The sequence below is a fragment of the Perognathus longimembris genome, chromosome 7, assembly GCF_023159225.1.
Source record: "Perognathus longimembris pacificus isolate PPM17 chromosome 7, ASM2315922v1, whole genome shotgun sequence".
In the NCBI taxonomy this organism is placed as follows: Eukaryota; Metazoa; Chordata; class Mammalia; order Rodentia; family Heteromyidae; genus Perognathus; species Perognathus longimembris.
The window spans coordinates 17,785,883-17,846,008 of NC_063167.1; the positions used below are offsets into that span (position 1 = coordinate 17,785,883).

Here is a 60,126-nt window from a genome sequence, read left to right on the forward strand (position 1 = left end):
GAATCAAACCAGGTCTTCATGTATAAGAGGCAAGCGCTCTTGCCACTAGGCCATATTCCCAGCCCTAGGGCTTTTTCTTCTAAGTCTCGTTCAATATCAGTTCAATGGGGATAATCATAGAATCTACAGTATGAGACTACTGTTAAAGTTATTGAGGTGTATTATTAGCATATATCTTGTATGCCTGGGTTTCTTGGCCACCAGAATGTCCCCGTCATGCTTTAGCTAAAGACATTCCCCAGCAAGCTGCTGTTTCATGACTCATAACCACCTGGTCTGTGCTCCCGGAAGCATTTCCTAAGTCTTCAAGGCCAAGTTAATGCTGGTATTTGTACTGGGACTATCTGTAGCCCATCCGAGTTTTTTTTTTTTTTAATATAATAATGGTAACGATCATTTATTTGCAACTTTATACTAAATGTATTCCTGTGCCATAAGTTTTTGTTTCTTCAGTTTCTTCTGGGATACCTTTTTCTTCTGTGCAACTTCCTCTTCTGGTTTGGGAACAATCTGCTCCTTTTCAGTGAGGATCATCTCAATGTGGCAGGAGGAGCTCATGTATGGGTTAATCCCACCATGGGCTCTGGAAGTTTGGCGGCGCATCTTGGGTGCTTTGTTCACCTGGATGTGTTCAATGACCAGGGAATCTACATCTAAACCCTTCAGTTCAGCATTACTCTCTGCATTCTTAAGCATGTGCAGCAGAAATTCAGCACTCTTTTTGGGCCACCGACCCTGTGTCCAGCCCCACTTTTTGGCCTGGGCACATCCACCAACTCCACCATTGTAATGTCAGAAGGGCACACATTGCTTCTTTAAAGTGACATCTTTCAGGTATTTGGTAGCTTTTCGGATATGCATATCCTTGATGGCTCTGGTGTTCTTAAAGTGAACACGAAGATTCAAACCTCTTGACTTGCATGATTTTGTGGGGTTTTCTGGGTCTAGAGAGTAGTGAACCATTTTCACAGGTCACCTCAGGCTGCTCATCCTTGAGTTGTTTTAGTTATACTCAAATTACTGTATATTAGGATGGAGGCCAGCAACTGTATATATAGAGCTGCCTAGGTTGAGATGTTTAGCTAGAATTTTAAAGAGCTAGGGCACTGGCAGCTCATAAGATTAGGTTATCTGTGGTGATCAGCCAGACCTAGGAGAAGAAATACTAGACACAAGGAAAGTTCACAGAGCCGGATGGATTTTAGAACCTAGAGACCTGTCATGGGAAATGTTGATTCATCATCAGGGAAATGCTGATTTATTATTTACTGATTTATTACTCTGATGGTAGTGAAACATCAGAGCCCAAGGTACACACCTTTTTTTTGCCCATGCTGGCCTTGAACTTCCGCATTTCTACCTTCTCATCTTCCCCTTTTCCCCCTCCAAGTCAGGAGAACTACACTGTGCCTGGCTGATACCTTCTTTAGTGAGTACCCTCCATCAATCATCCAATCAAAAAGCAAGACTCCTTATTTATTTATTTATTTATTTATTTCTCTGTGTGTGTGTGTGTGTGTAGATTCAACATAGGGCCATGAGCTTTCTAGACAACCTTCTACTACTTGAACCATGTGCTAAGTCCTCTTTCTTTTGTCTGTGTTAGTACTTGGGCTTGAACTGAGGGCCGAGGCACTGTCTCTAAGCTTTTTCACTGAAGGCTGGCCATCTACCACATCTCTATTTCCTGCTTTTTGGTGATTAATTGGAGATAAGAATCTTCCCCTACTCAGGGCTGGGGATATGGCCTAGTGGCAAGAGCGCTTGCCTCGTATACTTGAAGCCCTGGGTTCGATTCCCCAGCACCACATATACAGAAAATGGCCAGAAGTGGCGCTGTGACTCAAGTGGCAGAGTGCTAGCCTTGAGCAAAGAGAAGCCAGGCCCTGAGTCCAAGGCCCAGGACTGGCAAAAAAAAAAAAAAAAAAAAAAAAGAATCTTCCCTACTTAGGCTGGCTTTGAACCATGAGCCCCAGATCTCAACTTCCTGAAGAGTTCAGATTACAGGTGCCAGCCACCAGTTCCTGGCTCATTTCCTTTCTTTCTTTCTTTCTTTCTTTCTTTCTTTCTTTCTTTCTTTCTTTTTCTTTCTTTCTATCTTTCTTTCCCAGTCCTGGGGCTTGGACTCAGGGCCTGAGCACTGTCCCTGGCTTCTTTTTGTTCAAGGCTATCACTCTGCCACTTGAGCCACAGTGCCACTTCTGGCTTTTTCTGTATATGTGGTGCTGGGGAATCGAACCCAGGGCTTCATGTATACGAGGCAAGCACTCTTGCCACTAGACCATATTCCCAGCCCCTCATTTTATTTCTAAAACTTCTGTTTTTTCCACATCTCACTGTAGTCACTAGAATTGAATTTGATCCTGCCACTTTTTTTTGCTTGAATTTAGTGGAATAATTTTATTTTTTCCTTTGTCAGTCATAGGGCTTGAACTCTGGACCTGGGCGTTGTGCCTGAGCTTCTTTGCTGAAGGCTAGCACTCTACCATTGTGCCACTTCTGGTTGTCTGGTGGTTAATTGGAGATAAGAAACTCACCGATTTTTCTGCCTGGGCTGGATTTGAACCATGATCGTTAGATCTCAGCCTTCTGAGTAGCCAGGATTACAGGCACCACCAGTGCCCAGCTTAGTGAAACAAATTTTTAACTGAGGGGCTGGGGATATGGCCTAGTGGCAAGAGAGCTTGCCTCGTATACATGAGGCCCTGGGTTCAATTCCCCAGCATCACATATACAGAAAACGCCAGAAGTGGCACTGGGGCTCAAGTAGCAGAGTGCTAGCCTTGAGCAAAGAGAAGCCAGGGACAGTGCTCAGGCCGAGTCCAAGCCCAGGACTGGCCAAAAAAAAATAAAAATAAAATAAAATTTAACTGATAATCTACTCTAAATACATTTTACACAGTGAACTTAAAACTAGAACTTGCAATGTTACTATTAACGCTCTATTAGCTATTTGGAATTAGAGAATAAGTCCATAAATTAATCTTTTTTTTTTTTTTGCCAATTCTGGGCCTTGGACTCAGGGCCTGAGCACTGTCCCTGGCTTCTTCTTGCTCAAGGCTAGCACTCTGCCATTTGAGCCACAGTGCCACTTCTGGCCGTTTTCTGTATATGTGGTGCTGGGGAATTGAACCCAGGGCCTCATGTATATGAGGCAAGCTCTCTTGCCACTAGGCCATATCCCCAGCCCCTGGCCATTTTCTGTATATGTGGTGCTGGGGAATCGAACCCAGGGCCTCATGTATACAAGGCAAGCTCTCTCGCCACTAGGCCATATCCCCAGCCCCTCTTTTTTTTTTTTTTAACCAGTCCTGGGGCTTGAACTTAGGGCCTGGGTGCTGTCCCTGAGCTTCTTTTGCTCAAGGCTAGCACTCTACCACTTGAGCTACAGTGCCACTTCTGGATTTTTCTGTTTATGTGGTGTGGTACCGAGGAATTGAACCCAGGGCTTCATGCATGCTAGGCAAGTGCTCTACCACCAAGTCACATTCCCAGCCCATACATTTTTCTTTTTTCCCAGTTCTCCAGTCTCCTTTGGTCCCATCCTCTTTCATTTTGTGCCAGTCATGCTGGCCTTCATTCAGTTCCTCACCAGTGCCAACTCCTTTCTCATTTAGGGATTTTGCACATACTGTTCTTTTGGTCCCTTTCCTCCCTCCTTGTCTGGTCAATTTGTTGTTGTCTTTCCATCTTAGTGGGAGCTCATATTCTCAGGGAAAACTTCCCTGGTTTCTTTGAGGAGGCTATTTTTACTTCCTTATTGCCCTTTGAACAACTATAATTGGAGAACTATTTGAATAGCTATTTATATAGTTTATTTTCCTTACCTAGTCTATAAGCTTCAGGGGAAAGTGTTCTGTTAAGACTTTCTCCAGGGGCTGGGAATATGACCTAGTGGCAAGAGTGCTTGCCTGGTATACATGAAGCCCTAGGTTCGATTCCCCAGCACCACATATGTAGAAAAGAGCCAGAAGTGGCGCTGTGGCTCAAGTGGTAGAGTGCTAGCCTTGAGCAAAAAGAAGCCAGGGACAGTGCTCAGGACTGGCAAAAAAAAAAAAAAAAAAAAAAAGAAAGGACTTTCTCCCCAGCACATTGCCTGGCCCTAATATATGCTTTAAAAAGAGAGATTGAAGTTGGGCACTGGGTGGCTCACACCTGTAACCCTAGCTACTGAGGAGGTTGAGACCTGAGGATGAAGGTTCAAAGCCAGTCCAGGCATAGGAAGGTCCTTGAAACTCTTCTCTCTAGTTAGCCAGCAAAAAGCTGGAAATGGGGGCTGGGAATATGGCCTAGTGGTAAAGTGCTCACCTAGTATACATGAAGCCCTGGGTTCGATTTTTCAGCACCACATAAACAGAGAAAGCCAGAAATGGCACTGTGGCTCAAGTGGTAGAGTGCTAGCCTTGAGCAAAAAGAAAACAAAACAAACAAAAAGCTGGAAATGGAGTTGTGGTTCAAGTAGTGGAGTACTAGCCTTGAGTGAAAACACTAACAGACAGTGCCCACGCCTTGACTTCAAACTCCAGTACTGGCATTTCCACCCCCCCCCCCCAAAAAAAAAAAAAGGAGAGAGAGAGAGAAAGCAAGAGAATGCTCTATTGCTTTGTGACAGAGCTAAAATAGAACCTAGATCCATTTCCAGTATAGTATTCTTTTCTCAAAGCCATAAAATGACATCATACATTCTAGACTTCCTTTCCTTCTTTTTTTTTTTTTTTGGCCAGTCCTGGGCCTTGGACTCAGGGCCTGAGCACTGTCCCTGGCTTCTTCCCGCTCAAGGCTAGCACTCTGCCACCTGAGCCACAGCGCCCCTTCTGGCCGTTTTCCATATATGTGGTGCTGGGGAATCGAACCCAGGGCTTCATGTATATGAGGCAAGCGCTCTTGCCACTAGACCATTTCCCCAGGCCCCCTTTCCTTCTTCCTAGTGATTAAATATATCACTCTCCTAAGTTTTGTTTCTTTAGGAGTCCCTTAAATTCTATCAGGTAAATGAATTCAGGTTGAGAGGTTGTCCTTTCCCAGAGGGTATTTATATTTTACCTGGGAATTCCCGGAGAAAAGAAGGCAATCTCTAAGGAACGAATCAAAATGTCTTGTACCATAAAGTTATTATTGGAAGGAAATAAGTTTTTACTCACATCCCTTAATGAGATCACAGGAAAGGAACTCCAATGTGCTAGACATTTTCTCATGTCTTTTTTTTTTTAAACTTTATCTTGTGACAAACCTGTTAGGTAGGTATTATTATCCCCATTATTAAATGAGGAAATCTTTTCTAAGATTGCACTTGTGATGGAGAGGTTAGGATTTAGACTCTCCCACTCCCAGGATATAACTCCTGGTCTGGTCTAATCCTCTTTGTACAAGTATAAGGTAACTGCTAACACAGTTTATATATAAATCTGGGCCATGGGGTTAACTGGCTGGTTATTAATAAAAAGTATTGCTCGCTGAGTGCTGGTGGCTCATGCCTATAGTCCTAGCTACTCAGGAGGTAGAGATCTGAGGACTGCAGTTTGAATCTAGCCTGGGCAGAAAAGTCTATGAGACTCTTATCTCCAATAAACTATCTAGAAAAAGCTGGAAGTGGTACTGTGGCTCAAGTGGTAGAGCACCAGCCTTGAGCATAAAGAGGCCCAGGGACAGTGCCCAGGCCCTGAGTTCAAGCCCTAAAATCGGCCAAAAATAAAAAAAAGTATTGCTAGATTTCTTTCATTGCTTTGGTAGGATCTATATTCTGACACTTGACAATATATTCTCTCCACTGAAAGCCCTTCATTTTACTCACTAAAAATAACTGACCTTATTTATCCAAACCATAAATATGATTGTGGGTAGGAAACAAATGCCTTGAACAAATTTATGATATAAAAATCCAAAATGCTGGGGCTGGGAATACAACCTAGTGGTAAAGTGCTCACCTCGCATACATGAAGGTCTGGGTTCGATTCCTCAGCACCACATATATAGAAAAGGCCACAAGTGGCACTGTGGCTCAAGTGTTAGAGTGCTAGCCTTGAGCAAAAAGAAGCCGGGGCAGTGGTCAGGCCCTGAGTTCAAGCCCCAGGATTGGCAAGAAACAAACAAAAATCCAAAATGCCATTTATTTTACTTCTCAGTCCATGAAAACCTCCTCTATGTAATAACTAATGGTATTAGTTGAACAACTAACAACCATTCCTTATCTATTTACTATTATTTGCAACCCAGAAATCTAGGACTTTCCTAGAAGCAAATGTCTTAGCAAAGGGTAGATACTCTTCTGACTGAAAATGTGTTAGGCCATCCTTAGAATTCTGGTTCCTAAATAAAAGTTTTCTCTTCTGTGGCTTGACTGTGATTCTCTTCAGGTCAAGCATGCCTTTTTTTTCCCCCCAGGGTTCTACCATTTTAATCTGGTGGGCTTTGGTCTGGAACAGGTGAGAGAAAGAAGATAGCAAGGCACTAGGAGCCATGATATGTTGCAGATGTGCTGTTAGTGCTAGAGAAGTCTAAGGGGACACAGAGAGGACTTCTGGGATGAGAAGGGGGAGATCCAGGAAGTCCTACTGGAGTAACAGGCTAGCAATATAGTAAGAGCAATTTTTCTGGTGCTGGTGGCTAGCTACTGAGGAGGCTGAGATCTGAGGATTCCACAAGCACACCTATCTGATAGCTTTGTAACCTTGAGCAGTTACTTAATCTCTCAGTATCCAAGTTGGAAAATGGAGAGACTGCTAGGAGAAACTGACAGCTACTTTGAAGTTGCTGAATGCCTTTAATGTATATGAAATCACTTCAGGACAAAGCTTGGCACACAGCAGGTATTGAAATAATGTTAATTTTCTTCCTCAGATCAAGGACATTTTCTCTAAATGTCCTTAGAGCTTTCAGTTCTCTAGACTCCTTGAAAATACATGCAAAGATTTGTGCACATTTGAATGTGGCTTAGTGGTAGCTTGCCTAGCATGCATGAAGCCCTGGGTTTGATTCCTTAATACCACCTAAAGAGAGAAAGTTGGAAGTGGAGCTGTGGTTCAAGTGGTAGAGTGGTAGCTTTGAGCAAAAAGAACCTCAGGCACAGTGCCCTCCAGGTCCTATGTTTAAGCCCTAGGCCAGAGGAAAGAAAAGAAAAAATATTTGTGCACATGTGAGAGAGTTGTAATATTCCCTGAAATAAAGCCCACAATTTAACAGAATACTTTTGGGTCAGTAGCTCCACTAATAAACTACATATTTTCTTCCTTCCAATGTTGTGAATCTCTCCTGCACCCCTCCCTAGGAGACCTGAGTGTGTGTGTGTGTGCGCGCGCGTGTGTTGCTCTCTAGGTACTCTTTGTAATTCCCTAACAGAGGAAGGTAACCACGTTCCTAGAGATGCAGGATGTCCCACAGGAGCAGAGATTCCAAGAAGTTTCCCTAGGCTCTAGGCCTCTCTATGGGTTCCCTCCTAAATGAAGGTGGGGAGAAGGGAGTAGCATTTGCAGCTGGAAAGCACTGTTATTTTAAGATCTGCAGAAGCCAATCCCAAACTGTGAAGCTGCTTTGTGCAGGTTTTCTTAAGCTAAAGGGCTCCTCTCGCCAGGTGTTAGTCAAACCTCGTGGTAAGACCCTCACTCTCTAGGCCCCAATCCCGAGGCGGTGGGAGCGGGGAGGCCGCGAAGGCCGCTTCCGCTCCTCCGGCCCGGCAGAGGGCGCTGCGGCTTCGCTTCTTCCTTCCCGAGGTGCTTCGCGCCATGCCCCTTCCGCGTGGGTGAGTGAATGTGAGAGTCAGCGCTCCAGCCGCGTGCGCGCGCCGCCCGCCTCCGTCGCTCGGCGCCCTTATCCGGCTGTAAGGAGCGGGCACGCGCGCGGGAGCATAGAGACGGGCGTTGAGCTGTGGGGCTAGAGCGCCGCCGAGTCGGAGCCGGAGCCCGAGCCGCGCGCTGTGTCTCTGCTGCGTCCGCCGAGGCTCCCGAGTGTCAGGGACAAAAGCCGCCGCCGCGCCGCCTGCTCCCGCCGCTGGGGCTCATCCGCTGCCGCCGCTGCCCTGAAGAGAGTCCGCCACCGTCACCACCCGTGAGGATCCGAGAGCCATGTCGGCCAGCAGCCTCTTGGAGCAGGTACAGGCCCAGCCCGCATGTCTCGGCCATTGTGTGAGGCGACACGGAGTCGGACTAGGCCCGGGCCCGCCGCCCCCAGTCGGGCCGAGCCGCGGTGGCGCCTCTCGCGGGCCGGGTTTCGGGCCTCTCCCGCCGGCCGCACCCAGCGCCTCGCGCCCGGCCCGCTCTTCCCGCTCCTCCCCGGGGCTTCGCAGCCCACCGGCCGCGCCGCGCTCCCTCCGCTCCGCGGGCCTGGTTTTCCCACTTGGTTTCCTTCCCCTTCCTGGAAGCGCTGCTTCCTTGGCGTTGCCGCTGGCGCGTCCCCCGCTTTTTCTCCCCGGGGCCCCGCCGGCCTTAGCGCCTTTCCCCGCCTCCCGTCTCCAGCCTCCCCCTCACCACCACCTTCACCATTCCTGAACCCTCCCCTCGGGCCCGCTCCTTTATTCGCGTCTCGGGGCCTGCGCTCATTTGTCTTTTCCTTTTCCGTTTCTTCCCGGACAACTTGCTGCTCGGCCCACGTTCCTTTCGCCCCGCAGAGACCAAAAGGTCAAGGAAACAAAGGTAAACCTTACTTGGGCTGGTGGCCCGGGGAAGCGGGGTAGGGGTGGGGGCATCGGGGAGTTGGGTGTCTCCGGGAAGCGCCCCGTGGAGAGGACCTTTTGGAAGCTGCTTAGTTCGCAGGTGCCTCGCGCTGAGTATTTGACCCTATCCTTCTCAGTGTGTTTTCGCCGCTGGCGAAGAGCGTTTTAGTTCACCAGGACCAGTTTCATTAAGGGTGGGGGTGGATTCGGTTTTGAAAAGCCCCAGATCCTTGGTTTCCTGTAGATCTTAGGAGGCCTTTGTTTTTCATCCTCGTGGATCACTTTCTGGAAGTAACTCGCATGGGATGGGGGAGGGGGAGCGGGAGGAATTGAAATCTAGAAGAGCCAGTAAAATGACCTTTTTCGATTAAACTTGTTCCGCGTGGAGGGAGACGTGTTCACTGGCGGAGTTTGCTTCGGCCTTTCCTCTCATCCATGTCCCTTGTAGGTTCACACAGAGTTTGTCTCTGAACTAGGGAGGGTTTTCTCTCGTTAGCATATATTTGCCTGACTTGGGAGGGAGATTGTAGGAATGGTACCTTCTTCATTGGAATTTTTTTCTTTAGTACAAAATGGATCTGTACATCAAAAGGATGGATTGAACGATGACGACTTTGAACCTTACTTGAGTCCACAGGCAAGGCCCGTGAGTAGTTGACCATTTTACCTCTCTGATGACAAAGTGTGTTTGTACTGTTAAGTTTCTCTGACCTATCAATGAATTGGGGGGGAGGGAGGAAGGAATCATTTTTTTCATGATCCTTAACATGTTAAAAGACAATTGTAAACAAATGCTAAGACAGGGTTCTCAGCCCCCTTTAAGTGAATGTAAGTGGTACTGATAGCATTTTACTGTATCTCAACAGCAAATACTTGTTTGTAGTTTCTTTTAAAAGAACATAGCAGTGCAAAAATTTAAGAATATTCCTTTGTTAGTTAATTGGTAACTTTTCTGAATTTTCATCCCAGAAAACTTTTTAGGAAAATTGGGGTAACAATGTGAAAGAAAAAATTCTAGTATAAAATCATCTCAATTTCGTTCATTGCTACAAAACTAGCTGTTTTTCTTCCTCTGGTCACTAGTGTGCACTTAGTTTATCAGAACTATTTTGAAGTTGGATACTTGGTATTTTGAGTTGAGCTGTATACTTAACATACAGATGAACTTTGTGTACCTCTGACTTCCCCCTGAGGTGAGGTACAACATTTTTTAAATGAAGTTAAAGAAGATGAAGTTATTTAGCATAAACTAAAGTCAGAGTTGGAATGTTCAGGGGTATGGGCTTGGCTTGTAGCCCAGTGGTTAGTAGGTAGGGGTATTAGTAGAGTGATGTCTGTTAGTATGGAGATGAGTTGTGTGTAGATTCTGCTAATATGAACTCTTCATGTAGAAACTTGCTTGCTTTGAGCAGTTTCTTTGTATTGTTTCAAGTCCCAAAGACAGTCACAAGGCTTTAGCTAATAGATTCTGCAGATTAATAGATCAGAGAGAATTGGCATTACCTCTTCCAAGATATCCTAAAGGATCATGGGACATTGTATAAATCACAACATACCCAATATGAAATACAGTTGGTAGATTTTTCTTTTCTTTCTTTCTTTTTTTTTTTTTTTTTTACAGTCCTGGGGCTTGAACTCAGGGCCTGAGCCCTGGCTTCTTTTTGCTCAAGGCTAGCACTCTACCACTTGGGCCACAGAGCCATTTCCGGCTTTTTCTGTTTTATGTGGTGCTGAGGAATCAAACCCAGGGCTTCATGTATGCCAGGCAAACACTCTACCACTAAGCCACATTCCCAGCCCCAGTTGGTAGTCTTGAGTAACTTGCTGTATTAGTGAATACCCATATTTGGGCATCTTTAGAGATGATTCTTAAATTTTTGGAGAAATTTTCTGCATTAAAGATGTAGAAACTACCTAAGCCAGTGCTTGGGAGAAAAGAAGAGTTTTCATAGACAACTAGCTGACCAAGAAGAGTAGGGAAGTAGAGAATGAACTACTAATAGGTTCCTGTTATTGAAGTAGTTTGCTTACATAATCATTATAACAGGGAGAGTGGGAACATTAAGAAACATAATTCTAGGTAGTTCTTGTAAAACATTGTGTAATTCAGATTTTCAAGCTCTAAGGCATGTGGGAACCTGCCAGTCCAGGTGTAGACATTCACCTATGCCTTGGCACAGTCTGTAATATTAAGTGTGTTCTATTTTTCTTTGTCAAGTAAGCCAAAGCTTAAATGCCTGTTTGAAAAAGTTGGAGGAAAGTATAAAACTTGGGTAAGTAGATGGAGAAGAATGACCCTAGGGACCTTTTCTTTTGGTAGCGTATTATGTAGAGTAACTAGTGTACTTTTTTGTGGGTGTAGTGCTGGTCGTCCTACCCAGAATCTTACACATGTTAAAACAAGCATTAAAAAAAAAGCACTTCTGGGCATTATAGAAGCCCACTATCATTTGAGCTATGCTATCAGCCTCAATTCTTGTACTGTTGGTTTATTGTTTTTGTTTGCAAGTCCTGGGGCTTAAGCTCAGTGCCTGAGCACTGACTGTCCCTGGCTTCCTTTTGCTCAAGGCTAGCACTCTACCACTTGAGCCACAGCACCACTTCTGGCTTTTTCTGTTTATGTGGTACTGAGGAATCGAACTCAGGGCTTCATGCATGCTAGGCAAGCATTCTACCACTAAGCCGCATTCCCAGCCCCTCATGTACTGTTAAGCCAGTTTATTTTATTTTATTATTTTTTGTTCAGTTGGTACTAGGGCTTGAACTCAGGATCTGGGTGCTGTACCTGGGCTTTTTTTGCTCAAGGCTAGCACTGTACCACTTGAGTTACTGCTTTACTCTGGCTTCTTTTTCTTTTTTTGGGGGGGCGGGGTAGTTAATTGGAGATAAGAGTCTCAAGGACTTTCTTGCCTGTCTTTCAGATGCAATCCTCAGTTCTCAGCCTCTTGTGTAGCTAGGATTACATGTATGAGCCACCAGAATCCAGCTCTTAAACCCATTTTTTATCACCCTATATTAGAGTACTTCAAACCCAATCCATTGGTTACAGACTGAGTTTCTTTTCTTCTTCTTTTTTTTTTTTTTTTTTTTGCCAGTCCTAGGGCTTGAACTCATGTCCTGGACTCTGTCCCTGAGCTTCTTTTGCTAAAGACTAGCACTCTCCCACTTGGGCCACAGCACCACTTCCAGCCTTTTCTGTTTATGTGGTATTGAGATGTTTATGTGGTAATGAGGAATCGAACCCAGGGCTTCATGCATACTAGGCAAGCACTCTACTGCTAAGCTATATTCCCAGCCTAGACTTATCTTTAGGGTTGTATTTTCCTATGGCTATTTTGTAGGTGAAGTAAGTAGGCAACAATACTTTTTTTCCCTTATTTTAGGGCCTCTGGAAAACAATGTCCTTTTCAGATTTATAGTTAAAGAGTGACATCTGTTGATGGTTTTCTAACAGGGTAAACTATATACATAAACAGTGAGCATCACCTTTTTCTTTAGTAGTGAGGAATGGCTATACAGACATTTGGGCTGGATCTTGAAATTATCAGTTCTTTTTGCTTTTGCCTCAGACCTGTTAATGTGGTTTAGGTAGGAAACTCTTGAACATAGATCTTCCATTTCTGAACTCAAAGTCACCTTCCTCAAAACCCCCTCTTCACACTGGAGTTTGATCTTGTACTAGTTGGGCAGGCACTCTATTCCTTGAACCATGCCTCCAGCTGCAAAGATAATTGGCTTTTATGAGTTTATCTGGGCACTGGTGGCAAATGCCTGTAACCCTAGCTACTCAGGAGGAGAATCACAGTTTGAAGTCAACCCAGGCAGGAAAGTCTGTGATACTCATCTCTAGTTGACCACCAAAAAGCCAAAAGTACAACTGTGACTTAAGTGGTTAGAATGCTATCCTTGAGCAAAGGAAGCTCAAGAACAGAGCCCAGGCCCTGAATTTATGCCCTGGCACAGACAAATAGATAAAATACCCAGATTTGTAGAGATCATTTGAGTATGCAACTCTTTTGTAGTAATGGTAGAAATATTTGAATTGTGTGACTTATGGGGAAAAAACTGTCCTGATGTTACTTTCTGTTTTATTTGCCTCATTTTTTTTCTTCCACAGAATAATGCATATACTGCCATGTCAGACTCATACTTACCCAGTTACTACAGTCCCTCTATTGGCTTTTCTTATTCTTTGGGTGAAGCTGCTTGGTCTACTGGGGGTGACACAGCCATGCCATATCTAACTTCTTATGGACAACTGAGCAACGGAGAGCCCCACTTCCTACCAGATGCAATGTTTGGGCAACCAGGAGCCCTAGGTAGCACTCCATTTCTTGGTCAGCATGGTTTTAATTTCTTTCCCAGTGGGATTGACTTCTCAGCATGGGGAAATAACAGTTCTCAGGGACAGTCTACTCAGAGCTCTGGATATAGTAGCAATTATGCTTATGCACCTAGCTCCTTAGGCGGAGCCATGATTGATGGACAGTCAGCTTTTGCCAATGAGACCCTCAATAAGGCTCCTGGAATGAATACTATAGACCAAGGGATGGCAGCACTGAAGCTGGGTAGCACAGAAGTTGCAAGCAGCGTTCCAAAAGTTGTAGGTTCTGCTGTTGGTAGTGGGTCCATTACCAGTAACATCGTGGCTTCCAATAGTTTGCCTCCAGCTACCATTGCTCCTCCAAAACCAGCATCTTGGGCTGATATTGCTAGCAAGCCTGCAAAACAGCAACCTAAGTTGAAGACCAAGAATGGCATTGCAGGATCAAGTCTTCCACCACCCCCAATAAAGCATAACATGGATATTGGAACTTGGGATAATAAGGGTCCTGTGGCAAAAGCCCCTTCGCAGGCTTTGGTTCAGAATATAGGTCAGCCAACCCAGGGTTCTCCTCAGCCTGTAGGTCAACAGGCCAACAACAATAGCCCACCAGTGGCTCAGACATCAGTAGGGCAACAGACACAGCCATTGCCTCCACCTCCACCACAGCCTGCCCAGCTCTCAGTCCAGCAACAAGCAGCTCAGCCAACCCGTTGGGTAGCACCTCGGAACCGTGGCAGTGGGTTCGGTCATAATGGGGTGGATGGTAATGGAGTAGGACAGTCTCAGGCTGGTTCTGGATCTACTCCTTCAGAACCTCATCCAGTGTTGGAGAAGCTGCGGTCCATTAATAACTATAACCCTAAGGATTTTGACTGGAATCTGAAACATGGCCGGGTTTTCATCATTAAGAGCTACTCTGAGGACGATATCCACCGGTCCATTAAATATAACATCTGGTGCAGCACAGAGCATGGTAACAAGAGACTGGATGCTGCTTACCGGTCCATGAACGGGAAAGGCCCCGTTTACCTACTTTTCAGTGTCAACGGCAGTGGACACTTCTGTGGAGTTGCAGAAATGAAATCTGCTGTGGACTACAATACATGTGCAGGTGTGTGGTCCCAGGACAAATGGAAGGGTCGTTTTGACGTCAGATGGATTTTTGTGAAGGACGTTCCCAATAGCCAACTGCGACACATTCGCCTAGAGAACAACGAGAATAAACCAGTGACCAACTCTAGGGACACTCAGGAAGTGCCTCTGGAAAAAGCTAAGCAGGTGTTGAAAATCATAGCCAGCTACAAGCACACCACTTCCATTTTTGATGACTTCTCACACTATGAGAAACGCCAAGAGGAAGAAGAAAGTGTTAAAAAGGTAACCAGCTTACCATTCTTTTTTTTTCCCCCTTTGTCTTTTTTGGTAGTGGGGCTTGAACTCAGAACATTGCACTTGCTAGGCAAACGCTTTGCCATTGAGCTACATCCCAGCCCTAGCTTACCATTCTTAGGATTGTTTAGGGAAGGAGAAGGGATCAGAGAAATGAGAAGTAATATAGTGAATGGTCAATAAAAGCTCTGTAAATAACACAGTATCATTTAGTAGTTCAAGGGTTTATGAAAGTATAATTGGTCTTAATATTTAAATTTTATGGTGAAGGAAATATGAGAACATTAGTAGAGGATAGAAATACAGGCTTAAAAGCAGAAACAGTACAAATTCAAGTTACTTGATACAGAAAGGTGAAGAATGGGTGGAAGAAATTCAAGTAAAAGAACTGAAAGGATAGAATGATGGAGACTTGAGGAAAAAAGATTGAGGCTCTGAGATTACAGAGAAAACAAAGTAGTTTTTGGCCTTGATGGAATTTTGTGATTATTTTCAAGAATTGGTATGTCCCCAATTCCTGAAATATATCTTCCTTACAATAGTTAACAGCATTCAGTGCTTTTCAGAACTTTCTTCTATTCAGCTTATTCTCTTTTTAGAAAAATTTCAGTACCCAGGCCTTGTGAATGTTAGATCAGCACTCTACACTGAGTCATAGAAAAAGTTGAATCTCTTGCTCTTTCTTTGGGGGGATGGGGTGGTAGTCCTATTGGGGGCTTGAACTCCGCCTAGGTGTTATCCCTCAACTCTTTTGCTTAAGGCTAGCACTCTATCACTTAAGCCACAGCTCTTCTTCCAGCTACTTATTTATGGTTAATTGGAGATAAAAGAGTTAAGGGCTGGGGCTGGGGATATAGCCTAGTGGCAAGAGTGCCTGCCTCGATATACCCGAGGCCCTAGGTTCGATTCCCCAGCACCACATATACAGAAAACGGCCAGAAGCGGCGCTGTGGCTCAAGTGGCAGAGTGCTAGCCTTGAGCGGGAAGAAGCCAGGGACAGTGCTCAGGCCCTGAGTCCAAGGCCCAGGACTGGCCAAAAAAAAAAAAAAAAAAAAAAAAAAAAAAAAACCAAACAAAAGAGTTAAGGGCTGGCTTCTAATTGTGATTCTTAGAGCTCAGCCTCCTGAGTAGCTAGTATTACAGTTGTGAGCCACTGGTGCCCAGCTTGCTTTTACATTCCTAAAGAACCATTTTCTTCTGATTCAGCTGTAACAAGAAGGCATTTTGGATAGAGTTATGGGAAAGTGAACCCAAAGTAGAATTGGATATATATCCGTGTAGCCATCCATCCATCCTTCATCTATCCCCAGTCCCGGGGCTTGAACTCAGGACTTAGGGTGCTGTCTCTAAGCTTTTTTGATCAAGGCTGGTACTCTACCACTTGAGCCACACCTCCACTTCAGGCTTTTTTTTTTCCTGGTTAATTAGAGTCTCAAGGAGTTTTGTGCCTGAGCTAGTTTTGAACTACGATCCTCAGATCTCAGCTTCCTGAGTAGCTAGGATTACTAGCTTGAGCCACCAGTATTCAACTCAGCCATTCTGAAATGTAGGAAAGAAATGGAAAGATTATGGACAAGAACATTTTTCTTTGAAGTGGTGTATGCTATTGTTTGAGGGAATTATGCACTGGTTAGACTCAAGTGTAAAATAAAACATGCCAAACATATTTTTCTTATTTTTTTTTTCTTTTTGATTTATAGGGATCTTGTATATGGTGAAGGATCTGGGCACTCAGGTGTTTCTATGAAAACATGATTCTTTTCAGCATTAGAAAAGATTGAGGGGGCTTTCTGGTAGCTTCTACTTGGAGAAGCATAATAAATATTGAAATGAGAAGTAGGGGGCTTGGGAGCAAGGGAGGCAGAGTTCAAACCCCAAAATTGCCAAAAAAGGAAAGAAACAAGTGCTAAAATAGCATTAAAGGCTAAGTGGCAGATTATTGTTATTTAGCAGACAGGAAAAGTTTATTGTCCTTTAAATTCCTTTCTTCCCTCAAAATTTGACATAAAATTTGCCATGATCTTGTTGCCAAAGATAGTTTACTGATTGTTTTTGCAAAGTGTCTGAAGGCTTTGAAGATAACTTTTCAGACTTTCGTTTCTGGAAGAATAGGAAAGGAGATCCTGACCTTTTCCAAATCTTGTATTGACATAACATTGATAACCATGAAAGAGCATGCCATCTAGGTACTTAGTTTAACCATGTGAAAGCTGTATTTTATGAGTCTACTTTTCTTCATCCTGCAAATTTTCTCTTCTTTATCTTGTGATTAAAAACAGGAAGGCAAAGATGAATGTTAAGAAATGCACAACACAGATGTCAAGATAAACTATGTGTTTGGGACTCAATGGGGAAATGTGCATCTAAAATGAAGTAGGAGCTGGGTGTTGGTGGCTCACCCCTGTAATCTTAGCCTACTTCCAAGACTGAGATGTAAGGATGGAGGTTTGAAGCCAGTCCAGGCATGCAAATCTGAGCAACTCTTTTTCTTTTAACCAATGTAATGCTAGAAGTGGAGGAGTTACTCAGATAGTAAGAGTGCCAGCTGTGAGCAAAAAAGCTGGGCTAGCTTTGAGTTCAAGCCCCAGAACTAGCACATTTAAAAAAAGTATGTGTTTGTGTTGTATGCATATGTATGAATAATGTATATTTGATGGTATCAAGGTTTGAATTGACCTTGAGCTTTTTTTGTTGTTCTTTGTGGGGCTTGAACTTGGCCTGGATGCTGTCCTTGAGCTCTTTTGCACTAGCACTTCGAGCCACAGTGCCACTTCTGGTTTTTTGGTGGCTAGTTGGAGTTAAGAGTATCATGGACCTTCCTGGGTGTGCTGACTTTAAACCATGATCCTCAGATTTTAGTCTCCTCTGATCTTGAGCTTTGTTGGTAGGATTTGTACCACTTAAGTCATGACTCCAGCCCTTGTTAATTTATGTTGATTAATTTTGTGTATGTACAACTGGGGATTGAAACCAGGGCTTCACACATGCTTCATTGAACTGTATCTCCAATTCCTCTGTACCCCTAACTCTTGGCTGGGATTACAAACTTGTGTCTGGCTGTGTGTGTGTGTATGGGGGGGTGTCTGTGGTGTGTGTGCGCTCACGTGCACGCGCGCATGCACTGGTCTTAGGGCTTGAATTCAGTGCCTGGGTGCTGTCCCTTAGCTTTATTTTTGCTCAAGGCCAGTAGTGTTCTACCACTTGAGCCAAAGCTGCACTTTGTTTTGATATTGCTTTTCTACTTCTGACTTTTTGGTGGTTAATTAGAGAGAAGAATCTCATGGACTTTTCTGAACAGGCTGGCCTCCTCCAGATCTCACCTCTGAGTAACTAGAATTACAGGTGTGAGCCACCAACTCTGAGCTCTTTAAGGTTTTTTTGATAAGACCCCAGCCCTCCTTTCTTTCTCTCTCTCTCTCTCTCTCTCTCTCTCTCTCTGTATAACTAGGGATTGAACTCAGCCTCCTGCTTAAGCACTCTTCCTACTTTGAGTTGTAATCAAGGATATATTTGTATTAAATTCACTAACATGCTCATGCTTCAGTGAGTGATAATTGAACTTCATATAAGTAGGGTAAGGGTCTTAGTTGGAGTTGACCAGCCTTGTAATTTTTATTAGAATGACTAATAAAAACTTCAGAGCTTTGTTAAGATAACTGTAAGATTCAATCATAGAGTACTTGCCTATTCTGTACCAGGGTCCTGACACTATCCTCCCCTCCCCCACCCCCCCAAAAAAGATAACTAATAGCTCTTTTTCAGAATGATTTCCATGATGATTCCTGGTAATGACTATCCTAATTGTTCCCATGATGGTAAACACACACTAGATTAAAATTAGAAATGAAAGGTTTGATTATTCTTGTGTCAGATTACTTTTAGGCTTACTTTGTGCAAAGAGGAATACAGGGGTTTCAAGAAAGTCCCTATGATTTGTTTTGTAGGTCCCAATATCATTTCAGTCCATATTAGTGTACTCTTTTGGTTACTGTTGTTATCCTTAACATCCTTATATAACTGCTGATGTACTGTTCTTACAGTCTTTATTATGCTTCCAGGAGGAAGCAAATTTTGTTAAGAATGGGTCTTAGCTCATTGAAGTATTAGACTTTGAGTCTGGTGTGTGTTTGTGCCTGCCTTTGTATTATTTACAAGAATAAAAAAAAAACACTAAATGGCAAATAGGGTGGTAACTCAATAAATGACTTCAAGTAAGTAAACATTATCCTGAAGATGATGTCACAACTGTTCTAAAAGTTCCATGGTTGAGAACATATCTTGGCAGAACCAGATGGCCATTTAAAATTTTTTTTTTATTTTTGCCAGTCCTGGGGTTTGAACTTGGGGCCCGGGCACTGTCCCTGAGTTTCTTTTGCTCAAGGCTAGTAGTACTCTACCACTTGAGCCAAAGTGCGACTTCCGGCTTTTCCTGTTTATGTGATACTGAGGAGTTGAACCCAGGGCTTCATGCATGCTTGGCAAGCACTCTACCACTAAGCCACATTGCCAGCCCCTTGAGATGAATATTTTTATCTAGTATTATTCATTTACTCTGTCACATGGTCTCATTCAGCATATTGGATTTTTCTGGTTTGAGTACTTGGTTTAGCAGAAGCTGTTTTTGTAAACTTTTCTGCATTTTAGAACTTTCCCCCTAATTGTTCTAATATTTTTCTGTGATATGTGCCTCCCCTCCAGTACTGGGGTTTATTTAAAACTGGGCTTGCTAGACAGCCACTTTACCACTTGAGTCATGTCTCCAACCCTGTGACATTACTTTTCTGTCATAGACATACAATTTAATTGCAAATCCTAATTGTTGAATGTCAACAACTTCTGTTTGCACTAATACTAAGGCCTTGCTTGAGCTTGCTTTATTTTGCTTTCAGGGCTGGCTACTATTTGAGCTATGCCTCCAGCCCTGCTTTTTACTGTTGGTATTTGGAAGACAAGTCTTACAGACTTCTGGGCTGGCTCTGATGCAAACCTCCCAAGTAGCTAGGAGTAAAAGTTTGAAACTTTTCCTTTAGAGACTATCTGGAATTGAGTATGTGCTTTTTGAAGGACTTGGCATACGGATCTTTTTTTGTTTTGTTAAATTTTTCTTTGTAGCTTCACACTGATGCCCACAAATCTAGAAGATAATAGTTAAGAGCCTTCTGTTTTGACTTTACTTTCGAATAGTCTGGCAGAAAAGGATAATTTGTTGGTGGTGACTTTCTAGAACCCTTATAAAACAGTTGGTTTGGGCTGGGGAAATGGCCTAGTGGCAAGAGTGCTTGCCTTATATACATGAGGCCCTGGGTTCGATTCCCCAGCACCACATATACAGAAAACAGCCAGAAGTGGCGCTGTGGCACAAGTGGCAGAGTGCTACTAGCCTTGAGCAAAAAGAAGCCAGGGACAGTGCTCAGGCCCTGAGTTCAAGGCCCAGGACTGGCCCCCCCCAAAATAAATAAATAAAACAGTTGCTTTAATTTTTGTTGTTGGTCTTTGAACTCATAGCCTGGGTACTTTTTTTTTTTTTTTTTTTTTTTTTCTCAAGGCTGGCACTCTACCACGATCTCAGCCTCCTGAGTAGCTAGGATTATAGGTGATGAGCCACCAGTGTCCAACTAGTTGATTTAATTTTTATTTTATATTTCTAGCCCTTTAAATACAGGTAACAATAAGGGAAGAATTCTAGTAGAAAAGACTAAGGACTGAAATTCTGTTAAAGCCTCTAGTATAATGCTAGTGGCCCTGTGGGTAAATGTTACTTTTTTCTCTCTGAGTAATTGGAAAACTAAAGCGAGGGAAAGATAAGTGAGAAAATGTTATGGTGGTACCATGTTGTTATGGTGGTACCAGCTTATGGTTTGTTGTAGTTTGTTTTTAAAAATCTATCTATCTTATCTATATAATCTATTTATTTATTTGCCAGTCCTGGGGCTTGGACTCAGGTCCTGAGCACTGTCCATGGCTTCTTTTTGCTCCTAGCACTCTGCCACTTGAGCCACAGCACCACTTCTGGCCTTTTCTATACATGTAGTGCTGAGGAATCGAACCTAGCACTCTAGCACTAGGTCATATTCCCAGCCTCAACTCCTAGCTTTTTTTTAGTAGTTTATTGGAGATGAGAGTCTCATGGCTTTTCCTGTCTAGGCTGGCTTTGACCCATGATACTCAGATCTCAGCCTCCTAATAAGCAGCTAGGATTACAGGTGTGAGCCACCAGCACCTGACTCTTTATTATTTTTTTCTTTTTAAATTCTAAAGTATTTTATTTGAGAAATCCTGTAGATGTTTGATTTGATATTTCAACATAAAATCCCCATAACAGATATAACAAAATGGGAATGACTGTAAAATGGTTAAAGTGGCACAAATTCACCAAACAGTAACCAAGCTATAATTTTTGACTTAGAACTTGATATCTTTAAGCCTACTGTGTGGTGAAATTACAAGTATGTGCCCCCACATGTGGCTAAACTACAAATTTTAAGAAGTATATTATAATTAAAAACTAAAACAATATGATGTGGCCATTTTCTTTGTTGTTGTTGTTTTGGACTCAGGGCCTGAGCACTGTCCCTGGCTTCTTTTTGCTCAAGGCTAGCACTCTGCCACTTGAGCCACAGCACCACTTCTGGCCATTTCCTGTATATGTGGTGCTGGGGAATTGAACCCAGGGCCTAATGTATAGGAGGCAAGCACTCTTGCCGCTAGGCCATATCCCCAGCCCCAAAATGTGGCCATTTTCAGCAACTTAGTCATTAATTTGGGAGAGCACATAAAAAAGACTCATGGAAAAATGAGAAATGATCCTTATATACTTATGAAAAGGCTGTTTTTTTTTCCTGTTTTTATTTTTAAGGTCACCCCACCAGTTTGAACCACAACACCCTGGCTTTGGTTTTTCTTTGTCTCAGTCGGTACTGGGGCTTGAACTCAGTGCCTACATGCTATCCCTTAGCTCTTTTTGCCTAAGGCAAGTAATACTCTATCATTTCAAACACAGCAGCTTCTTTTTGGTGGTTAATTGGAGGTAAGTGTCTTCTCATGTACTTTTCTGCCAAGGCTGACTTCAAACTGTGGTCTTCAGATCTCAGCCTACTGAGCATCTAGGATTTCAGGCATGAGCCAGTGGTGTCCAGCTGAGGCTAAGTTCTTTTTAATCTTTTTTTTTTTGCCAGTCCTGGGGCTTGAACTCAGGGCCTGGGCACCGTCCCTGCGTTTCTTTTTGCTCAAGGCTAGTACTCTACCACTTTAACCAACAGCACCACTTCTGGCTTTTTTTGTTTTGTGTGGTATTGAGGAATTGAACCCAGGGCTTCATACATACTAGGCAAGCACTGTCCACTAAGCCACATTCCCAGCCCCTTTTTAATCTTTATTAGAAACTAAAATGTGTGTGAATTCATTTTATACTTCAATTCCAGGTATTAATGTAAGAGGATCATGTCCAGTTGAATGCATATACATGAGACTGGAAGAATTCATATCCAATCTGAATTCCTCTCGTTCTGAAAATCTGCTTATGATGTTAAAAAAAAAAAAAGGCTTGGAGGCTGTAGGTGGCTATACAGAGAGGTCATATAACTGTTTCTGTCTATAATTCATGGAGAAGGAAGGCATCAAAGTAGGGTGGTGTGTGACCAAATATTTGTAAATTAGTGCATCTGATCAGTTACCCCTGAAATCTATAGTAAACTACAGATTAAAAAGATCTTAGCTGAGCTCATTCATGTAATCCTAGCTACTCAGGAGGCTGAGATCTGAGGATCACAGTTTGAAGCCAGCCTATATAGGAAATTCATGAGACTCTTATCTCCAATAAAATATTCAGAAAAGGCTGGAAGTGGCTCTGTGGCTCAAGTTAAGTGGTAGAGCTCTAGTCTTGAGTACAAAAGAGGCTCAAGGACAGCACCCAGCACTGCCCCCTCCAAAAAAAGAGAATTTGGCAAAGTTAAGTTTAACCATTTCCTTTTCTGCTATGTGCCAAAAATAAGGGTCACACACGTCTGAGAAGATGATAGTTGTGGGTTAAAATTTGTTTTTCAAGTGAGTATGTGTTTGTGTATGTATATATGTATGTATGTGTGTATGTGTTACTAGTGATCAAATACTAGACAAATGACCTAAAATTTTTTCGGAAGAGATTTTGTCCTATAACTGCTTTTTGCTCAAGGCTAGTGCTAGCGCTCTACCACTTGAGCTACAGCGTCACTTCTGGCCTTTTCTGTTTATGTGGTACTGAAGAATCAAACCCAAGGCTTCATGCATGCTTGGTAAGCAGTCTACCACTAAGCCACATTCCCAGCCCTGTTTTTGTTTTGGTGGTAGTAGTAGTACTAGGATTGAGTTATGTTATATATTACCTAGAGAGAGAGAGAGAGAGAGAGAGAGAGAGAGAGAGAGAGAGAGAGAGCGAGAGCACGTGTACATATGCTGTCACTGGGACTTGTTCTCACTCAGCCTTTTCTGTTCATGGCTGGTGCTCTACCACTTGAGCAACATCTCCAGCCCAGCATTTTTGCTGGTTAATTGGAGATAGAGTCTTGGACTTTGCTGCCCTGAACTTACAACTGGCCTCAAACTTCTCCTGTTTCAACTTCTTGGGTGCTGGGATTACAAGCATATACCATCACACCTCCATTGGCTACTTTTCTGGTAAGGACTTAGCTGCCAAGATTGGTCTGGATATACAAACTTCCTGATCTCAGCCTCCCAAATAGCTAGGATGACAGGCACCAGAGGCTGAGAAAAGGATTTCCCCAATTTATATGCCCAGAGTAGCTGGTCTGGAACTTCCATTCTCTAGATCTCAGCCTCCCAAATAGGGAGGGGGTTAAAGGTGTAAGCCACTGCTGCTGCATGTCCTTTTTTGTTTGTTGGCTTGTTTTTTTAAGAAGTTTGAAGACAGGCTACTTGTGTAAGCCCCAAGAGTTCAGAGCCTGTGATTTTTTTTTTTTTTTTTTTTTGCCAGTCCTGGGCCTTGGACTCAGGGCCTGAGCACTGTCCCTGGCTTCTTTTTGCTCAAGGCTAGCACTCTGCCACTTGAGCCACAACACCACTTCTGGCCATTTTCTGTATATGTGGTGCTGGGGAATTGAACCCAGGGCTTCATGTATACGAGGCAAGCACTCTTGCCACTAGGCCATATTCCCAGCCCCCAGAGCCTGTGATCTTGCTGTGATCCCTCCATGTTGTAATGTAGGCATGTGCTATCATACTTGTAGCACTGTTATTTTTTTTATTTTTATTTTTTTTTTGTCGGTGGTGGGTCTTGAATTCAGGGCACTGTCCCTGAGCTCTTCAGCTCAAGGCTAGCACTCTATCACTTGAGCCACAGCACTTGAGCCACCACACCACTTCTGGTTTTTTTGTGGTTAATTGGAGATAAGAATCTCATGGAATTTCCTGCCTGGGCTGACTTTGAACCCTGATCCTCAGATCTTAGCCTCCTGGATAGCTAGGATTACAGGTGTGAGCCACCAACACTGGCTGCTGTTACTTAACAAATTTCGTGACCTCAGGATTAATTAGCAATGCTGGAATGATTTAATAGCTACTCTGAAAAACTAAAGCCACTCAGATATGAGCAATTTTGTTTTTCTGCCAAAAGTAAAAGGTTACTTAAAATTTTTTTGCTTTATTATTGTAGAGGTGATAAACAGAGGGGTTACATTTACATTGCATCAGTTACTAAGTACATTTCCTTTCATAGTGTCATCTGTTCCCTCATTCTCTCCTATTCCCTCCCTCCCATCTCCACCCCTGAGTTGTGTAGTTCACTTTGATCAATGTCCAGTGTGCTCCACTACTGCACTTTTGCACCCCTCTTCCTCAGGTTCTGTGCCCTCCCCCCCATAGATATGCACATGACTACACTGTATATGAGTTAAAGAATACAGGATCATCAGCAGAAGAAAAAACAAGAGTCGGGGCTGGGAATATGGCCTAGTGGCAGGAGTGCTTGCCTCATATACATGAAGCCCTGGGTTCGATTCCCCAGCACCACATATATAGAAAACAGCCAGAAGTGGCCCTGTGGCTCAGGTGGTAGAGTGCTAGTCTTGAGCAAAAAGAAGCCAGGGACAGTGCTCAGGCCCTGAGTCCAAGGCCCAGGACTGGCCAACAAAAAAGAGTCTTTTGTTTCCATATCTTTGGAGTTTATTTCAATATGCATATTATTTTATATACATACATGTGAAGAGGCACTTGGATATTACATCTTTGTGATACTCTCCTGTGACTATCCTCCTTGGTCTCACTGTATGTGGGTATCTAGAATCCTGTGTGAGTTGTCATATCCCTGTACGTTTTAGATATAACTTGCACATATCAGAGAATATGCTGTTTGTCTTTCTGATCTTGGCTTAAAAAGATTACTTTTAAGTTTTAAAACTTTAGCAGTAGAATTGCTGTTCTCCTCTCCCCCACCCCAGAACATCATGACTAACTAGGGTGTTTGTGGATATGCGTGCGTGTGTGCGTGCGTGCGTGCAAGGCTCTGAGCTTTGGTGCTCAAGGCAAGTACTGTATCACTTGAGCTGCAGCTCCATTTCCAGCATTTTTGGTGATTCATTGGAGGTAAACATCTCCCAAACTTTCCTGGTTGGCTCTGATCTGTGATCCTGGGATCTCAGCCTCCTGAGTTGCTAGGATTATAGCTGTGAGCTACCAGTTCCTAAATGAGTAGTTTGGGTTTTTTTTGGCCAGTCCTGGGCCTTGGACTCAGGGCCTGAGCACTGTCCCTGGCTTCTTCCCGCTCAAGGCTAGCACTCTGCCACTTGAGCCACAGCGCCTCTTCTGGCCGTTTTCTGTATATGTGGTGCTGGGGAATCGAACTTAGGGCCTCGTGTATCCGAGGCAGGCACTCTTGCCACTAGGCTATATCCCCAGCCCCCCTTAAATGAGTAGTTTTAAATGCTCAACTTCCTTTCCCGCCTGAGAGACGTTGAAACATCTCCCCTAGTTTGAAACCTAGCTGAAACGAATTTTTTTGTAATTTATTTATTAATTAAAGAAAAAAATTTTAATTAATTAATTTATTTATTTTGGCCAGTCCTGGGCCTTGGACTCAGGGCCTGAGCACTGTCCCTGGCTTCTTTTTGCTCAAGGCTAGCACTCTGCCACTTGAGCCACAGTGCCTCTTCTGGCCATTTTCTGTATATGTGGTGCTGGGGAATTGAACCCAGGGCCTCATGTATATGAGGCAGGCACTCTTGCCACTAGGCCATATTCCTAGCCCCTAATTTATTTATTAATTGAACACAAATTTTTTTGATAAGGTGTTGTGCAAAAAGGGTACAGTTACATAGTATGGCAGTGCGTACATTACTTGTGAATATCTTACATCCTGTTTTTCTTTCCCTTCCCTAAGTCAGACATATATACAATATACAATGTACCAAGAACATATACAATAGCCACGTGGCCTACGCTGAAGAAAATTCGCCTAGGGCTTTAAATGTAATGTCGACAATAGACAATATGTCGACAATAGTCTTATAATGAACGTACATACATAGCTTTTGAGCTATTGTGATCCACTGAGAGGTCAATTTTTGACCTTTATATGTTGAGGAGTTGTTTGGTTTTAGTTACATAGTGTAGGGTCGCTGACCCAAACCTGTGGGAAATACCATTTGACAAGAAGTTTTTGGTTTCACAGACCTGGTCTCTACTGTCTTCCCCTCCCCTTAACAGTCATATATCAGGGAGATCATGTCCCTTTGTTTTCTGTGTTCTAGGCTTGTCTCGCTCAACATTATTTGTTCAAGTTCTGACCATTTCCCTGCGAATACCAATATTTCACCATTTCTAATCGCTATGTAGTATTCCATTGTGTATAGGTACCATATTTTTTGGATCCATTCATCTGTGGAGGGGCATCTGGTTGTTTCCATATTTTGGCTATTGTGAATTGTGCAGCGATAAACATGGAAGTGCAGATGTCTTTTTGATATCTTGGGACCTGTTGTTCAGGATAGATCCCTAGGAGTGGTATGGCTGGGTCATAGGGTAGGTCTATGTTGAGCTTTTTGAGAAACCTCCATACTGTTCTCCAAAGTGGTTGTACTAATTTGCTTTTCCCACCAACAATTGGAGGAGGGTTCCTCTTTCCCTGCACCCCCTCCAGCATTTGTTGTTGCCTGAGTTCAGAGTATAGGCCATTCTTACTGGAGTGAGGTGGTATCTCAGGGTTTTTTTTATTTGCATTTCCTTTACTGCCAGGGATGTTGAACATTTCCTCATATGCTTCTTTGCCATTTTTATCTCTTCTCTGAAATGAATTTTTAATATTGGGGCTTGGTGGCTGGAAATGTGGCTTAGTGGTGAGTGCTTGCCTAGCATGCATGAAGCCCTGGGTTCAATTCCTCCATTCCACATAAACAGAAAAGGCTGGAAGTGCTGTGGCTCAAATGGTAGAGTGCCTTGAGTGAAAAGAAGGTCAGGGACAGTGCCCAAGCCCTGATTTCAAGCCCTAGGTCTGGCCAGGGAAAGAAAAGGGGTTGGTGCACGCAAGTTGAGGTAGGTAGAAACTTTGAAATTTGTGAAGTGTAAGGGAACCTTCTACAGATACAGCATCTCTTCAGTGTTTTGGAATACTTAGGAGAGGGTTGCAGACACCTAGGGGTAAGAAGATTACTTCTCAGAGGGAGTCAGGGCTGTATTTACTTTGAATTCCTTAAATGTAAGGAACAGTGTGATAAGGGACTTTGCTGTAGATCTTGAGAAGTTTCATGTGAAAAGGGGAAGGTGAGTCCGGGGCAGGTGGCTTGCTCTTGTAATCCTAGCTACTCAGGAGGCTGAAATTGGAGCAACACAGTTCGAAGCCAGCCAAGGCAAGAAAGTTAGTGAGATTCTTATCTGCAGTTAACCACCAAAAAAGCTGGAAGTGGAGTTGTGGTTCAAATGGTAGAATGCTAGCTTTGAGCAAAAAAGCTGAGGAACAGTGCCTGGGCTCTGAATTTAAGCTCCAGGACTGCACTCCCATCCCCACTCACAAAAACAAAAACAGGGCTATCTTATTAGAGGAAACAAGCCATCTCTTTCTGCTTTTCTTCACTCCAACCTGTAATTCTGCAAATAAGCAAGGAAAAAGACTTCAGTATGAGCAGCTAAGATATCTTGTTTCTCCACAGAAAAGGTTTACCAGTTTAAGTTTGCATACTGCTGCCACCTTCTGGAAAAAAAATTTAGTTCTAACAAAAGTAGCTCAAATATTGTCCTAATGCCTTTTTATCATCTTTACTAAATACATAATTTCTAGTTGAACTGATTTAGTTCAGTTAGCCATGGGGAGACGTTAGCAATGTCACATGAACAATGTAAGCCAGTGTATACTGCTAAAATTACATATGAAACCAAGCGCAGAAGAGAATAATAGCAAGACCTGTTAGGGCAAGCGTCATTGGGAAATTTTTATGCAACACTTAATTAGGTCTGAAAGGAGGGTAGGGAAAGAGTGGAAAGATAAAGTAGCCACAAATTTGAGCTGCTAGATATAGAAGGATAGAGAGAGGGAAAGGGTCCCCCCCCTCCCCAAATGTTGGGGATTGAACTCAGAGCCTCATTTTGTAACACTTGAGCAACTTCTTTTCACCTCATTTGTACTACATTCTCCCCTTTACAACCATATTCATGGATTAAACCAACTGTAGAACAAAATTATGTAAAGGCTGATGATGGTCTAGGTCCACGGTAGAATTGTTGATTAGCATGCTGACAGCACTTTGATTCAGTTGAAAGTCAGATGCCAGAGGCTCACACCTGTGATCTTAGCTACTCAGGAGGCTGAGATCTTTGAAGTTTGAAAGCCAGCTCAGGCAAGAAAATACGTGAAACTCTTATCTCTAACCACAAAAAGCTGGAAGTGGAGTTGTGGCTCAAGTTGTAGAGTGCTTGCCTTGAGCACAAAAACTCAGAGGTAGCACCCAGGGCCCTGAGTTCAAGCCCTAGGACTAACAAAATAAAACAAAACAATAATAATAATCAAACTTAGATTTGTTTTAAAGTGTGAAGATTTAGCTCGGGGAAGAGTTCTTGGCTTATTAGCATGTTGAAGCTCCGGATTCCATCTCTAGCACTAGAGGAAAAAGTGTATATAGACAGATTGTATAGGTTACATGCAAATACTATAGTTTTGTTTTTTGTATTATGGCATGTTTTATACAGGACTTGAAGGTGGGGGTGGTTCTCTGAACTATTTCCTTAAGGACTCTATTTGCATTTCAATTTCTGGTGTGTCTTAGTGAGGCTCTTTTGCTTGGGTAATGCTTGAAAAAGATACTTAGGTATGCTTTTGACTTTATGTGAACTTATTTTTTTTTTTGTATTTTCAATACCACTTAAAATGTTTTTTTAATGGTACTGGAGATTGAACCAGGGCCTTTCACCCGGCTAGGCAAGTGCTCTACATCCTCAGTCCTCTCTCCCCTCAAAACACTTAGGAAGTTTCTGTATGTAAATAAAACAACAAAACTTAGCAGTATGCAAAGTTTGTATTAATTTGAAAAGTTCATGTTTGTCATTGTAAATTATAGCCAATTGTATTAGCTGTAAAAGACTGAAAGAGAAAGTCAGTCATAATCTCAGTTAAGACAAAACTCATCATTTTGGCATTTTCCTTCTGAGTTTTACTACACAATTGGTTTATAAAGTTATATATTGTATTTATACTACTTTTTTCCTCTTACCACTAGTAATGTACCCATGTTTAGACATTTGCTAAAATTACCACTATAATAGGTCATTTTATGTATTTTCAATTTCTGTGAAGTTTAGTGTAAAATTACCTTTTACAGTCAGACAACTTAGATTCAAAAGGAATATTTTTCTTTTTGGCCTGGGCCTTGGACTCAGGGCCTGAGCACTCTCCCTGGCTTCTTTCTTTTTTTTTTTTTGCTCAAGGCTAGCACTCTGCCACTTGAGCCACAGTGCCACTTTTAGCCATTTTCTGTAAATGTGGTGCTGGGGAATTGAACCCAGGGCTTCATGTATACTAGGCAAGCACTCTTGTCACTAGGCCATATCCCCAGCCCCTCAAAAGGAATATTTTTCTCAAGATTCCTAGCTAGCTGGTCATTGGTGGCTCATGCCTGTACCAGGCTTCTCAGGAGGCTAAGAATCCTGATTTGAAGCCATCCCAGACACACAAATTCACAACACTTTGTTAGTTCAAGCTAGAAAATGTAGGGACCATTAGTCACTTGGCTATCTTGAAGTAGCATGCACTGGGCTTACAAAGCTGGGCGCCAATGACTCATACCTGTAATCTTAGCTACTCAGGCGGCTGATCTGAGGATAAAAGTTAGAAAACAGAATGGGCAGACAAATCTTTTGAGATTCTTTTTATCTCCAGTTAATTCGCAAAAGGCTGGAACTGGAGCCATTTTCTATATATGTGGTGCTGGGGAATTGAACCCAGGGCTTCAAGTGTACGAGACGAGCACTCTTGCCACTAGGCCATATTCCCAGCCCCACTTCTGGCTTTTTTCTATATATGTGGTGCTGAGGAATCGAACTCAGAGCTTCATGCATACGAGGCGAACACTTTACCACTAGGCCATATTCCCAGCCCCATGGTAACAGGGTTTTAGCATGTGGCTCAGGCTGATACAGAGCTTGAGATCACCCCCTTGCCTCAGCTTGTCTCTAAAAGGTGGTTTTTAAAGGTAATAAAAGTTTTTTTTTTTTTGCCTATTCTAGGGCTTGAACTCAGGGTAATCAATTTTTTGGAGTGTGGGATTGACCAGGTATTCTCCCCCCCCCCCCCCAACCTGGGGCTTGAACTCAGGGCCCTGGGCACTGTCCGCGAGCTTTCTTTTGCTTAAGGCTAGCACTCTACCACTTGAGCCACAGCGCCACTTCTGTTTTTTTCTGCTTATCTGGAACTGAGGAATCACACCCAAGGCTTTGTACATGCTAGGCAAGCACTCTACCACTAGGCCATATCCGAGCCCTTGACTGAGGATTAGAAAACTTTTGTCAACAGGGCACTGTTGTGTCTTGTGCCTATAATCCTAGTTACTCAGGAGGCTGATAAGAGGATCATAGTTGGAAGCCAGTCTAGGTACAGTAGTCTGAGAGACTCTTATCTCCAATTTACCAGTGAAAAAGCTGGACTGGAAGTATAGCTCAAATGGTAGATTACCAGCTGTGAACTAAGAAGTTGATAGAAGCTGGGCACCGGTGGCTCACACCTGTAATCCCAGCTACTCAGGAGGCTGACATCTGAGGATCACAGTTTGAAGCTAGCCTGGGCAGGAAAGTCTGTGAGACTCTTACCTCCAATAAACTACTCAGAAAAAAAAAGCCACAAGTGGTGCTGTGGCTCAGGTACAACACCCAGGCCCTTATTTCAAGCCCTAGGACCAGTAAACAAAACTAAAGGAAAAAAAAAGTTGATGAAGAACATAAGGTCCTGAGTTCAATCACCAGTGCTGGTATGCGTGTAGGTACACACACATACACATAATAGTCTGTCTAGTATAGTTGTATAAGCTTAAAGTAAGTGTTCTCAGACTTTTTTGATATTGGTTCTCTTGTGAAATTAGTTTCAATTCAAATGTAGTGGAGTCAAGGGATTATTTTGAGAATAATGAAGCATGGCAAACCATTTTATATAGTTGGAAATACTGTTTTCAATTTTTACTTTTAGTTACGGTAAAAAAATTATCTTACCCTTTGTTCTCTATTGAGAAATTACTTGTTGGATTTATTCAGGCACTGAATATTTTCAGGGTTTCAGTTTTTATATTTCTCATTCAATGAAATGTATATATTAAGCTACTAATTACCAGTCTTAGAAAAGAATTAGATGGTAGAAAAGGTTCCTTAAATGAATGCATTTATTTCTTCCCAGTCCTCCTACATTTTTCAGAACTTCAGTGTAACTGAATGTCAGTCTTGGATATAGCAAAACTAAAGGGGATGAAATCCCGAGTAGAACTGAAAAAGGTTTGAAGTCAGGGTCTCACATTCTCATTCAGCTGGTACTCTACTTGAGCCACACTTGGTCCAGCCTTCTTTCTCTCTCCCTTTCCCCTTCCCACCTCCCCTTCCCTTCCTTTCCTCCCTCCCCCCTCTCCTCTCCCCCTCCCTTTTACCCCCTCCCTTCAGGGGCTTGAATTCTGGGCCTGGGTGCTGTCATTGAGCTTCTTTTGCTCAAGGTTAGCTTTCTACTTGAGCCACAGGGTCACTTCCAGCTTTTTCTGAATAGTTGGTTGGAGATAAGGGTCTCTCATGGACTTCTTGCCCTGGCTGGCTTCAAGCTGTGATCCTCAGGTATCAGCCTCCTGAGTAGCTAGCTAGGATTACTGACATGAATCTCTAGTGCCCTGCACACCTCCAACTTTTTTACTGGTTAATTTGGAGATGGTGTCTCCCAGACTTTTATGTCTAGACTGGCTTTGAACCATAGTCTTCAGACCTCTCTCCGTCTCTTGAGTAGCTTGGGATCTCAGCCTTTTGAGCCACTTACACTCAACTTTGAGAAAAATAAATTTTTTTGCCAGTCCTAGGGCTTGAACTCAGGGCCTGGGCACTGTCCCTGAGCTGCTTTTGCTCAAAGCTAGCACTCTTATCACCTGAGCCACAGTGCTACTTCCAGCCTTTTCTGTTTATGTTGATACTGAGGAATCCATCCCAGGGCTTCAATGCATGTTTGGCAAATACTCTTGTCACTAAGCCACTTTCCTAGCCCCTAGAGAAAGTATTTTTAATAGAGTATGACAGTCTTGCTTTAAATTGGAGAACTTATATAACTTTGTTCCTTGGCCTATGGAAAGGAGACTATTAATTATATGCTACAATTAGAAATAATTACAATCATAACAATTCAACTATTATTGCCTGCCTATATTCTGAGGTTTAAACTCAGAGCATCCCACTTGATTAGCTTGAGCAGTCAGTATCCCTGGCTTCTTTTTGTTCAAGGCTAGCACTCTGCCTCTTAAGCCACAGCACCACTTCCAGCTTTTTTTGTTTATGTGGTACAGAGGAATCAAACCCAGGGCTTCATGCATGTAAGGCCAGCACTCTACCACTAAGCCATATTCCCAGCCCAATAAACCACTTTGAGCTGCAGTGCCACTTCTGGCTTTTTCTGGGCAGTTTATTGGAGATAAGTCTTCTGGACTTTCCTGCCTGGACCTGCTCAAACCTTGATCCTCAGATCTCAGCCTCCTGAGTAGCTAAGATTACAGGCATGAGCCACTGGTACCGGGCTCAGAAGATATGTTTTATTGTTATTGTAAAAGGTGATGTGCAGGCCAGACACTGGTGGCTCACACCTGTAATCCTAACTACTCTGGAGGCTGAGATCTGAGGATTGAGGTTTGAAGCCATCCCAGGCAGAAAAGTCCTTGTGATACTCTTATCTCCAATTAACTACTCAAAAACCAGAAGTGGTGCTATGGGTCAAGTAGTAGAGTAGCTAGCCTTGAGCACAAAAAGAAGAGGCTCAGGGACAGTACCCAGGCCCTGAGTTCAAGCCCCACAACTGACACTCCCCTCTTCCCCCCCAAAAAAGGGGGATGTACAGGGGGATTGCAATTACATAAGCCAGGTGATGAGTACATCTCTCTTTGGACTGTGTCACCCTTCCCTCACTACCAGTTTTTCCCTCCAGCTTCCACCTGCAAGTTATGTAGTTCATTTTTAACATAGTGTCTGGTGAGTGCTACTGCTGCATTTATTTACCCTTTTTCAATTACTGGGTTTTTAAGGCTAATAGTTATGCCCCCCAAATAAATGTAAGTATTAATTGTGTTTTATGGTCCACTTAGAAGTAGTTTGTCAAACGAGAGGATAGTTTAAAATCCCAACCCCCGCATCTACTCAAAGCCCTGACTTGCGGTGAGAATTTTAAGCTGATACATCTGTTCAGGAAAGAAAGCTTGTAGACCTGAGATTGTGTCCTTATTGAGATCTGTTAAAGGCCTTCAAAGGTAATGTAGGCATTTTTTTTAGGTCATCAGAGATCAGTTCCCCAGCCAGTCACGAAAAAGCTTTTACAAACTAGAATGTTAAAAGGCTACACTGCGGTAGCCCAAAAAGAAGTCTGTATAGTTGAAAGTTAAAATGTTGAATGTAATTTCCAGTTTGGAGTAAAGCTCCTAATGGACATCTGATCCTGCAGCCCCTTGGTAAAGTAGACTACTAAGGTTAAGGTTCCTGGCTAGGTAAGGTCAATGTCCCTGAGTCAGCCTGAAGAAGTTATAGAAGATGGATGATCTTCGCCCATCAGCCTCCCCCTTTTAGGACCAAGGGACCAGAATTGTTTTGGGGAAGATGAGGCAGGATAAACTAGAGGCATGGAAAACAAGGGTAACAGTATACAGAGACTGCACTTGTGAGAAATGGTTACAGGCCAAGCCTTCTATGTTGACTTAAAAAAAAATCCTAGCCTTATTGGAAATATCTGATTTAAACTTATTGCCCTGGCAAAATGACCCAAGGGCCATTGATTGCCTAAAGCTGTCTTGACTTTCAGTGATGTGCCAGCCTACAAAAGCTAGTATGCTTAATAAGAAGGAATCAGGAAAATACTAGGAAATTTGACTAATGTTAGGCTTTAGGTTAACTTAGGTTAAGCTTCTCTAACCAGTCTATGGAGAAAGTTGCAGGTAACCCAGAAGGTGTGACATTCTACTGGAACCACTGGGAGCCACTGCTGCCTGACACCACCATGGCCCCTGCCCATTTGAGTGAGGATCAAGGAGAGTCTTAACAGTCATCTGGAAGAATCTACATCTTCAGATGGGACTCTTATCACACACGCAGCTGATTTCTGCTGGAAAGTGCTTTGTTTGTTTTTGTTTTTTGGCCAGTCCTAGGCCGTGAACTCAGGGCCTGAGCACTGTCCCTGGCTTCTTTTTTGCTCAAGGCTAGCACTCTGCCACTTGAGCCACAGCGCCACTTCTGGCCATTTTCTGTATATGTGGTGCTGAGGAATCGAACCCAGGGCCTCATGTATACGAGGCAAGCACTCTTGCCACTAGGCCATATTCCCAGCCCCTGGAAAGTGCTTTGGATCTGCTAAAACTCAAATTTTGGGGGGGACATTCTTGAGTTAACTGGAGTTAACTAACTCTATTAAGAAAATTGGATATTGTAAGAAATTTTCAAGCAAACTCCTGCTGCTAAATTCAAAGCATGTATGACAGGCTGGCGAGTCACTTCCAGGCAATGCCTGGAGTGGGAGGTATGTCCAAGAGTATTAAATGTGTCCAGATGGACTAGGGTGTGACCTCAGAGAAGAGAGGAAGGTAACTGCCATCAGGTGTGCCAGGTACCAAGGTAACTGGACAGAGATTTAAACTGTCCGGGGCATCTTCATGGAGCCCTCCTGGGGGTGGATCTTGTAGATGCCACTGGCCAACTTTAGGCACTTGGAGGAACTGGAAACTGGAGAAATCCACTCTAGAATAGTTGGCTCATGAAATAGAATATAGATATAGAATATAGAATATAGATACAGAATAGATATAGAATATAGATATAGAATAGTTGGCTCATAATTGGCTCTGGTCTGGCTTCTTAGGAGCAGCAATCCTATTGGACTGACCGTTGCCCCATCTTTGTTTTCCCCAACAGCCTGTGGGTGGAGTCACAGTAAATTGCTTTGATGTAGTTGAGATAAACCGGAAAATGTAGACAGTTTAAAACTCTAGCAGCAAAGAAGCCCCAGGAAATGTAAAGAGGAAAGTTAGTATAGAAAGCCTTGGAGAAAGGGATAGAGAAATGGTTTCCTCTGGACAAGAAAGGGATTTAAAAAGTAAATTATCACAGAATGTTCCAGTACATCGCTGATGGCGTGAGGAAGTAGAAGATGGTATGAATGGGGATATGTTAAATTTTATAAGACACAGTTTTTTTTTGGCCAGTCCTAGGCCGTGAACTCAGGGCCTGAGCACTGTCCCTGGCTTCTTTTTTGCTCAAGGCTAGCACTCTGCCACTTGAGCCACAGCGCCACTTCTGGCCATTTTCTGTATATGTGGTGCTGAGGAATCGAACCCAGGGCCTCATGTATACGAGGCAAGCACTCTTTCCACTAGGCCATATTCCCAGCCCCTAAGACACAGATTATTAAAACTGTATAAGGAAAGACTTTAGATTAAAAGGTTTTGGTATGTTAAAAGTAAGTAAGACAATGCCTAGAAAGTTTGAGTATGTAACAAATGGTATCAGTATGTGTTAAAATTAGAGCATATGAGTAAAGTTGGTATGTAATCAAAATGGCTATAATATAAATAGGGTCAGAATTGGGGCTTGGATGTAAAACTATGTTTATCTGTACCTGCATGTGATGTCATCTAAATGTTATTCCTAACTTGCAATCGCATTTGTTATGAGTTTTTTTTCGCCCCCTCAGAGCCCTATAGCAATTCCACCAAGAGATCCGGTCCAAACTAAAGGCCCTTTATGAGACTGGACCCCCTCCTGGGCCACACCCGCTACCAACTAAGAAAAGCGCCACTTATGGTATTGCGGGCACAATACCAACCTGTCCCTACCGATTCTGTCAGAATCAACTAATAAGCAAGGAGAACCACAATTGGTTCTCGAGTTACCTATCAGAAGGGGGGAATGAAGAGTTAAAGTAAACCACATTTTCAGGTAGCCCCCATTTTGTTGTCTGTTTAAACTATGAGCAAACCCAGGGCAAGCTTATTAGGGCCCAGCTGGTCAAGAACTCTAACCGCCCCCAGAATGCCTCGAGCCTGGTGCCTCAAGCCCTGAGCCAATCAGATTTGTACCCGTATCCTAATCTTGCTTGCTTAAACACCTGATTTGCTGTAACTTTGTTTTTTGCCTTTATAAGCCCTGTGCAATCGCAGCTTGGGGCTTCTGCCTAACCTCTGCTGTGTCGGTGGATAGGACGAGGCCCGGGCTGCAGCCCGCTTGAATAAAGCCTAGCCTTGCTTTTGCAAAAAAAAGAAGTAGCTAGAGGGCTGTCAGGTATAGCTTAGTGGCCAAGCGCTTACCTAATACTCACAAAATTCTGGGCTCAATCATAGGTACTACCCCCTCAAAGTTAATAAAAAGCAAGAAAAAAAGCTAAGTAGAGGAATGGCAAGAGAACGTATACAAACGTGTGGCAGTGTATACCTGTGATCCCAGCATTTGGAGTTCAAGGCCAACCTAATAGTTGTGGTACAAAAAATTCCAGAGACCAAATTTACATCATCTATATATTGATTTTTTTGTGTGTGTGTGCCTGTCCTGGGGCTTGGATTCAGGGCCTGAGTACTGTCCCTGGCTTCTTTTTGCTCAAGGCTAGCACTCTGCCACTTGAGCCACAGCACCACTTCTGGCTGTTTTCTATATATGTGGTGCTGAGGATTCGAACCTAGGGCTTCATGTATACCAGGCAAGCAGTCTTGCCACTAGGCCATATTCCCACCCCCCTGGGGTTTTATTAATTCTGGGTCTGAGCACTGTTCCTGGCTTCTTTTTGCTCAAGGCTAGCACTCTACTACTTGAGCCACAGTGCCACATCTGACCTTTTCTATATATGTGGTGCTGAGGAATTGAAGCTAGGGCTTCATGTATATGAGGCAAACACTCCTGCCACTAGGCCACATTCCCAGCCAAAACAACTGCATTTTGTCTTTTCTTTTTTGGTACTGGAGACCAAACCCAGGTAAGCACTCTACCACTAAGCCACATTCCCCTGTTCAGTTCCATCTTGATTCCAAGTTTTCTGGTATTAGAATTACTGGTATTTATCTTCAAGGTTTATGCCATATAGCCCCAAACTGAATTTAATGCAAAAGTTGTGTGTTTTTTTTAATGTAAAAGTTTTGAATGAGTACTTACTGAATAATTACTGTTTTTAGGCAAGATAATTTCTTCCCTTTCTTATATCAAGAAGATAGTTTCTGAGCAGTGCATTCTACATACCATTATATCATTCTGAAAATGTTATAAAAACATGTCCCTTGGCATGTTTATCAAGCATAATTGCTCTCCACATTCAACTCATATAACAGTTTTAATTAAGCAAAAAGAGAAGCATGGTTTCATCATGAAATTGTCTTATTTTAATAATGAAGGGGATCCTACACTTTTTTTGGAAGGGGGGGTGTCGGTCATGGGGCTTGAACTCAGGATCTCAGGCCCTGCCCCTTAGCTCTTGCTCAGTGTTAGTGCTCTACTACTTTGAGCCATAGCTCCATTTCTGATGTCTGGTGTTTAATTGGAGATGAGTCTTTTGGATGTTCTTGCCTAGGCTGGCTTTGAACCATGATCCTCAGATCTCAGCCTCCTGAGTGGCTAGGATTACAGGGGTGAGCCACCAGCACCCAGCTTAAACTATTTTCTTACTTGACAAACAAATACAGGAAACTTTGATGGTTATTGATAGGCTAAGATTTTTTTTTTTTTTTTTGCCAGTCCAGGGCCTGAGCACTGTCCCTGGCTTCTTTTTGCTCAAGGCTAGTACTTTACTACTTGAGCCACAGTGCCACTTCCGGCTTTTTTTCTATATATGTGGTTCTGAGGAATGGAACCCAGGGCTGTATGTATACAAGGCAAGCACTTTACCACTAGGCCATATTCCTAGCCCTAGGCTAAGAAATTATAGCACACTAAATGTTATGTTGGTAAATATAAATAAAGTGAAGGAGGGACTAAGACGTGAGTAGATAGAGGTGTGGGCATTACTTGTACTTAAGCTACAAAAGCAAGTTAAAGGCTGGAAACACTCCTAGTTTATACTTTTCTTTTTCTTTTTTTTTAGTTTATACTTTTCTTTTTGACTGGAAATGGTACTTTGTTGGTTAAGTGATAGTTACATTTAGGCTGGGAGGAGTAAGTTTGAGAGGCTATTGTATTACATGGCTATAGTTAGTGATAACATTGTATTTATTTATTATTATTTATTTTTTGGCTAGTCCTGACCTTGTTCTGCTCTCTTGCTTCTGGGGGTGCTTTGTCACTTGAGGAGTAACAGGGTTTTTTGTTTGTTTTTTGTTTTTCTTTGCCAGTCCTGGGCCTTGAACTCAGGGCCTGGGCACTGTCCTTGAGCTTCTTTGCCCAAGGGTAGCACTCTACCACTTGAGCCACAGCTCTACTTCCAGCCTTTTCTGTTTATGTGGTGCTGAGGATCTAACCTAGGGCTTCATACTTGGTAGGCAAGCACTCTACCTACCGCTAAGCCACATTCCCAGCCCTTGAGTAACACTTCTAATCTGGTGTTTTTATGGCTAATATGGAGTCTTCAATTAAATTTTATGCCAGGGCTGGCTTTGAACTGAGACCAGGTATCAGCCTCCTGAGTAGGCTTACAGGTGGGAGCCACTGAAGCCTGCTTGTGTGGTATTTTGAAAAATGTAGACATCTTCTCACCATAAAAACGACAAGCATATGAGGCAATAAATTTGTTAGGCTTAACCATTTTACAGTATGTATATGTTTCTTAACATGTTTTACATTATACATATAATTTGACCTATCAATTATTTAGAAAAGATTAGCAATAACTGTCCTAGTGGAATTTTGGGATGGAGTATGAATTCAGTAGAATCCAATTCTGCTCTTTGTCCTTTGCTTGTAACATCCAGGAATACACCTAACTATATATAGTATGTGGGCCTTTTCTAGTTTTTCTTATTGCCAGTCCTGGGGCTTGAACTCAGGGCCTGAGCACTTTTTTTTTTTTTTTTGGCCAGTCCTGAGCTTGGACTCAGGGCCTGAGCACTGTCCCTGGCTTCTTTTGCTCAAGGCTAGCACTCTGCCACTTGAGCCACAGCACCACTTCTGGCCGTTTTCTCTATATGTGGTGCTGGGGAATTGAACCCAGGGCCTCAAGTATACGAGGCAAGCACTGTTGCCACTAGGCCATATTCCCAGCCCCGCCTGAGCACTTCTTGAGCTCCTTTTGCTCAAGACTAGCACTGTGCCACTTGAGCCACAGCACCACTTCTAGCTTTTTCTTTGTATGTGATACTGAGGAATCAAACCCAGGCTTCATGCATGCAAGGCAATGCTCTACTGCTAAGCCATATTCTCAGCCCTGTTTTTTTTTTTTTTTTCTAGTTAATGGGGTGTAATGTTTGTGTATAAGCTTGAGGGTGTTATGTTTACCTCTTTGTGGACTGTCCATCCTGTTCCTGTCTTAGTTTTCACTGTTATATTTATATTTCTCCAGACTACAACTACCTCACACTGAGCTCTAAAAGCACTTGGATAAGGGTAGTAGATAGGCTCTACATAATATTATCATGGGGGAAACAAAATTTTTTAAAATTTTTCTTTGGTGCTATCAAGGATTGAACTCAGGACTTTGAGCCTTAAATGTTCTACTATTTGAGCCATGCCCTCAGTTCTTTTGTTTTTGTTTGTTGTTCAGTAACTTCAGCTTTTGTGTGGGAAAATAACTTCTTTCAACTTCATTTTTCTTTTTGAATTAGTCATGGGGCTTGAACTTAGGACCTGGGTGCTGTCCCTGAGCTTTTTTTTTTTTTTTTTTTTTTTTTTTGGTTTCCCTCAAGCTATCTTTCTACTACTTTGAGCCACAGCTCCACTTCCATTTTTGGGGGGGTGGGGGGATAGGAGTCTCAGGATCTTTCTTGCCCTGGTTAGCTGTGAACAAGAATCCTCAGATGGGTGGCTGGGAGTATGGCCTAGTGGCAAGAGTGCTTGCCTCCTACACATGAAGCTCTCAGTTCGATTCCCCAGCACCACATATATGGAAAATGGCCAGAGGGGGCGCTGTGCCTCAAGTGGAGGCCAGGGACAGTGCTCAGGCCCTGAGTCCAAGGCCCAGGACTGGCCAAAAAAAAAGAATCCTCAGATGGGTGGTTGGGAGTATGGCCTAGTGGCAAGAGCACTTGCCTCCTACACATGAAGCTCTCAGTTCGATTCCCCAGCACCACATATATGGAAAACGGCCAGAAGGGGCACTGTGGCTCAGGTGGCAGAGTGCTAGCCTTGAGCGGGAAGAAGCCAGGCACAGTGCTCAGGCCCTGAGTCCAAGGCCCAGGACTGGCAAAAAAAAAAAAAGAATCCTCAGATTTCAGCATCCTGAGTAGCTAGAATTACAGATGTGAGCTACCAGTGCCTGATTTGAACTTCATTTTCTAAAATAAATAATGGCTGGATGTAATGTGGCAATAAATACCTGTTACACTTGTATTTAGGAGACTGAGGCAGAAAAGGATTGAGAATTTGAGGTTATTTTAAAAAAGAAGTCCTTGTAGGGTGAGTATGAAAATTATTACTGGTATACAGTATCTGATACAATACCCGATACATAGAAACTCATCAATGGTAGTGGCTAGTTAAGGGTGTGTGTGTGTGTTGAATCATGCGTCAGAATCATAATTATCACAGGGTAAGTAGTAGAAAATTAAGTTTAGGCCTGTGCACTCTTGACCACTTAATGCTTTTTGTGTAAAGAGCAAGCCATGTGAATTTCAGATTTCTCCCCCTTGTGGGGACAGGCAGAATTGAATTGTGGGGGCTTTTTGTATGCTAAGCAAATAATATCACTTGAGCCTTGTCCCTGTCTGAGTTGTCTCATGTTTTGAAAACCCTCTTATGTCAGATAATGTGTTAAGTTGGTGAGTATTCAGGATATGTTTTCAAAGGAATCAGATTGATTCTTTGTAAGAAAATGAACATTCAATTTTATTTCAGGGAATACTTCAGTATTACAGTCAGTCTTCAAAATTTATCTAAGTATACTTTAAACTGCTTGTATAGACGGTTTTCTTGCCTGCCATGGACTAATAAGCATTCTGTAAATCTCATTATTCTTCACTTTACAGAAAAGACATTTGAATTTGTGAATATGTCCATGACCTTGTGATTAGTGTGGGGAATTTCAGTGCAGGTTGGTTTAGGGTATAGAGTGCTCTTTCCCCTTTTTTTTTTTGCCAGTCCTGGGCCTTGGACTCATGGCCTGAGCACTGTCCCTGACTTCTTTTTGCTCAAGGCTAGCACTCTGCCCCTTGAGCCACAGCGAAGTGGCCGTTTGGTGCTGAGGAATCAAACCCAGGGCTTCATGTAGTAGAGGCAAGCACTCTTGCCACTAGGCCATATTCCCAGCCCCACGCGCTTTCCCTTCTTTTTTTTTTTGGCCAGTCCTGGGCCTTGGACTCAGGGCCTGAGCACTGTCCCTGGCTTCTTCCCGCTCAAGGCTAGCACTCTGCCACTTGAGCCACAGCGCCGCTTCTGGCCGTTTTCTGTATACGTGGTGCTGGGGAATCGAACCTAGGGCCTCGTGTATCCGAGGCAGGCACTCTTGCCGCTAGGCTATATCCCCAGCCCCGCTCTTTCCCTTCTTGAGACAATTGATGTGTTTGTCTAGCTACTTCATTATGCCACAGTTTAGGCTAATTAATCATTAGCATAGACCAGGTATAATAACAAAGTAAGTCTGTATAGTTACATAATGGATTTCAGAGTAAAAGGTAATTTTGTATTAACTGGGAAGCTTGGGTTATGCTACTTTTGTTTTAAATTTGTAAGAAGTACAAGGCTGGGAGTGCTAGTGGCTCATGCTTGTAATCCTAGCAACTCAGGAGGCTGATATCTGAGGATCACTGAAGCCTGCCTATGAGGCTCTTACTTCCAATAAGCTACTAAAAAACGAGAAGTGGCTCTATGGCTCAAAGTGGTAGAATGCTAGCCTTGTGCTCAAAAGCTCAGGAACAGTACCCAAGCCCTGAGTTCAAGCCCCATGACCAACAACAACAAAAAAGACAGCTTAGGCCTGGGAATATGGCTAGTGGCAAGAGTGCTTGCCTCGTATACATGAAGCCCTGGGTTCAATTTCTCAGTACCACATATATAGAAAATGGCCAGAAGTGGCACTGTGGCTCAAGTGGCAGAGTGCTAGCCTTGAGCAAAAAGAAGCCAGGGATAGTGCTCAGGCCCTGAGTTCAAGGCCCAGGACTGGCCAAAAAAATAAATAAAAGCCGGCTTATTGTATCATTTCTGCAACCCTGACTTACTCAGAATGCTGGAGATAAGAATCTCTGTACAAAGCCAGCCCAGGCAGGAAAGTCTTATCTCCATTAACCACTGAAAAGCTGGTAGCAGAGCATTAGACTTGAGAAAGGGCGGGGGGGGGTGCTTAGAGACAGCACCCAGGCCCTGAGTTCAAGGCCCAGGACAGGTTACACACAGACATACACACACATACACACAGCTTATTTATGGATATATTTTATCCAGCACAGATGCCTAAATTGTAGTGTTCTATGAACTTTTAATGTTGAAGCATGTTTAGATAACTAACCATGTAACTTTTTTCTTACCTCTATAGGAACGCCAAGGTCGTGGGAAATAAAAGCAGTTCTGCACTGACTGCAGCAACGGTTGCGTCTGCATATCCTAAATGGAAAAGATGACCTTCAAGATAATTAGGACTTGTTTCTTAATTTCATTGACTTCAGAGACGATTGCAGACTTGCAGTTTAAGTATTGGAATTTCACAAAAGACATAGGACTTAACTGGAAAATGGAAAAAAAAACAGAAAAAGAAAAAAAAACTAAACAAAAAACCCCTCTAGGTAGTTTAGGTGAAAAATGTCCTTTTTATTTTGGCTTTGGTTGTGATTTCAGAGCATAACGCTTTGTTTTTGTCTTTTTACTATGTTTTTCGGATTTTCAAGTCCGTAAGTGCATACAGTTTTCTCTAATTTTTAAACCCTTTCCTCCCATTTTGACATTTGCACTTGGAGAACACTTGAGTTGCGAAGGTTTTGGGCATCCACCCCAGAAAGTGGAAATTTGATTTTTCCCTTCCGAACTGGAAGAACAATTTTATGAAGAATTTTTGTCTAGGAAAATTTAACAGTGTTACCCAAGGTTGTGTCTATAAGGGTGGTTCATTTTCTCTGACCCTTTGTTACTCAAAGTAAAGTACTAGGCGTCCTAAGAAATGTTCTGTTCTTGTACATTATACTGATGAAGTCAGGATTAATTTGATTTCAAACCTAAGAACAGTGGTAAAAACTCGTTTTCAGAAATGCATTTTGGAAGAGAAAAATATTGTAAAATGTGTAGTGAATGTTTCTTCAGTTTCTTGTTCGGCCAATGAGGAAAGGGCATTGCCTTTCTTTTTACCATTAATCACTTCTCAATAAACGTGAGATCCTGTTGAGCATCACTTCTAGTACCATTTAGTATTATTTAAGTCTGTTGTGTTCTGGGAGAGATTTGGAGTGTAAGGAGTTTTAAGAGAGGCAGTAGCAACTCATTTTAGGTAAATTGTGGTGAGAGAAAATGGTTCAGGCTTGTTTTGTACTTAGAGCTGGATAACTGTGGCCTCTGCAAAACAAGATAGGCAAATGTTCCAAATGTTTTGTTTCTAGATGCTTTCCAGGAAAGATAGAACCTCTACTAAACCATTCATTCAGTAGATACTTGTGTTTATTATACTACACACCGTGCTAGCTCGATAGAAGTCTCTTCAGCTGTCTTACTAAATACAAAGGAGGTAGCAGCCAGAACTCAAGGATGTAAGGGATTAACACAAAATATGGTTTATTTGGACAGCATTCTACATGGATGCAGATTCCCTAAACAAAATGCCAATGGGCTTGAGTCTTTGTGAACTTTCTTTGATTCATTTTTTAATTCAAAAGGTTTTTAGTTTTTAATATGTCTCAAATTTGAAGAGTTGATTATAAGGCTTCTGAAACTTGTCTGTAGTATTGGCAGTTTTGCTCTCAGATTACACAGCTCAGGCTACTAAGTCAAGGAAGCCAGTAAAATGAATCAGTGTTGATTTGTAATTAGCATTATAGTTTCATCCTTTCAGCCAAGAGTTTTGCTCATTAGAAGCATAGCATGGTATTTCTGGATATTCCTACCTGCCAAACCTTTTGAGATATATTCCTCCTTCAAAAATTAATTGAGGGAAATTTTGGGGTTTTTATTAGTGTGAATATATACTGGATTTCCATTTTTAGCCCTAACTTCTATGATTTCCATAGGACTTCTTGGGGTTGTTTAGTCTTCAAAAGGGAAATACCCACAGAAAAGAAAATTCAAAAGCAATTTTAGATTAGACACTGGTAACTCGCACTTCTAACTACTCAGAAGGGTGAGATGTGAGGATTGTGGTTTGAAGCCAGCTTGGGCAGGAAAATCCATGAGACTCCTAACTCCTGTTAATCATCAGAAACCCAGAAGTGGAGCTGTGGCTTAAATGGTAAAGCACTAGCCTTATGCAAAAAACCTCAAGGACATTGCCCAGGCTGGCATTCAAGCCCCAACACCAACACACATAAACGCGCACACACAGCAATGTTAGAATTAGATGCATGGCTTAAGTGGCAAAGCACCTGCTTAGGTAGCATGAAGCTGAGTTCAAATCCCATTAACGTTTTTTAAAAGCAGTTTTACTGCTTTAAATCCCGTATTGGATTCTAGTTGGATATGAGATTATTTTAAATGATTTTATTATTACTATTTGAAACGTCAGCACCTCAGTGGTGTTTAGACTGGTACTTCCCAGTCTTTCTCGTGTGATGTGTAGAAAGTACTCTCACAGCTTTGGGAAGAGAATAAGAACTGTAGCTCCTACCAAGGTTGTTTACCTCTCCCTCTGAGTATGGAGGCTTCAGGATCTCGGTCTTGGCCCCTTCTGTGGTATAAAACCTATACGGGTCCAAAAAATCAGTTCAAGTGAAAACCTTAAAATGCAGCTAAACTAGTTCAACTTTGCCTCTGGGAATTTTTAACTTTTTAACTCTTAAGGTTTTGATTCTGTTCCATTATTTGTGAATGTCAGAATTTTGGTTAGCTAAGTATTTTTTGTTGATGAGAACAGTCTTTATCAATGGCATAAATTCACACTTCCAGAATGAACAAAATAGAAATCTCATATCCTCTAACTTTAAGCTATATTTAATTGACTTTTCTCTCCAAATGTTTCATGTTTTAAAACTTATTTTGAAAGTTGTAGATTTCTGCAAAATACCACTTCCCTGCAACATTAACATCTTGTATAACTTCAGTAAAATTATAAATACCAGTTACTGTTGACTAAATATTGTACATTTACTAACCTACAGACCTTAACTTGAATTGTACTAGTTATCTTTTTCTTGTTCAACATCCAATGCAATCCACATTGTATTTAGTTGTCTTTAGTTTCTCTACCCTCTGACAGTTCTAGACTATTATATAATTATTTTGAATACCATGGAATTATGTCATTTTGGCATAATGTCAGAGGTTTAGCTGTGTCTTTTTATATTTGTTTTTATTTTGAGCCCCAGGATATTGCCAAGTTTCCCAGGCTGGCCTTGGATTTTGAATGTTACCTCAGCATCTGAACAACTGAGACTACAGGTGTGCACCACCACATCTGGCTTCTTTGAGGCTTTGAGAGAGCACTGGCCAGAAATTTTATAGAATGCCTTTCTTAATTGTACTGATGAAATTTCCCATTAGATTGAGGTTATTCTTTGGCAGAAGTGCCATATAGTATTGTGCCCCTTTCAGTGCATTTTACTAGGCTACGTGATGTTGATACAGCTTTCTGATATCTTTGATCACTGGTTAAAGTGCTACCTTCCAAATTTCTCCACTGTAAATTAATTTTCCCTTTGTAATAAGTGATTTTGTAGTATACTTGAAAGTAATGTTCTCTTTGTTCTACTGATTTTGACATCTGTGGGTTGCTCTTGCCCGCAACAGATATTACTTTGATAATTGCCAAGCATTTGCTATTTGTATTCTTCGTTTACTAGTTCGAATTCTGTAAACGGAGGATGTATTCTCCCTATTCAGTGATATCAATATTACTTCTCTGTTTATTCAGTCATATCAATATGATCAATATTGTGTCAGTGCTATAACTTACTTTGTTGCTCATATTGTCCCAACTTTAGCCAGTAGGAGGACCTATCACTTGGCTGTGGAGTGTTTTTCTTTTTGCTAGTGCTGGGGATCCACCCCAAGGGCCTTGCACATGACATTTTTGTTCTTCATAGACTAACAAGATGTTCCATGCTGATCTTGTATTTTCCCAGCCCTGTTTTCCCAAGGAATTCTGATTCTTTACATTTGAGAATCTTTAGAAACTACTCATACCTGCATTTTAAAGACACATGTTTTTGGTTTTTTACTATTCTTAAGTAGAGAATTACATAGCTTAATAAACCACTTAACCAATTGATTTCTTCCTCATTAAAATGTACTGTGTGAATGGATCTTGTCAACTATAACAATACTTTTACTTGGCCCCATACTTCCTCTACAAAGGGAGTAGGTGAACATGGATTGATTTACGTTCTATATTTATTACTTTTAATCTTGTAAATAGAGGCACTGGATGTTGGAAGTCTTGGTTCTTCCATACCTCTCAAACTATTTTAGGTGTTCAGAGTTTCTCCAGTGAGAAAAGGAAAATGGTTCTGTACTGGTTTTTTCATTTTTCATATGGAGCTGATAACAATACAGCATGAGTATTACTTGAAAAGTTTTGTGGTTTGTGTGTCATGAATGTAGTGAAAATGACAAGTAAAATGCCGTTAGGGGTCAGATCCAATAATTCCACTTAATATTCTCTGCTTTGGGGCACATTTTTATGACTATTGCTCACTGCTGTCACTTCTGAGTGAGTGGCTAGTGAAACTCCCTACTTTTGAGAAACTTAATTTTAGGAGACCTGTAACATGCATTACAGCTGCCTGAGTCTGACAGCTATAGTGTAAAGCAGCCTCAGACAGGGAAAAGGTGTTAAAGAAGACTACCCTCTCCCCCATCCCCATCCTTTTCAGGTTCCTAGGATCTGGAGTTGTGCCTGCTGGGGTTCCTGCCTCAGTCTGCTAGCCCAGCTGGACCAAGAAAAGCTCCCTATCCCTCTTTTCACTTGGTTCTCTGCTCACAAACCCCACTGCAGCCTCATTTTTGTCTGCTTAACCCCTTAGTCACGTGGCCCTTCAGACCTGGGTACTGCTGGGCTCAGGGTTGTGGTTACCATTGCTATTGCACCTGTGCCAAAGCCTATCCTTACTTTCCAGGTGAGCGAGGTGGTAAGAGCAAATGGGAAATGGAAATTCACAACACTTTGTGGTGGGTTGAGTCCTGCATAGCTTACTGACTGCTTTTATCATCCTTTTCAATTAATTGGTTTGGGGTGGGACAGTGTGGGCACTGTCCCTGAGCTTTGCCCAAGGCCTAGTGCTCTACCACTTGACCCACAGCTCCACTTAATAGCTTTTTGGTGATTCATTGGAGTTAAGAGTGTCACATACTTCGCTGCCCTGGCTGGTTTTGAACTGCAGTTCTAAAATCAGCCTCCTGAATAGCTAGGATTACAAGTTAATGCCAAAGATTTGAAGGCTGTTAGCCCCATCTGCTGGTTAGAGCCCATTCCTGTACACAGGAAAAAGTCACCTTCAAGATGCAGCATTCAGAGGAAACTAATTTTGTTCCTCTAACCAATCGTTTGCCTTATCTGTATGTGTATCTATTTTAGTCATTTAGCTTGTGTTTTGTTCACTCTCATCTAGTATTGTTGGGCACTGAAGGAAAGAAATGGAAACAATTCTGTGCAGAATTTAGTTTTTTTTTTTTTTTTTTTTTTTTTGTTGTTTGTTTTTTTGCCAGTCCTGGGCCTCGGACTCAGGGCCTGAGCACTGTCCCTGGCTTCCTTTTGCTCAAGGCTAGCACTCTGCCACCTGAGCCACAGCGCCACTTCTGGCCATTTTCTGTATATGTGGTGCTGGGGAATCGAACCCAGGGCCTCGTGCATACGAGGCAAGCACTCTTGCCACTAGGCCATATCCCCAGCCCCCCAGAATTTAGTTTTAAGGATGCAGAGTTCTGTAAGAACAGAAGAGGGACATCCTCCCAGAAAACTGTTTCGTTGGATTTTCCTTTAGTTTTTCATCTGCTTCAGCTCTAACTTGGGCACTGTTCTACCCTTCCTTCCCTGGCTTAAAGAGCAGGACAAGCCTTTGCAAACCTCTCTTCATTGGGGGGTGAGGGGTGGGGGAGGGGGAGGATGCCATGGTGTGAAATTTCTAAGCAGGGACTTAAATAATTTTAATAGTATTTTTTTAATTCTAGAAAAGCTCATCAGCAGAAGAGTCTACACTTTGGTATAAATTTAAACCTTAAACTTGCTTTATGACATACAAGATCAATATGTAGTATGCTTTTAAATATATGCCTAACCCAATTATTTTATTTCACAAAATTGGAGTAATACTAAACCATCTGCCACCTTCCCCTGGGCTGCTTGTCATGATTTTGGTGGGATGTCAATTCCAGCTTACTAAAGAAGTACCAGAGTTTTCATTATAACCTAATCTATATGGCTGCCTGGGGTCAGTGGAGCCCCAAAGGCTCAGGGCTCAGTTATCAGAAGCGATTTGGACAGCCTGGCATGGTGGCTCAAGCTTGTAATCCTAGTTACTTGGGAGGTTGAGATCCGGGATCACAGATCTGTTCTGAGAAAGATCAAAGGAGGAGAAAAGAGTTTTCAAGACTCCCATCTTGACCAGTGGCTGTGTAGAGTGGTTCTTGTCATTCCACTGACATGGAAAGCACAAATAGGATCAAAGTCCAGACCAGCTGGACCATATTGCTAGACCCTATCAAAAAATAGCCTGGGAATTGGCTCAATTGCATGAGGCTCTAAGTTCAAACTCTAATACCACTCATCCCCCTTCCTCTGAAGAAAACCTGGCAGAAGCCAAGTTCTAGTCTTGCCCATGAGCATTAAAACCAAATGTTTACAGATTTCTAGTTCCTCTGAAGTTAGGTGCTGGAGCCCTAGGGATATGTCGTTCCAGATGAAGGTGTATTGAAGGCGTGTCCTGGCATATGGTTGAAGAGTAAGATGACCAGGGTTAAAGAGGAAGAGTAGTGAGGAGGGTTGTTCCTTCCATGGCAGGCTTTTTTGTTAGTTTGTTTTAAGGAAAAGCCCTTCCTGTAATGGGACTTTGGTTCTGGTGGAGAGATCAACACTTTTCAGGTACCAATAAGTACTAGAAAAGAAAGTTTTGCAAAAGGTAAAAAGAACCATGGGAGAACCATGCTGCCAGAATCCAGATGGTGAAGACAAGTTGAGTGAGGTGCCTGGAAGAAAGTACCCACTTTTGAGGAAGGCATACTCCATTTCCCATCCCTTTGTCTTGTATCTCATTCCCTCACAAAGTTCATGGTTCTGGGGTTTGAACTCAGGCCCATGCTCAGCCTCAGCTTGCTCACTCAGTGCTCCATTGGAGTGCTCTAGAGACATGTCTCCAGACTTGCTTTATGCTGGCTACTTGGGAGATGGAGTCACATTGATTTTGCTGCCTGGGTGAGAGCCAGCCACACTTGGCTCATCTCCCACTTTGTATCCACCCTGGCTTCTGACTTTTTATTTCTCCCCATACTGGAGATTAAATTCAGAGCCTCACAAATGCTAGGCAAATGTGCTACTACTTGAGTCATGCCTTTCTGTTTTTATTTTGGTTTGGTCTCTGAATTAGCTGGAATTACAATCATTTACCACAATGCCTAGTTCACTGAATTTAGTTGGCAAATGACAATCCCAGATACATGTCAGCCCATCTACCCACGTGAGCAGTTTAGACTGGCTTAGGGAAAGCCATTCAATGAAAGCATCTCTTGGGTGCTGGAGATATAAGCCAGGACCTTGCATACACTAAGCGTGAGCTATACATCTCCCATGGTCTCATTTTAAATTCAATCATCAACTCGGGGAAAATTACTTCCCTATCCAATCTCATAATGACCATAACTTTTCCTTCAACCAACTAACACCTCTCCCACCTCTTCCAGTTAGTGGTTTCCTACTTATCTAAGGGAAATTGAAGCAATCAAGAACAAAACAGACTCCATCTCATCTCACATCTGTCTTAACCACATTGGATATCAGTACTTCTCAAACTAGATTCCTGACCTGCATTGTTCCTACAACAGGACCTTGAGAACCTTGACCTACTAAGTCAGATATTGTAGGGTTAGCCCAGCAATCTGCTTTTTAGCCTGTGAGAACCTGTTTCCTCAAACTGCATGCTTCTATCTACAGCAAACTCACTTGTGTATCAAGTCTCTTACCAACTCAACAACATGGCTTCACTAAGCTTCCCTCTGTCTTCTAGCACTTACTATGGTTTCTTCTTTCCCTCACCCCCCCACCCCCCACTTTTTCCACTTGGTACTGGGGTATGAATTCAGGGCGCTGTGTTTGCTTGGTAGGCCCTCTACCACTTGAGCCTATCCCCCAGCCCTTTGAGCTCTACTTATTTTTAAGACCAAGTCTTACTTTTTTGCTTGGACTGGCCTAGATCATGATACTTGTTTATATGAGGTCTTCAGAACTTTTCTTTTTTTCTTTTGGTCTGGGCTGCCTTAGAAAAACTTCTCTTGTAGCTGGATGATGGGTGCATACTACTGTGCTTAGCTTTTTTTCTTTTTGCCAGTCCTGGGGCTTGAACTCAGGGCCTGGGAGCTGCCCCTGAGCCTCTGTGCTCAAGGCTAGTGCTCTACCACTTGAACCACAGCACCACTTCCAGCTTTTTCTGGAGATAGGAGTCTCACAGACTTTTCTGCCTGGGCTGGGCGATCTCAGCCTGAGTCACTAGGATTACAATGAGTGTGAGCCATTGGTGCCCGGCAGCTTTTTATTGGTTGAGATGGGGGTGGCAGGAACATTTTGCTCAGGCTGGCCTAGAACTGGGGTCCTCCCAATCTTCTGCCTTCTGAACAAATAAGATAACTAATAGGTGTTCCTGACATGTTTTTTTGAACTTTATTATTAATTTTCTGGTCCTGCGGTTTGAACTCTGGGCCTGGCAGTCTCCTTAAGCTTCTTTGTCTCAAGGCTAGTGCTTTACCACTTGAGCCATAGTGCTACTTTTGGTGTTTTTTGGGTAGTTTAGTGGATGAAGATAAGAGTCTCACTGACTTTTTCAAGAGTCTCATGGACTTTCCTGCCCGGGCTGGCTTCAAACTGCAATCCTCAGATATCAGCCTCCTGAGTAGTTAGGATTACAGGAGTAAACCACCAGGACCTAGCTATTATTATTTTTATTATGCGATCTTGCTATGCTGCTCTGGTTCCAAACTCCTGTGCTCAAGCAATCCTCCTGCCTCAGCTTCCTGAGTAGCTGGTATTTTCAGGTGTGGATGCCGCTTATTTGCAGCAAAGACCTAAAGAGAAGCTGTTGTTCACTGGCTCTGTTTCTCTGTGCCCATTCCACTCAGTTGTTCACCTACTCTTGATGGGATTGCTTTTGCAAGGCCACTGGTGACCTTACATTGCTAATGCGCAGTCCTTGGATTCTACCACAGCATACCCATTTCTTGCTTGTTCCTGCTGAGAGTCCTTGATTGTTCTTCTCTTTCTCCTCTTGTCAAATATGAGAGTGGCCCAGGGTTCAGTCCTTGACAACCTCTAGCTGTACTCACTTGATTTTATCCTGTACTTTTAAACATAATCCATGTATTAGTAACTTGCATAGGCTTACCAGTGCTGTCTGTGGAATTTGGTATTGGACTGCCAGCTCAGCCTCTGCTCTGGACACTCAGCCCCACTTCCACATCCAAACCCTTCCTGCTCTGCTCCACCTTATTCAGAGCATACTAACCTTCCATTTCCTCAGACCAAGCTCTGGGAGTAGTGTGAGCTCTCACAAGCTGCATCTTGGTAGTCAGTGTATTTTCCTGGTTGGCCATGTGCTGTGTCCATCCTGGGCCAGGTCATCATGCTCTCACACCTAGGTGAGCAGCCTCTATCTCTATGTACACTTTTTTTGTTGTTGGTCATAGGGCTTGAACTCTGGGCCTGGGCGCTGTCCCTGACTACTTCAGCTCAAGGCTAGTACTCTACCACTTGAGCCACAGCGCCACTTCTGATTTTCTGGTGGTTAATTAGAGATAAGAGTCTCATGGACTTTCCTGCCCATGCTTGCTTTGGACTGCGATTCTCATATCTCAGTTTACTGAGTAGCTAGGATTACGGGTGTGAGCCACAGTGCCTGGCTCTATGTCCATCTTTTTGTTCAGTATCTGGGCTTGCTGGGGATATTGCCTAGTGGCATGAGTGTCTCACATACATGAAGCCCTGGGTTCAATTCCCCAGCACCACATATACAGAAAACGGCCAGAAGTGGCACTGTGGCTCAAGTGGCAGAGTGCTAGCCTTGAGCAAAAACAAAAAAAAAGCCAGGGACGGTGCTCAGGCCCTGAGTCCAAGCCCCAGGACTGGCAAAAAAAAAAGAAGAAAAAAGAAAGTATCTGGGCTTGCACTCAGGCCTTGCCCAAAGAGCAATGGGAAGCCATTTAATCTCTAATCAGAAGAGTAATGAGTTCTGATTTGTGATTGTGTGTGTGTGCTGACCCCAGGGCTTAAACTAATGGTTTTTTACTCTCTCTTGACTCTTTTGAGTCATGTCTCCAGTCCAGCATTTTGCTGATTAATAGGAGACATAATCTCTTGGACTTTTCTGCATGAGCTAGCTTTAAACTATGATCATCAAATATCAGCCTCCTAAGTAGTTAGGATGACCGGCATGAGCCACCAGCATCCAGCCATGTCCATCTTTGCCTCCTTGCAGTCTCTCTGTCAGCCCATGCCTTTTTTCATCTCACACCAATTCTCACTCTTGCCTCACCTCCCACAATCTCCTCTGTTCCACCCTTGTCCTGCCTGCTAGATATGCCAGGCTCCACCCAGCTGCATCTTACACCTGGATCGCTCTTCCCCAGAGCGCACTGGCTCCCTCTCCTCCTCCAGGGCTTTGTCTGGGAGCTTTCCCCTGACTCTGGTCTTCATTTGCCTTCCCCAACCCCTACACTGCCTGTCACCTTTTCTGCAGGCTGAAAGATATCGCTGGAACTACAGGTATGCCTACTCTATGTTTATCTCTTTTTACTTTGAGGTTAGAGTGTCAAAACCAACAAAATTTTACTATTAAAAAAATAGAATACATTCAGTGATTATGAACAGAGAGAGAATGCTGTCCCTGGGGCTTGAACTCAGGTCTTAGATGCCGTGCCTGAGCTTTTGTTGCTCAGGGCCGGTACCCTTAACACTTGAGCCACAGCTCCACTTCCAGCTTTTTTGTTGGTTAATTCAAGTTAAGAGTTTCACAGACTTTCCTGCCTGGGCTGGCTTCTAAGTACAATCCCCAGATCTCAGCCTCCTGAGTAGGATTATAGGCTTGAGCCACTGGCACCCAGATTTCCCTCCTATCTTTTAGGGCTCAGTTTCAATCTTATTTCCTGACTGTGAGTTTTCTTTGCTGACAATCTTAACCTTAAAGCCAGATCTCACCTGTTACTTTAAAACTCAACTCCCAGGCTTGGGATGCAGCTCTGTAGTAGAACACTTGCCTAGCACGTGAAAGGCTTTGGATCTGAGCTCTAGGCCTGCAGAAATAAATAAAAATTAAATTCAGCTCCCTGATTTTTTCTTAGCATCTTAACATCCCTCTCAATGTAACATTATTTTAAGCCATCAATACTAATAGAATGGAATAATATACATCTGTAAAAAAAAAAGGTAGAGACTTATGTATTGATATAAAATAATTTCTAAGATATCTGTTTCCGGGGGTGGGGTGGGGTGGGGGAACCCAAGGTGCAGTGCAGAGTGCATAGACTAGCACCAATTGTATGATGGGGGATAGATTTGCTTGTATGTGCACCTGTCTGGATGGATACAGAGGAGACTGACAGCACTGCATGCCTCTATGGGGGACTAGGGGGCTTGAGGCAAGGATGGGGGGGCTTTACTCTGTGCACCCTTTTGCATTTTGAATCATAATGTACACCTATGAAAAATAAACATTTAAAAGTTGTGTACTTGCTTTGTTTCCTACCTCCTCAGGAAGAACAGTAAGTTCCTAAGAGCTTCTGCCATGTCCCTTTTACTCACTGTTAGGTCCTCAACATTTAAATTTGTTTTGTTTTTGTTGCCAGTCCTGGGGAGTGGACTCAGGGCCTGAGCACTGTCCCTGGCTTCTTTTTGCTCAAGGCTAGCAGTCTACCACTTGAGCCACAGCTCCGCTTCCGGCTTTTTTCTATATATGTGGTGCTGAGGAATCGAACCCAGGGCTTCATGTATACGAGGTGAGCACTGTACCACTAGGCCATATTCCCAGCCCAGGTCCTCAACATTTAATGCAATGCCCAGCACCTAAGCAGTGCTCATGTATTTACAGAATGAGTCAGGGTCTCTGCTAGCTCTAACAGTATGAGTTTAACCTTAGGGCTTCAAGAATGTAAGAAACATGTCAAGACCCAGCCATTCGGACAAATTGAGAGACAGGAATTGTTTTGTAGGAGGGCCCACTTCTATTTTATCATGAAGCTTAAAATTAAAAAAAAAAAAAAAAAGCAAGCCAGGCACTGGAGTCACACCTGTAATACTAGCTACTCAGGAAATCTGAGAATCGTGATTTGAAGCCAGCCCAGGCAGGAAAGTGTGTGAGACTCCTATCTCCAATTAACCACCAAAATACTAGAAGTGGTACTGTGGCTCAAGAGGTAGTGTTAGCCTTGAGCAGAAAAAGCCAAGTGAGAGCACCAGGGCCCTGAGTTCATGCTCCAGTACTGGCAGAAAGAAGAAGCAACAGACTGTGTGGAGGGTGAATAGCCACAGATGTACCACCTGAGAGCCTAGGTAGCTCACAGAAGGCAGTGTCCTGCCTCGACCACACGTTAGCCATGGCCTCCATGAGAGAGCAGCTTTGAAGACAAAACACTTCAAAAACTTCCAAATCTGGGGCTGGGAATGTGGCTTCTAGGTAGAGTGCCTGCCTAGTATGCATGAAGCTCTGGGTTCAGTTCCTCAGCACCACATATACAGAAAAGGCTGGAAGTGGTGCTTTGGCTCAAGTGGTAGAGTGCTACCCTTGAGCAAAAAGATTAGCCAGGGACAGTACTCAGACCAAGTCCAAGCCCCAGGACTGGCAAAAAAAAAAAACAACACAAAAAACTTCCAAAATCTGCGCCAGATTCCAAATTCCCTGAGGCCAGGAGATGGCAGTGTTAATCGCTAGGATACTCAGAGCCTGACACTGTAATGAACAGAAGAATAAAAGGATGCGTAAAGGAATGTAAAAGTAGCTACATGGAGTTGAGGTAACAAAAGGACAGAGTAAGGCCAGAATCAGGAGCGGTTATGTCCTGTCTAGACAGCAGGTGGCGCTAGAAGAGCATTTCTGAGGTGGCCACTCAGCCCCAGCCTTGCAGTCTGGAATGAAGAGGCCTATTTTGACCAGTGAAGAGGGTGTGTACGTGATTTTTGCCAGAATTAGAGTATTTTAAGAAGAGGCACAGCTGGGCAAGAAAGACTGTCAGTCTAAATAGAAATCAATACTGTATAGGGATGCAAGTCTATTCTGGCCCTTAGGAGTCTTGGAAAAGGAGGATTTAGTTTGAGGCATTTAGGGCCATAGAAATTATGTACCTGGGAACTGGGAATATGGCCTAGTGGCAAGAGTGCTTGCCTCGTATATATGATGCCCTAGGTTTGATTCCTCAGCACCACATATATAGAAAAGGCCAGAAGTGGCTCTGTGGCTCAAGTGGCAGAGTGCTAGCCTTGAGCAAAAAGAAGCCAGGGATAGTGCCCAGGTCGTGAGTTCAAGCCCCAGGACTGGCAAAAAGAGAGAGAGAGAGAGAGAGAACTTATGTGCTTGGGAAGGAAGATCTGTCTGGTTGAGGTTTTAGGTAGGACAGACTTATAGAAATTGGGGGAATGGTGCTGGGAATATGGCCTAGTGGTAGAGTGCTTGCCTCGTATACATGAAGCCCTGGGTTCGATTCCTGAGCACCACATATGTATAGAAAAAGCCAGAAGGGGCACTGTAGCTCAAGTGGTAGAGTGCTAGCCTTGAGCAAAAAGAAGCTAGGGACAGTGCTCAGGCCCTGAGTTCAAGCGCCAGGACTGACAAACAAAACCTCCATTTGGGGGCTGGGGATATGGCCTAGTGGCAAGAGTGCTTGCCTCGCATACATGAAGCCCTGGGTTCAATTCCCCAGCACCACATATACAGAAACCGGCCAGAAGTGGCGCTGTGGCTCAAGTGGCAAGAGTGCTAGCCTTGAGCAAAAAGAAGCCAGGGACAGTGCTCAGGCCCTGAGTCCAAGCGCCAAGACTGGCCAAAAAAAAAAAGAAATTGGGGGAATCGTGAATCACCAAGGATGCCTGAATTATCCTGAGTTTGGTGGATAATGAAAGGGTAGAGAACAGGTTCTGCTGCCTGGGTGTGTGTGTGTGTGTGTGTGTGTGTGTGTGTGTGTGTGTGTGTGTGTGTGTGTGTTGCTAAGCACACACTGTACCCCTAAGATATACCTTCAGCCCTAGTCTCCTTTTTTTTTTTTAAAGCTGGTGCTGGGGCCTGAACTAGGGGCCTGGGCACTGTCCCCAAGCCTTTATGCTCAAGGCCATGACTCATGCCTTGTAATCCTAGCTATACAGGAGGCTGAGATCTGAGGATCATGGTTCAAAGCCAGCCCAGGCAGAAAAGTCTCCATGAGACTCTTATCTTCAATTAACCAATCAAAACACAGGAAGTGACTCAAAGAGGTAGAGCTCTATCCTTGAGCAAAGGAGCTCACAGATGGAATGCAGGCCCTGAGTTCACGCCCTACCACTGACAAAAAAAAAAAAAGGCAGGACAGTTGAGGAGAAGGAGCTGCAGGGGGGAAATGACCACTTTCTCTCCGTTGGTGGTTCACTGAAAGAGGATCTAAACAAAGCATTTAAACTCCTCTTAATGGAGTCAGGAATCATCAGTAAGTGTTTTTGGAGATTATTTGCTATTTGTTTACAATGCGAAAAAGGAAAAAAAACATTATGATTACATAATTGCAAAAGTCATGGGCAGGGAGGTAATTATCAAGTGTAATATGAATGTTCTATTTTGGGGTTTCATTGCTAGCTCCTCTGGCCCTTCATTCCCATTGGCTAATGTGATTGTGAGTTGTTTTGCTGGTTCTGTCTGAAGCAGTTGGAAGATGAGAGGCCATGGGGTGGGGTGCAGAGGGGAATGTTACCTCACATCCTGCTGGGCTTTGCCACAAAGACTTTGGTATGCAGTATCTCACCCTATAGCAGTCCAGAAGGGAGGCAGGGGTGTCAGTCACAGTTACGGACTGCAAGCAACAGAAATTGATTCTGAGAACTTAGGCAAAGAAGAAGACTGTAAAGTAGATCACACAATCAAAAGGAGAACGGGGCTGGGGATATGACCTAGTGGCAAGAGTGCTTGCCTCGTATACTTGAAGCCCTGGGTTCGATTTCCCAGCACCACATATACAGAAAATGGCCAGAAGTGGCGCTGTGACTCAAGTGACAGAGTGCTAGCCTTGAGCAAAAAGAAGCCAGGGACAGTGCTCAGGCCCTGAGTCCAAGGCCCAGGACTGGCAAAAAAAAAAAAAAAAAAAAAAAGAGGAAAACAGAAGTAGGGTTAGAAAAATAAGGGATCAAGCTTAGGTTCCTGTACTATATAGTATGTCTTTATCTCTCTAATTTTTTTGCTATGCTGGGTATTGAATCCAGGATCTTATGCCTGCTAGAAGAGTACTCCACCACTAGCCCTAGTTCATTCATTTTAAAGGTAAGTTTGGGAATGATCAAGACCTATCTATCCATCCATCCATCCATCCATCCATCCATCCATCCATCCATCCATCATCTATCTATCTGATTTCATATGTAGCCCAGACCAGCATCTGACTCTTTATCCTCCTGCCTCAGCCCCCTGAAGGCTGGAATTACAGAGGTGCACTATCATGCGTAGCCTCACCTGCGGCATCATCTCTAGGGCCTTGTCCAGGGCTAGAGTAGAGGCTGTGCCAAGCAGGGCAGGTGCCCAGGGCTTTCACATGGTTCTGCCTTTCACTGAGGACAGTGCTGAGTGCAGATCCAGTGACCCTCAATCAGATCCCAGAGGCCCCGCCCTGCCCAGTGTGCTACCACTGAAACTAGACCACAGAGAGCACAGACACCCAGCTAGCTTTCCTGAGTCCTTCTGTCTCAAGGAGAATTCCAGCATGGCCCCAGCTAAACAAGCCTGTGGGGAGACAGCCCTGTCCCTCCAGACAGGCTGATGGAAGTACTTTATATTAATCTACCAGCTTCTGCACTTGATCTCAGCCCCAAGGCCAGGAAGCCATTAATCTATCAGCTTCTGATTTCCAGATTTTATTTTATTTTATTTCCAGTTCTGGGGCTTGGACTCAGGGCCTGAGCACTGTCCCTGGCTTCTTTTTGCTCAAGGCTAGCACTCTGCCACTTGAGCCACAGTGCCACTTCTGGCCTTTTCTATATATGTGGTTTGAGGAATTGAATCCAGGGCTTCATGTATATGAGGCAAGCACTCTTGCCACTAGGCCAATATTCCCAGACCCAATTTCCAGATTTTGTGAACAGAATAATCCTTGTCTATGGAGGACCTTCTCAAGATCTCCCATGGCTGCCTGAACCTTATCCAGACTAGTTTTTCCTACACACAGATATCTATGCGAAATTTATAAATTAGTTATAGTAACAGATTAGCAATAACTACTACTAATGAAACAGAATAATTGTAAGATTATACTTTAATAAAAGTTATGTGAATATGATTTCTTATCTCTTTCTCTCTGGAATTTTACACTTAATAATTTTAGATGGCTATGACTAGGGGTAATTGAAACTATGAAAAGCCAAGCCATGGTCAAGGGAGGACGACTGTATGGGAAGCTGAAGGTCCTAGGGCTTGAACTCAGGGCTTGGGTGCTATCTCTTAGCTTTTTTGTGCTCAAGTCTAGCACTCTACCACTTGAGCCACATTTCTGCCTTTTTGGTGGTTAATTGGACATGAGTGTCTTGGATTTGTTTACCTGGGCTGGTTCTGAACCTTGGACCTCAGAGTTCAGCCTCCTGAGTAGCCGGGATTATAGGCTGAACCACCAGCATAACATCAGTGGTGATTGTGGTTGGGAGAAGCTTTGGGTGTGTGTTGTCCCTTGAGGGCTCACTGAGTTGCAAATGCTCTGAGCACCTCTGGGTTTGGCAGGCAAATATGGCAAGGAGTTGGCTCTGGTGAGAGGACAGGACAAGCTGTGTTTCTCTCAGTCTTCTTGTGGAGGAAGGAGGGAGAGATGCAATTTGTGTGTCCTCTTTTCATTTTTAGAGAAGGCTGAAGAGCAAATGAGTCATGTTTCCAAATGCAGGGGAGGGAGGAGACCCGGCCTCCACCTCAGCCCCACTCTGCGGCTCCCAGCAGGCAGAGACCACCATCTCTACTTTATTCAGGATTTGTGACCAGGGCAGAATTTTTTTTCTTTCAGAAATAAAAATAGGCTGAGTGCTAGGGGTTCGCACCTATAATCCTAGCTACTCAAGAGGTTGAGATCTGAAGATCATAGTTCGAAACCAGCTTGGACAGGAAAGTCTGTGAGACTCTTTTTTTTTTTTTTTTGGCCAGTCCTGGGGCTTGGACTCAGGGCCTGAGCACTGTCCCTGGCTTCTTTTTGCTCAAGGCTAGCACTCTGCCACTTGAACCACAGCGCCACTTCTGGCCATTTTCTGTATAAGTGGTGCTGGGGAATTGAACCCAGGGCCTCATGTATATGAGGCAGGCACTCTTGCCACTAGGCCATATCCCCAGCCCTCTGTGAGACTCTTATCTCCAATTAATCACCAAAAATCTGGAAATGGAGCTGTGGCTAGAAGGCTAGAATGCCAGCCTTGGGGGTGGTGGGAGAAGCTCAGAAAAAAGCCCGTGAACAGTACCCAGCCCCTGAGTTCAAGCCCCAGGACACAAAAGAACAAAAATCCCCACTA

At 43.2% G+C, this 60,126-nt stretch overlaps 1 protein-coding gene, 1 long non-coding RNA gene and 1 pseudogene across 2 annotated transcripts; 2 read left to right on the forward strand and 1 right to left on the reverse strand.

The window, feature by feature from the left end:
- Nucleotides 1-414: 414 nt before the first annotated feature.
- Nucleotides 415-982, reverse strand: LOC125355650 (annotated as a pseudogene).
- A 6,756-nt stretch (nucleotides 983-7,738) lies between these two features.
- On the forward strand, nucleotides 7,739-43,476 carry Ythdf2 (YTH N6-methyladenosine RNA binding protein 2). The gene is made up of 5 exons (XM_048350666.1): nucleotides 7,739-8,084; nucleotides 8,600-8,624; nucleotides 9,211-9,290; nucleotides 12,762-14,348; nucleotides 42,631-43,476. Exons 1-5 carry the CDS (start codon nucleotides 8,058-8,060, stop codon nucleotides 42,652-42,654), a joined length of 1,743 nt encoding a protein of 580 aa, XP_048206623.1. The 5' UTR covers nucleotides 7,739-8,057; the 3' UTR covers nucleotides 42,655-43,476.
- LOC125354818 lies at nucleotides 17,149-21,548 on the forward strand. Its single transcript, XR_007211549.1, has 3 exons — nucleotides 17,149-17,429; nucleotides 18,440-18,444; nucleotides 21,536-21,548. It is a non-coding gene; the product is annotated as an uncharacterized LOC125354818 (long non-coding RNA).
- Nucleotides 43,477-60,126: the final 16,650 nt, after the last annotated feature.

Excerpts from the sequence above, each read along its gene's own strand:
- Ythdf2 (XM_048350666.1), top strand. The coding sequence starts at position 8,058 with ATGTCGGCCAGCAGCCTCTTGGAGCAG. Across the intron at positions 9,291-12,761 it reads TGAGTCCACAGGCAAGGCCC|AATAATGCATATACTGCCAT; the intron begins GTGAGTAGTTGA and ends TTTCTTCCACAG. Across the intron at positions 14,349-42,630 it reads AAGAAGAAAGTGTTAAAAAG|GAACGCCAAGGTCGTGGGAA; the intron begins GTAACCAGCTTA and ends TTACCTCTATAG.